The sequence below is a fragment of the Halichoerus grypus genome, chromosome 11 (assembly GCF_964656455.1).
Source record: "Halichoerus grypus chromosome 11, mHalGry1.hap1.1, whole genome shotgun sequence".
Classification (NCBI taxonomy): Eukaryota; Metazoa; Chordata; class Mammalia; order Carnivora; family Phocidae; genus Halichoerus; species Halichoerus grypus.
This window is the reverse complement of record NC_135722.1, coordinates 10,293,708-10,363,077: the sequence shown is the minus strand read 5'-3', so window position 1 is coordinate 10,363,077 and position 69,370 is coordinate 10,293,708. Positions and strand designations below refer to the sequence as shown.

The 69,370-nt window shown below is 51.7% G+C and overlaps 1 protein-coding gene and 1 long non-coding RNA gene across 16 annotated transcripts in view; both read left to right on the top strand.

The window, feature by feature from the left end:
- The first annotated feature begins 8,623 nt into the window (after positions 1 to 8,623).
- CD6 (CD6 molecule) lies at positions 8,624 to 50,675 on the top strand. Of its 9 annotated transcripts, none has more exons than XM_036110640.2 (13): positions 8,624 to 8,871; positions 37,579 to 37,647; positions 38,600 to 38,950; positions 39,710 to 40,021; positions 40,758 to 41,060; positions 42,419 to 42,484; positions 44,616 to 44,756; positions 45,097 to 45,192; positions 46,246 to 46,368; positions 48,085 to 48,204; positions 48,432 to 48,686; positions 48,985 to 49,089; positions 49,621 to 50,675. In XM_036110640.2, exons 1-13 carry the CDS (start codon positions 8,811 to 8,813, stop codon positions 49,683 to 49,685), a joined length of 2,067 nt encoding a protein of 688 aa, XP_035966533.1. In that variant the 5' UTR covers positions 8,624 to 8,810; the 3' UTR covers positions 49,686 to 50,675. The 9 variants fall into 9 exon arrangements, with proteins under 9 accessions (XP_035966533.1, XP_077914061.1, XP_077914058.1 ...); XM_078057929.1 differs by lacking the exon at positions 8,624 to 8,871 and adding an exon at positions 35,871 to 37,098 and having other exon boundaries at positions 48,085 to 48,156; XM_078057930.1 differs by lacking the exon at positions 8,624 to 8,871 and adding an exon at positions 35,873 to 37,098 and having other exon boundaries at positions 48,085 to 48,156; positions 48,988 to 49,089.
- A 1,858-nt stretch (positions 50,676 to 52,533) lies between these two features.
- Positions 52,534 to 69,370, top strand: part of LOC144379413 (uncharacterized) — a 197,578-nt gene continuing 180,741 nt past the window's right edge. For all 7 annotated transcript variants that reach the window (XR_013442311.1, XR_013442313.1, XR_013442316.1 and 4 more), the window contains exon 1: positions 52,534 to 52,557. This is a non-coding gene — a long non-coding RNA (uncharacterized LOC144379413). The remainder of the gene's footprint in view (positions 52,558 to 69,370) is intronic.

Sequence of the window (69,370 nt, the reverse complement as noted above, 5' to 3'; positions counted from 1 at the left end):
CTTTTTCCAACTGCATATGATGAGGCCAGATTTTTTTTTCCCCTGTATGCTTTGACCAAAACAACACCTCTCAACAGATTGAATGAAGAAGCTGATAGGAGAATCCAAGCGTCTTCTATAAAGCCAGACATTAAAGAGATTTGAAAGCGTCTAAAACCAGGCTACTCTTCCCAATAATTTTTTGGGGTTCAGAATATATAGTAATTTTTCATGAAAAGTGTTATTTACATTGACATGTGGTGAGTTCATTGTTGCTATTTTTATTTTTTTTTTTAAAGATTTTATTTATTTATCTCAGAGAGAGATAGCGAGAGAGAGCACGAGGGAGAGTGGGGGGTGTGGGGGGGGCAGGGAGAGGGAGAAGCAGGCTCCCCGCGGAGTACCGAGCCCGACTCGGGGCTTGATCCCAGGACTCCGGGATCATGACCTGAGCCAAAGGCAGACACTTAACTGACTGAGCCAGCCAGGCGCCCTGATTGTTGCTATTTTCAAATGAATTAAATAAATGTTTAAAATTTATCAGTTTAATTTCTAATATGATAAGTATCAATAGATACAACCCACATAAACAAAAGTTCTTTGGGCCCTTGATAATTTTTAAGAATATAAAGGAGGCTTGAGACCAACAAGGTTGAGAACTGCTGTCCTCTCTGTGTGCTCAAAGCGGGGAGACACGCCCCACAGAGATTTAAGCGGCTGCCATAGTGAGGAACATTTTCGGTATCCAAAGGTCTGAGGCATGCTGGGACCCTGTCTCTATGGCAAAGAGCAAGACTTTGCACCTTGCATCCTCTCCCACCAAGAACAGGGCACAGTACCAGGGGGCCTGTTTAGAATTTGGAGCACAGACTATCCTTAGCAATTCTGTTCTGACCCATTGACCATGTGACTCGAAGGGCTGCCAGTTCTGAGTGGGGCCCAGAGCAGGAGAAGTCTCTGTGGCAGCTTCCGGGCAGTGGTGCGGGCCGCTGTGCTAACGCAGCCGTAAGACCTGGACAGTCCAATCATGCCAGAGATGCCAAGATGGATAAGGATGCTGTGCTGAGTCTCTGGAAGGCTCTACAGGGGGAGAATTTGCAGCACAAGCTTCTAGAGCCCTGGAGCACATCTCTGACTTCTGCAGCAAAGAACCACTTGTCGTCCGAAAACCATCTCCTGCTGCGTGCCACCACGCACGCCCTGATAGAGACTGCACCTGATGACGGGTCACCAAGGACGAGGCCAACTGAGGGCCGGTCATAAGCTCGGTATTATCACATACGCCGGGTTGTTAAAGGATTCACTGGACACAACAGCTTCAGGCCCCAGCAGGCCCAGAAGTTGCAAAGAAATGATAAAAACAGATGGCCTTGGCCGCTGTTGCATTCTTGTTTCTCTTTGAACTCATACCTCTAGCTTTCACGGAGCTGCCGCCGATGGAGGGGAAACACCCCTCAGGCCTGGTTCACAAATGGGAAAGCGGAGTAGGCAGTTCCTGAGTAGAAATGGAAGTCCTCCTGGGGGCAGGGGTGGGGGCGGGGGGGCGGCAGAGATGTGTAAGTACCTTGGGTCACCTGCTGCCGGTGGAAGGAAGAGGGGCTGAAGGCATTGGTTGTGCATGAGTCCCTGCGTGGGGCCCCGGGACCAAACCCCAAATGCTCTGTGTCTTATGTTAATGCCCAGCAGAGAAGGTCTACCCACGGGAGGCTCCAGTAAGCCGCTGGACCGGATGCCTTTCCCCGTGGGTGTGGCCAGCTTCTCTCCCTCGGCCTTGGGGTATAGGGAAGCAAGAATGGGGGCTGTCCCTGGGGCAGACCGTTCTGAGAACCATCTCATAAGCCTGACATCCAGTACTACTCGCTAGAGTGGGGCCAACCCAATGGTGTGCCCTTTTACTGACTGTCCTTCTTCTCCTTTGTCACCCCTCCATGTTCCTCTCTGTTCCCCGGGATCACATTCCCTAGTAACCCATCTGCAAGCAAGGCTCTTCTGAGAGGGGACAGGCTGAGCCCCTATTCACAAGTGTGATGTCTCCCTCGCTCTCCTAGTACCCGGGACTCAGCTCTACTTCTTTTCTCGTATAATTTACATTTGTTAGGTCTATTGTTTATGATGTGACTCTCCCACCAAGGACAGCAACATTTGTCTGTTTTGTTCAGTGCTGTGTCCCCGGCCCCTAGAACGCATGACATCGGTGTTGAATGAGTGACCAAGTGAGGACAGTTAATGTATGTACATTTAGGCGCTGGATGTTTAGACTGTGGTAGCTTCCTGCTCAGAGCTTCACGTCCATGAAACATGTGACGTGTGAGGTGTGTCCCATCAGTTCCCAAGGATGCACCCCCCATGCTGTCCTGCCTCGACTTACCCTGTGCCCTCTGCCAGAAAACCTACCATTGTTCTGTTTGTCCTTCATTTCTTTTCCTTTCCTGTCCTGACTTCTTATGGTTTTCATTTTTTTTTTTTTAATGCCAGAGAGAGGGAGAGACAGGTAGAAGGAGAAGCAGGCTCCCTGCTGAGCAAGGAGGCGGATGCAGGATTCTATCCCAGGACCCTGAGATCATGACCTGAGCTGAAGGCAGACCCTTAACTGACTGAGCCACCCAGGTGTCCCTCCTTACGGCTTTCTATCAGGCTCTTCAACTCATTCCCTTTGATTGTTCTGCTGGTTTATCATACACATTTAATTGAACAAAGTAAAAAACTAGTCAATATTTTATGCTTCTGACAAATAATAGACCTTTCCAATTCTGCTCACTCCTTACTAATTCATGTCATTATCTTCTGGTTCCTTATTTTTATCTTGTTTTTTTTTTCTAGCCCCACAAATTAGACATTATTGTAATCATTGTATACCATCACTGCTTATTTAATTCACCTCCATGGTGACATATTTCTTTGCTCACCATTCCTACTTAAATCTTATACTTTCCTTCTGGGATTATTTTCCTTGTTCCTGAAGAACATCCTTTAAAATTTCCTTAGGTGAGGGTCTGTTACTACTCTCAATTTTTATCTGAAAATGATTCTGTTCAACCTCATTCTTTTTTTTTTTTTTTTTTTTCCGAGTCTGTAACAAAGCCGTTCTGGGTTTTTTTGTTTTTTGTTTTTTTGATTGAGGTATAATTGATATGCATCATATTAGTTTCAGGTATACAAGGTAATGATCTGACACTTGTATGCCCTGCGAATGATCACAAGAAGCTAATCACCCTTCACCACCATAACAAGTTACAAAAAAGTTTTTATCTTCCTTGTGACCAGAACGTCCAAGATCCACTGTCCTGGCGACCTTCATATATGTACCACGTTACCACTAACTGGGGTCACCTTGCTGCGCACCACATCCCTATGACCTGTGCATTTCATAACTGGAGTCTATACCTCCCGACCCCCTTCATGCATTTTGCCCAACCCCCAGCTGCCTCCCTCACCCCGGCAACCACCACTCTGTTCTCCATATCCATGAGTTTTGTTTTGTTTGCTTTGTTTTTAGATTCCACATATAAGTGAGCTGATATGGTATCTGTCTTTCTCTGTCTGACTTATTTCACTTAGCATAATAACACCCTCTAGGCCCATCCATGTTGTTGCAAATGGCAAGATCTCATTCTTTTTAATGGACGAGTAATAGTCCATTGGACATGTCTAGCACAATTTCTTTATCCATTCATCCATAGATGGACATCTAGGTTATTTCTGTATCTTGGCTTTGGTAAGTAATGCTGCAAAGAATATGGAGCTGCATATATTTTTTTGAGATAGTGTTTTCCTTTTCTTCAGATAAATACCCCAAAGTGGAATTGCTGGATCATATGGTATTTCTATTTTTAATTATTTAAAAAAAATTTTTTTTAAGATTTTATTTATTTGGGGCACCTGGGTGGCTCAGTCGTTGGGCATCTGCCTTCAGCTCAGGTCATGGTGTCAGGGCCCTGGGATCAAGCCCTGCATTGGGCTCCCTGCTCTGTGGGAAGCCTGCTTCTCCCTCTCCCACTTCCCCTGCTTGTGTTCCCTCTCTCACTGTGTCTCTCTCTGTCAAATAAATAAATAAAATCTTTAAAAAAAAAAGTTTTTATTTATTTATTTGAGAGAGAGAGTTAGCAAGAGAGAGAGCATGAGTGGGGAGGAGAGGGAGAAGCAGGCTCCCCATGAGCAGGGAGCCTGACACAGGGCTGGATCCCAGGACCTCGGGATCATGACCTGAGCCAAAGGCAGACACTTAACCGACTGAGTCACCCAGGTGCCCCTATTTTAAATTATTTGAGGAAACTCGATACTGTTTTCCATAGCGGCCGCAACAATTTACATTCCCAGCAACAGTGCACAAGGGTTCCCTTTTCTCTATATCCTCACCTGCATTTGTTATATTTTGTCCTTTTGATAATAGCCATTCTGACAGGTGGGAGGTAATACCTCATTGTGGTTTTAATTTGCATCTCCCTGATGATTAGTGATGTTGGGCATCTTTTCATGTGTCTGTTGGCCATTCAAATGTCTTCTTTTTCTTTTCAAATCCTCTGCCTATTTTTTAATCAGAATTTTTTTCTATTGAGTTGTATCAGTTCTTTACATATTATGGATATTAACCCCTCATTGGATATATGATTTGCAAATCTCTTCTCCCTTTCTGTAGATTGTTCAATCTCATTCTTAGAACATATTCGAGGTAGACTTACTTTCTTGGCACGTTGAGATGGTGTTCCATTGTCTTCCAGCTTCTATTGCTAACATGAAAAAGTTAGCTGTAAGTCTACTTTGTAGTTCTTTCTAGCAAGTAGCAATCTTGTTACCACAAGTGATTGGTGTAGATTTATTGATTGATATGTGTATGAAAACATTTTTATTCTTTTTTAAATTATTTCCCTCCCGCTCCCCAGTTTTATTGAGAGAGATTTCTTTTTATTTAACAGGTGGGGCGTGGGGAAACTTCTGGGATCTGAGGGCTATGTATTTCATCAGTTCTGGATTTGACCTATTCACCTTGTTCCATCCTCTGTGTCTCTTAACTTCTGTTTCATAGTCTTCTCTTAGACACTTTTTTGTCTCTCTGTGCGGCATTCTGGGTAAGTTCTTCAGACCTACTGTCCAACTCACTAGTTTTCTCTTTGGCTATGTTAGTCTGTTGCTTAATCTATCCATTGGATTGCTAGTTTTGAAGATTATATTTTTCATTTATGGAAGTACTATTTTTTTCCCCCAAATCTTCCTGGTCACTTAGTTCCTTATCTATAGTCTCTTGTTCCTTATCTACAGCCTCAATTACCAACTGTATTTTTTTAAGCATAAGAAACATCCTTATTTTATATTATGTACACCATAAGTCCAGTAGCTGAAGTGTTTGAAGGCCTGAGTCTGTTGCTTACTGCTTTGTGCAATTCTCACTTACAGTGCCTTGTTGTGATGGTTACTTTTATGTGTCAGCTTGAATGATCTGTGGGGTGCCCAGAAATCTGGTTAAACATTATTCTGGGTGTGTTTGTGAGAGTGTTTCTAGGTGAGATTAGACTTGAATCAATAGGTTGGGTAAAGCAGATTGCCTTCCCCATTGTGGATGGGTTTTGTTCAGTGAAGTCCTGAATAGGACAAAAAGGAGTAAGATAGAATTGTCTCTCTCTGCCTGTCTTCAGGTTAGGACACTAGTCTTCCCCCTGCCTTTTGACTCAGGCTCTGACTGGAATTTACACCATTGGTTTTCCCAGTTCTCTGGCCTTTGGACCTGAACTGAAGTGATACACTGGCTCCCCCTGAATTTCCAGCTCGCCAACTGAGATCTTGGGACTTTGTTTCCAAAATCACTTGAGGCAATTCCTTACAATATATTTCATATAGGGGCTCCTAGGTGGCTCAGCTGGTTGAGCATCCGACTCTTGGTTTTGGCTCAGGTCATGATCTCATGGGTCGTGGGATCAAGCTCCGCACTGGACTCCACACTCAATGGGGAGACTGCTTGAAGGTTCTCTCTCTCCACCCTCTCCAACACCCTCTCTTTCTCTCTCTCTAAAATAAATAAATCTTTTTTAAAAATCTCATATAAATTCCATTAATTCTGTTTCTCTGGAAAGCCCTGATTAATACACCTGTGTCCTGTGTTTTATTCTTTCTTTCTTCCTTCCTTTCTTTCTGTGCATGTGAGCTTATATTCCTGGGAACTTTTCTGTGGGAATTCTTTGAGACTTAAATTTAAGGTGAGTTACTTTATTTCAGAGAGGATTTTTGCATTTGTTTCTGCAAAGTGCCCTGGGAACTGCAATCTGCTTTATTATTTTTTTAAGATTGTATTTATTTATTTAACAGAGAGAGATAGCGAGAGAGGGAACACAAGCAGGGGGAGCGGGAGAGGGAGAAGCAGGCTTCCCGCTGAGCAGGGAGCCCGATGCGGGGCTCAATCCCAGGACCCTGGGATCATGACCTGAGCCAAAGGCAGACACTTAATGACTGAGCCACCCAGGCGCCCCATGCTATCTGCTTTAAATTCTCCTGTTGTTCTTTACTTGTTTGTGGTGGTGGTGTTTTTGCCTCACAAGTAGTGTGAATTCCCTCTCAGACCCAACTGCAGGTGGATTTGTGGTTAAGAGCATTTAGGGTTAGCATTTCCTTTTCTTCCACTCAGAGTCAATGCTGAGCCAAGTACATTCTCTGTCAGATCCCTTTGAGAGGTGTTTTCTTTCTTAGTTCATTCACTGTGGATGTTGTTTTTCATTGGTTTTGCTTTAGGGGGTAGGTTTCTGATTTTGCTTTTCATTTGCTCAGGCTCTAGGTTTCGTCTCATTAAACTGAAGTTCTTGGCCACCTGGGATCAGCAGGTACCTCAAGGCAACCTCCGCTTCTGCTCTCAATTATCTCTTTGGATTTGTGTTTTCTTGTCATTTTTGCCTCTGATAATTACTGTTACCTTCTTGCCACCTCAACTTTGCATTTTTAAAGATTTTTACAAATATTTTGTCCCCCTCCCTTTTTTTGGTGTTTTGTATCAGAAGAACTTTCGGCATATACTGCTTATCATATTGTCAGAAATGGAAATCTAGCCATCCTCTCTAGCACATTCAGCTGTGTTTCTTTTAGGATGCTGCTCATCAGCAGGAGACCTCTCCTTGTGTTCATCTTACCCTGGCCTGTGGTTGGGTCACGTGGGTTTGTGAGCTCCGTGCTCCTTGAGGGCAGGGATATGGTTTCCTGTCTTCACCTTCCACAGAGCCCATGCCAGAATTCCCCACACCAAAGTCTCCCTAAGTGTCAGTTGAACGGAAGTGAACCCAGGAGATGGAGGCCCCCATTGGCTGCCTGTGCTACCAGTGACCTTCCACAAGAGGGCAGCCTCCACTGGTGCCGGACTCAGGTCCACCCCCTAGGTCTGGGCAAGGTTTACGGTGGAGGGGCCTGGCTCTCTGTGGCTCCCAAACCAGCAACATCAGATGCCCCCTTGGACTGGGACCCAGTGGAGAAATCCTCCCCATTCCACAGATGGGGAAATGAAGTCGAATGGGGAGGAGGGAAGTGTCAGGCCGGGCCAGGTAAATCTGAGAGGTCACACAGAGAAGGGCTATAATGGAATCAATCTCCTCTGGACTCAATTTCTTAAAGGATACTGCTTATACAAGCAAATTAAGTTTTCTGTTCTTTCATTCACTCAACAACATTCATTCAGCATCTACAGTATGCCCCACAGGGAGTGCAGTGGTGAATTAAACACACTAGATCCCTGGGGCACCTGGGTGGCTCAGTCTGTTGAGCGTCCGACTCTTGGTTTTGGCTCAGGTCACGATCCCAGGGTTGTGAGATCCAGCCCTGACTCAGGCTCTGTGCTCAGTGCACAGTCTGCTTGCGATTCTCTCCCTCTCCTTCTGCCTCTCCCCCCACTCACGCTCTTCCTTGCCCCCCTCTAAAATAAATAAATAAAATTAAAAAAAATAAAAACCCACACTAGGTCCCTGCTTCCTTTAAAAAATAAAAACCCACAACCCAGCGTTTCCCCAGCAGCCCTGGCCTTTTGCTCCTGCTATTCCTTCTGGCCCTTCCAGAGGCCTTCTACCATCTCTGCATTTTGAAATCCCTGCTCAATCTTCCTGGACCAGCTGCCATGCCTGACTCTCCCTGAGGAATGAGCACCCAGCCCAGTGCCTGCAGGTGATGGTCCTGTAGCCTCCTGTGCCATCTCAGGGGACACTTCTAGCCTGTAAGGAGATGGGGAGACAAACCATCCCTCAGTCCCTTCTCCACTGATAATTCTCTGAAGGGAATCTGAGGCTCTCTCCTCTCAAAAGTGCAAGACCACACCCTCCTTCCTAACCATTAACACACCCAAGGACAAAGTACGTTTTGGGATTTTATCCCAGAAGAGCTGGATTTCCGTGGACTGGGACAGGCCGTGGGTCATGCATCCTCTCTTCTTACGTGTATTGGTTGAGCATCTACTATGTATCGGGTCTCCAGAAAGGAAGCATGCCCTCACTTCCCTTTTCCTTAGGACACAGTTGGAGGAAATGTGTGTGTGTGTGTGTGTGTGTGTGTGTCCTACTCTGTGACTCCTGGGGTTCAGCCAGGCTGGGTGGGCTCATAGCAGAGGCAGCTGGGCTCTCCCTCCCAACCCCTGTGATACCAGCCTGGCTTCCTGGAGACCAAAACCACAAGTAGAGCACAGAGGCGTAAGAGACACTCAGAGGCTGGGTTTGGTCACACGCATGTAAAGGAGTGTTCTCTCTCTTGCAGAGAGAAAGTTATAAACAGGAGGAGCAAAGGTCCAAGCGGGTGTGAGGAACACATAGCAACCACATCCCCCTCCTGGCCCCAGGATGGCCCTTCCCACTGGCAGGCACGCGTAGCAGTCAAAGATGGCCCCAGACATGTGGCTCCTCTCTACGATCATCGGATTGCTGACAGCAGCCCTCTCAGGTAGGGCCCCTTTCCCATCTCCTGCCACTCATGCTGGAGGACGTGGGTCCTGGCCTCTTGGCCCCCTTGCTGGTCATGTTCTCACTCACCTTCCTAGAGCCTTCTAGCCAGGACTGTCCCAGGGAGGCCCCAACTCTGTCAGCGGCGACTGGGGCCTGGAGAGGGTCCAGGAACCCCCTGGAGGGGCCAGGGTTGTGCCTGGACGGTGCTAGAAGACTCCCGGGCATGAGATGATGTGGGCAGCAGGCCTGGTGTCTCCTCAGTGGGCTCCCAGGGTCTGAGGAGGGAGACACTTCCCACCGTAGGTTCGGGAACTCCCCCAGCCCTATTTCTTGGCAACTCTCAGTAGGGAGCGGCCTGCCTTCCAGAAAGGTAGGACCACGGTGATTGTATTCCCGACCCAAAGCTGAGGCTCTGGACTCACTAGGCTTCTGCCATTCACGGTAGAACTGTCCAGACATAGACTGTCGGGGAAGCCAACGGGCACCGAGGACAGCCCGTAGCTCGGGTGCAGCCAGTAGGGGTAGTTTAGGGCACAAATGAGTGGGAAAGCGCTTCCTCCCCCACCCTGAGCTCCCCCTGGGCGCCAAGGCCCTTTCCGACCTGCGCGGGGGCATGAGGTGGCCAGAAAGTTTGGGGGCTGGCTGTGCTCATTGGATACTGTTGGCCTCTGCTGCATGCGGGGTCCAAGCTGGCAAGAACCGGGCAGGGGCCATCCTGCCTCTGTTGGGACCTCACAATTCGGGGATGGGGAGATGCATGGAAACAGAATTCTGGGCCAGGGAGTCTGGGCCCACCTGGCAGGCAAGATACCAAGTGCTTTCACTTCGCTTTCAGAAGGCGACCCAGAGAGGCCCCATCGGGAGGGGCATCCAAGCCGACTAGGAGAACTGGGAGACCTGGGGAGTTTTTTGGGGTGGGGGCAGCTCTTCTCTCTGCCTCTATCTGGAGGCACATGCTTCTGACCCCACACTGGTTCAGGGAAAGCCATTTAGCTCTGGGAGCGGGAAAGCGTGTGCCTTCGGCTCCATGTGGGGCGGCTTGGTTTCTCCTGCTCTGCCAAGAGCACCTGGACCTCAGCCACCTTCTGCCCCTGAGCTAAGACAGACAGACGGTCAGAGGGGCGTCCCTCCCACCACCACCCTCTGTCCTTTTCCATGAGGCCCAGCCACCAGCCTCGGCTCGGAAAAGTCTAGGAGGGAGAGGTCTGCTGGCCGGCCCCGGGGCCCCGGGGAACTGGCCTGGAGTGGTGCCTGACGGCAGCTGGGACCCCAGGGCCCCAGCAGAGCTCAGCAGGGTGAGATGAAGGGGCTCCTGGAGCCAAGGTCCGTACACCGAGTCCTTTTCATCCCCTCCTGACACTCCTGCCTGGCCCACTCCACTCCCAGTACAGATATTTACTTTGTGTTTCTAAAACTGCATTTATAGTCAATGGCCTCACTTGTTACTAATACTAGTTTTGAAAGGAAACTTTATGTCACTACTGTTAAGTGGAAAACTGGTATCATGTGTCAGAAGTACAAGGTGAAGGTAAGCATAAAAATAAGTGGGGATGGAAACCAATTTCTATTACGTGTTAGCAAAAAGTGGAAAGGATGCGGGGCGCCTGGGTGGCTCAGTCTTTAAGCGTCTGCCTTCGGCTCAGGTCATGATCCCAGGGTCCTGGGATCGAGCCCTGCATCGGGCTCCCTGCTCCGTGGGAAGCCTGCTTCTCCCTCTCCCACTCCCCCTGCTTGTGTTCCCTCTCTTGCTGTGTCTCTCTCTGTCAAATAAATAAATAAAATCTTAAAAAAAAAAAAAAAGTGGAAAGGATGCAAAGACCCTGGAGCCTGAAGCCTACACTTGTGCTCTCTGTTGAAGGGGGGATGGGGGACGGGGATAAAGACCCCTTGCCCCCAAGTTGTCATTTTCTCCTTGACTTTCCAGGGGGACTGAGAGCACTTGAGCAGAGAATAATTTCTCTGCCATGAGATTTCATAGCACTAAATGCTGCATCCTTAAAGCCTCGGAAGTGTCCCCCGATGGTGTCTGTCCTCCTGCTGAGAACCAGGGCCTGGCAGGACGGACATGCAGGCCAAAGGAAACTGTGCTCCAAAGCCCTAGGAGTGGGGCGGGGAGGGCCAGAGCGAGCGGATGTGGGGAGGCCGTTCCCCCCTCCCAACCCACCTGCCCGAGCCATCCTTCCCTCCACCCAGGTCCAGCAGACCCCGACCCCGGCAGAACCGGGCCCTCGGTGGGCAAGATGGACTCAGATCTGCTCCAGAGTTCTCCTAGGCAAAATCAGTGTGTGGGGCAGATCAGGTTGGGGAAAGGAAGTGAGGGCCTCCCAGGAGAGAAAGAAAAGGAAAGAAAGACAACAGAGAACAAGGAGGGAGGAAAGGGGGCTAGGAGAATGAGGCCCACGAGGGAGTTCCAGGGCCTTCTCCTTGAGAGCTGTGGAGCCCTGACGGGGTTATCAGGCTGTGCCCTGGGGCCATAGGCGGGTGCAGGCTGGCCCTCTGGGCCCCAGCAGTCCCGGCCAAGGCTTCCCCTCGCCTGCTCTCCTTTGCAGTCCCAGCGCCAGGCTCCATCCGGGGCCTCACACGGCTATTTCTCTGGCCTGGCTGGCCTGGATTCTGGGCTGTTCTCTCCTCAGGCTTGGGTGTGTGCTATTGAACGACCAGGGCAGGGACCACACTTTCCAATTCAGCTGGTGCTCCCTGGAGACCTGGGTCCAGGCCCAGTTTGTCCCCCTACCCTCCAGTTTTGTGCCTCAGTTTCCTGATCAGCCAACTGGGGACAAAGAGGCAGAGAGAATGAACTTGAAGCGCTTGACTGGGGAGGACGGGGTGGGGTCAGGAGACCGGAGTATTGCTTGGGCCCAGTCTCTAATTCACCATGCATTCTTCTCTGATCTGGTTTTTGCACCAGTGAAATTGGGTGCTTTGGGCAGAAAACCCCTCAGGGCTCGGTCAGATCTAACATTCTGTGTGCGAAATAGTAACAAATAACCCAACCTTTCCCCGAAGGGCCGTGCGGAGTTCCATCTGGCCCATGGTCGGTGAGGTCCTGGGGAGCTGCTTTCATGTACTAGGAAGGCCATTTGTGGTTACTCTAAAAAAAGCTTCTTAAACGAACAAATTTTTAAAAATCGGGTTTTGGGGGCGCCTGGGTGGCTTAGTCGTTGAGCGTCTGCCTTCGGCTCAGGTCATGATCCCAGGGTCCTGGGATCGAGTCCTGCATCGGGCTCCCTGCTCGGCGGGAGGCCCGCTTCTCCGTCTCCCACTCCCCCTGCTTGTGTTCCCTCTCTCGCTGTGTCTCTCTCTGTCAGATAGATGAAATCTTTAAAATAAATAAATAAATAAAAATAAAAATCGGGTTTTTCCCTTCACTTGTAAATTCAATATCCAAAAATCATTTTATTTATAAGTCCAATAATTTTTAACAGTGACTCTCAGGGAGCCTTTGATTAATATTTCATCAGATCAGGTCGAACGGAGTAAGCTTCCTTAAATAATAAATACCACTCACAAATGCACGTAATTGAGTGCCCTTAGATCTGTGATATCCCATACAGCGACCACCAGAATATGCATTTGAAACGTGGTAGTCTGAGCGCACAAGTGTTGGGAAGGTAACACAGAGCAGATTTTGAAGATGTGTTCAAAAAAAGAACATCAAGTATCTCATTAATAACTTGTTTATGCATTACGTGTTGAAACGGTATTTTGCATAGGTTGAGTTAAATACATTTTATTGTTACAATTAAGTTGGTCTATTCCTTTATGACTTGTAAAACGCATGGCCGCTAGAAAATTATAAATGACCTATGTGGCTTGCGTTATGTTTCCACCGGAGAACACTGCCTTAGATAATCTAAACTGCATCTACAAATTTAATGAATTTGATTCTCTTATAAATGCTTCAAATACCTCTAAGAAACAAGCCATTTCCAAGGATTTCAGAGAATACTTTCTGCTATAAAAAACTAACATTTAAACAGAGTGAATATTAAGTTCTCTTAAATATTCTAATAATGTTGACAGACATGGCCAAATTCTCTTAAATTTTTAAATTAAAATTTCAACTAAAGTCGGGCGCCTGGGTGGCTCAGTTGGTTAAGCGACTGCCTTCGGCTCAGGTCATGATCCTGGAGTCCCGGGATCGAGTCCCACATCGGGCTCCCTGTTCAGCGGGGAGTCTGCTTCTCCCTCTGACCCTCTTCCCTCTCGTGCTCTCTGTCTCTCATTCTCTCTCTCTCAAATAAATAAATAAAATCTTAAAAAAAATTTTTTTTTCAACTAAAGTCAATTACTCGGCCACACACATAAGAAATGCTAGCAGCCAAGTGTTCGTAAACATCACAGATCTAGGACTTACTGCACCAACACACAGCAATTGATCCACCTGACACTTAGCATAAATGTGTAATTACTGTGGGTTTCCATGTACTTCCACCATCTTTATTTTTAAAATTCTAATCTTCTTGGGCTTCAAAGCCACTTACCGAGAAGAAGAGGACTGTCCCAGAGCAGATAACTTGGATGATCCCCAGCAGATGGGGGTGGCTCTGTCTTAGTGGACTGCAATGAGGTCAGCTTTTTAATTGTTTTGCCGAAATGTAAGACAGGATTCCTATGTGCTGTTGATGGGTGTGCAGTGCGCTTTTGGATAGCCTCTGCCTTCCACTCAGGCTGGCCCCTCGACCCATGACCCCTGGACCCAAGTTCTACAAACCTAATTCTCAATGTCTCCCCCACCCTCAACCCAGAGGGCTTTACCACTTGATTGGATTTAAATGAAACAGATGTGTTTACGATTCTCTTCTTCTTTCCCTGCTGGCAAGACTGCAACTGATAGATGTATAAATAATGTATGACCGGCATTTGTACATTTCTCCCCGCTCAGTCTGGCTCTCTGGTTACAGGTCGATGACTGGTGGGGCCATTAGCCTGGCGGTCACCACTGTGGTGATGTGGGACAAGGCAGCTCCGAGGGTAACGTGGGTTATTACAGAGGGATCTAGAATGAGTAAGAAACACTGTCCACAGACTCCCGTCATTCGGTCTCTATTTATCGAGGCCTGCTCTGAGCCAGCCTCACTTTCTGATTGGAAAGCTCGGGAATTAAATGGGCCCCCAGCTGTTGGATTCCAAGGCTGAAGAATCAGCCGTCTTCCTGAGGGCAGGGAGGGATTAAGCAGGAGGCCCCAACTCAGGCTCCGGGACAGGGGCTTGGAGGAAAGACCAGGCCAGCTCAACAGCCATGAAACCACCAACCACCACCCGTGCCGATGCTCAGCCCTGCACTGAGCAGACCCTGGTGGGGCTGGAATCCCCAGGCCCACCTCCTCTCTACTCACTGTGTCCTCCAGACCCTCCAGCCCACCCTCGGCACTGCCTACCGCACCCCCCGCCCCGCCCCCGGCCCTTGGGGCCAGGGCGACCAGAGTTACTCAGGGCAGCACTTCCTGGGGGCCCTGGTTCCTGCCCCTACCCAGTGTTTGCCAAAGCTGCCATTTATCTGACAATTTACTTAATACTTTTAATTGATGTTTTAAAGTGTAAATACATTCATTTTTTAGAAAAAAACTTTATGTTCCTCCCTTAAAGATAGAGCCATTGTAAATCACCTAATGGTAGTTAATGGTGAAAATAAACATCATGGAAACAAAACAATGTCACGAAATTCAGATGTGTAGCTGCTTTCCCTTTGCTCAAACGGGAGGGTTTCTAGAAGTCAGGCATTAAGGACAAGTGCCCCGGGAGATTTTCTCCTTCAAGTAATCAGAAAGGCTGAAAGGGAAATACAGGGCATAACTTCCTTCACGTAGCTAATGTAAGACCATATCAGTGACCACGTAAACCATTTTTCAGACCTTCGGATATGTGCCTCACACTTTGGAAGCACTGATCCAGAGAAAGGACAATGGGAATAGACAATCTGTTCCCCTTACCGGACACAGCCTGGGGAAGCCTTCTGTTCACCTTCCCAGGGGACACCCTGGATATAGGGGCCCCATATCAGGCTGTCCCCAGACCCCCTGGGCAGCCCCTGGATTCCTGGTGAGCCTTGAAGTCGGGGATGGTGCCCAGATTCATGTCCCCCAATTTAGCTCTGGGAATCGAGCCCCTGCAGCATGGGGAGAAGGAACCTGGAGGAGGGGGGAGGTGGGAGTAGATTCTTAGAACTCACTGTGGCTCTCAATTGCTGGGTAATCTCGGCAGGCTCATTCCTTTCTCTGGCCCTAGTTTCTTCACTGGATAAATGGGCAAATTGAACACTAAAGACCCAACCGAAAAATCCTTGTACTTTATGTCTGTGCCTCAAGGTTATTACCGTTTGAGGAGCAGGGCTGTGGAGATCCAGCTGTTAGAAACCAGCCTGTGGGGACACCTGGGTGGCTCAGTTGGTTAAGCATCTGCCTTCGGCTCAGGTCATGATCCAGGGGTCCTGGGATTGAGCCCCATATCGGGCTCCCTGCTCAGCGGGGAGTCTGCTTCTCTCTCTCTCTCTCCCTCTGCCCCTCCCCTCTGCTTGTTCTCTCTCTCTCTCCCAAATAAATAAATAAAATCTTTAGAAAGAAAGGAAGGAAGGAAGAAGAAGAAAGAAAGAAAGAAAGAAAGAAAGAAAGAAAGAAAGAAAGAAAGAAAGAAAGGAAGGAAGGAAGGAAGGAAGGAAGGAAGGAAGGAAGGAAGGAAGAAAGAAAAAGAAAGAAAGAAGAAAGAAACCAGCCCCTGGTTGGGCACAACATGGTAACCCCAGCCAGCATCTGCCATGTGGAATCATGGACCCTGGCATCAGGCAGACTTGGGTTCTCAGTCCCAGCTCTGTGTGACCCGGGGTGATTTCTTAGCTTCTGTGTGCCTGCATGCTGCAAAAAACACCCACCTCGGGGTACTTGGGTGGCTCAGTCAGTCAAAATCTGCCTTCAGCTCAGGTCATGATCTGAGTCCTGGGATCGAATCCCACATCGGGCTCCCTGCTCAGCGGGGGGTCTGCTTCTCCCTCTCCCTCTGCCCCTCCCCACGGTATGAAAGTTAATTTAGATAATGCATTGGAAAGTACCTGAACATAGCAGTGCTTTAAAATGTTAGCTTTAAATGTGTTACAGAGCAAAGAAAAGGATCTTGTAAATGTGAATACAGGATTTAGTGGTTAACACGCAGTTTGCACATCGAGCTCGTTTACCCACATGACAACCCCATGTATAGGTGAGGAAAGCAGGGGTTGTCGAGGCTGAGAGACTGGCCCAAAGTCTGTAGCTAGTAAGGGTCAGGACTTCAGCGTAAGTGTCCCGACTGGCAGCTCTGACCAGGGAGCCTTGGAGTCTCCTAGAGAGGAGTGGCCTGGCTCGTCTCCCGGCTTGCTGCCTAGGGGGCTCCATGCAAATACAAGGCATCTCCCCCTGCTATTACAGCCCCCGGCTGCAAGCCGGAGGGGCCTCTGAGGGTCTGGGGTTTCCTGGAAAGCTTCTCGGGGACAGATGGGGTCAAATGGGGCTGCTCTCACCAAGGCCCAGCCCTCACGGGGTCTGCCCTGCACTTACCCCACGTACCTGGGCCAGAAATGAATGAGGGCAAAGCTAGAGAGGCGCCATGAGCCTAGGAAAAGCTTGCCCGGCCGGAAGCTTCATCTAGTTCCACTTATTGAGCACCTGCTGTGTGCCCAGCCCTGTAGGACAGTGAGATGTGAGATATGAAGGTTCGCCCTTGAACACTTGGAGCGTCGTGAGGAAGATGATAAAACACACACACGAGGGTCAGCCTGGGATAGGTGTGACGACAGGTACAATCCGATGACAGCCATAACTACGACCCACTGCAGGGCACTTACCATTCTCTGAGCAGCAGCTAGGCTGATCCTGTCCCGCCCTGACATGGGGGCAATCACCCCATTCTACAGGTGGGTCCACTAAGGCTCAGAAAGTTATGTATTTTGTCCCAGGCTGGTGGCTGGCGTGGAGTTTAAACCCATGTCTATAGGTCTCCAAAATCCACATTCCCCATCACGGGGCTACACTGCCTTCAGGAGCTGGGAGTCTGAGGAGGGAGAGCTCAGGCCTCCTGGAAACACGGGGCGGCTTCCCAGATGGGGAACCCGGATGTCTCAGGGGGCTAGACAGACGGAGGAGGCTGGCACAAAGTGTTAAAAATGAGTGCACGTAAAAACTGCTGAGGTCTGAGTAAAGTGTATATAGGCTAGTTAGTTTGTGTTGCATCAGTATGAACTTCCTGGTTTTGGTAATTTACTCTAGTTAGTTACCTAATACGGCACTATCAGGGGAAGCCGGGGCGATAGGTACATGGGCCTTCTCCCTGCTGTTTTGCAACTTCTTGTGAGTCTGTGATTTCAAGATAAAAAGGTTGGGGGGGGCAAGGATTCCAGGCAGAAGGACTGATTTGAGCAGAAGCCTGGAGGTCGGACAGGCAAGGCAAAAAGCCCCAAGGGGCTGGCTGCTGGGAGGGGCTGACCAGCGGCCCTGCTGGCCCCAGAGGGCACGTTTTCTTCCTCCTGACTCACCTGCACTGCTGTGTGAGGAGGATTCGATGAGCTCAGAGTCGTGAAATGCCAAGCACAGTGACTGGCCCGCAGAAAGCACAAGCATAAACCGTACACTTCAGGAGGTTAGCTGAGCAATCGCAGGGGTAACGGCCTCCCGGACCACACTCTGTAAATTCGTAAGTCATGTGAGGACTAGGACATGGGAGTTATTACCTCCATTTTACTGATGAAGTTGCTGAGGCTCAGAGAGGGGAAGGGACTTTTCCTAGGTCACACAGCTAATAGATGCACAGCTGGTAGATCGTTGACTTGACCTTATGACTCCTAATCCATGTTCTTTCCCAGCCCTGGAGAATAGGCAGGGCTTGGACCACGGACCCCATCCACCTCAAGATTTCTCAGGGAAGGTCTCCCCATTCTCAGGAGACTTTTCATCTCACCCACTGCCAGATTCACTATCATGGAACCGGGATAAAACAAAACAAAACAAAACAAAACCTTGAAGCTACTTGTGAGTCAGAAGTCACTTCCTGGATGAGTACCCTCTCTGAGCCTCAGTTTCCCCGGCTGTAAAGCAGGGTTGATGGAAACCTCCAGAACACAGGTCTGGGATGAGCTGCCATGAGATGTTGGCTATGAAGTACTTGGGGAAATCTGGGGTTCCTTGGGGGTGCCAAAGAGCCCCACGGCCATAACTGCTGCCGGGCCTGGGGCCACGCAGGAGCTCACGGGGACAGCAGAGAAAGAACAGAGGGAAGCCCCAGTTTCCGCCCATCATTTTGTAGATCCCTGTGGCTTGACTGCCTTCTGCCAGAAAACGGCCGCCAAGGGAGCCTCCGAGAGGCCAGCCTCAGCAGGGAAGCAGCACGGAGAGAGAAGCCGTAGGGCCCTGGGGAGATGTGGACTGGGATCCCATAATAGGAAAGTGATCCCCTTGCTTTCCCCTGGCCTCCACCTGTGTTAGGAGGTGGCGGGGCACATTAGAAGCTCCACCCTATGTTTCCAGGCTTCCTCCAACCCCTCCATCATGGCCGAGCTGGGCTGGGCTCTCCGGGCGGTGCTGACAGATGCCCAGGGAGTCTACGCATGGGGCTGGCGGCCACAGGCTGTGTGAGCGAGGAGCTGGGGGCTTCTCAACATGTCTTGGGGCTCTCACCTGAGCACCCCACTTCTAATCTGGAAGTCACCTGCTGAGCGCTGAGCAAGGGAGGACACGGAGGTGAAGTCACTGTGTCCTCACAGCTACACACAAAGCCAAGCACAGCTTTGGCTTTTATAGAAGCACAAACTGATAGTCGGAGAGCTCGAGCCGTGTAGCCAGTTGCTGTCGGAATTGGGACCAGAGTCACTTTCTGGTCACTGTGTCCCCCGCCACCCCGCTGCCTCTTTCGAAATGGAGCTTGGTGGGGGGAAGGATTTTATCTATGCTTTAGTATAAATTTTGGTAGGGTGCTCACCTTGTCTGGGAGGAGTGCATGGGAGCTGGGCCGGGCCGGGGACAGAGGTGGGAAACCACCACGCCCTGGACAGGGAGGAGGTCCATCCCCCACTCTGCTCGGGGAGATTCACTTTCCCCTCCTTCCATCAGCTAAACTAAAGTAAAGGCACTCTCCAAATGAATTAAACTCCTTGGAGAAATGTGCCACACTCTGCAGACAGGATTCTAGAAATTTCATGACAGTATCTGGGCTGGAAGAAACGCCAGAGGGCCATGATCTACTCCTATTTGTCAGAGGAGAAAACCGGGGTACAGAGTAGGGGGTGACGCCCGAGCTCACGGAGCCGGGGTGGGCAGCCCGGTGGGTGAGGGCGGTAGCGGGGGTCCTGCGCTCTCTCAGCCTCGGGCGGTGGTCCACCGTGGTCTGAGGGGAGCACAGGTGACCAGGGCTCTGAGATGTCAGCTTGGCAAAGTGAGGAGCTGGCTTCCTACACGCACTCTTCCTGCACACTTCCGTGGCGACCCCGTCCTCAGCCTCTGCCTTCTTTTTCTCTCAGGTTTTTTTTCTCCCAACATTTTATTTCAACATAATTTCAGACTGGCTGAGAAGTTGCAAGTTCCATATGCTCTTCACTCAGATTCCCCAACTGTTAACATTTTACCACAATTGCTTTACATTTTCTCAGCCTACCCATTTTTTGGTCTGTCTATCTCTTACTTTTGGCCTGAATCATTTGAGAGTAGGTTGTAGACATAAGGTCCCTTTCTCCTAAATACTTCATCAGTCTGTCTTTTTTTTTTTAAAAAAGGACATTCTCTGATCTAACCGTGATATACAGGTCAAAATGGGGTAGTTGACGTCAATACAACATTATAGATAATCCACAGACCTTTTTCAGATTTTGCCAATTGTTCCAATAATGTCCTTTAAGGCAAAAGAAAATTCTAGTTGGGGTACCATGCTTTATTCCTGTCTCTCTTTATTTTCCTTTAATCTAGAACATTTTCTCAGATTTTCTTTCTCTTTCATGACATTGATTCTTTTGAAGAGTATAGTCCAGTTATGCTTTTTTTTTTTAAGATTTTATTTATTTATCTGAAAGAGAGAGTATAAGCAGGGACGGGGGGTGGGGAAGCAGAGGGAGAAGCAGACTGCTCACTGAGCAGGGAGACCGACGCAGGGAGCCCGATGCAGGGCTCGATCCCAGGACCCTGGGATCACGACCTGAACCGAAGGCAGATGCTTAACCAACTGAGCCACCCAGGCGCCCTGATAGTCCAGTTATTCTGTGTAATGACCCTAGTCATGGTTGGTTTGATGATTCCTCACGAGTGGTCATACCTCCTGCGGCGGGAATAGAACAGAAGTGCTTGGTGTTCTCAGTGGGTCGTAACAAGAGGCCCGCCGAATCAGCTTGTCCCATCTTGGTGTTCTAATTTTGATTGCTTGGCTAAGGTGATGTCTGCTAGGTAAAGGGGCTCTTTTCTTCTTTGTAACCAATATGTATCTTGTGGGCAGGTTCTTTGAGACTATGTAAAAATTTTAGCCCCCCTCAAACCTTTACCCACTAGTTTTAACATGATTGATGATTCTGGCCTGAACTGGTTATTATCACCACCGTTTCTGGATGGTTATGTTATAACTCCATCACTCCTTCTACAAGTTTAGTCACTGACTTGGCTGTCTTTGCTGGTTCAGGGGTTAGTAGCCGATTGGCTCAGTGCCTGGAAGGCTGGAGTTGATGAGCCCATCAGGTTAAGCCTCTGGCAGCCGCCATCCTCCCGGCAAAGCCTCAGACTTCAAGGAGCTTCTATTTTAGTGGGGAAAATAGAGAAATAAGCAAGCATGTTTTATTTTTATTTATTTTTATTTTTTATTTATTTATTTTTATTATTATTATTTTTAATTTTATTATGTTATGTTAGTCACCATATAATACATCATTGGTTTTTGATGTGGTGATCCACGATCCATTGTTTATTTTTTATTTTTTAAGATTTTATTTATTTATTTGACAGAGAGAGACACAGCGAGAGAGGGAACACAAGCAGGGGGAGTGGGAGAGGGAGAAGCAGGCTTCCCGCTGAGCAGGGAGCCCGATGTGGGGCTCGATCCCAGGACCCTGGGAACGTGGCCTGAGCCGAAGGCAGACGCTTAACAACTGCGCCACCCAGGCGCCCCTGAGCAAGCATGTTTTAAAACAGTCTCATATCAGAGAGAAATATGTGCAGCAAGGGAAATAAAGCAAAGCAAGGCAGACGGAGAGTGAGTGGGATGGGGGTCCCGGTAAGGCCTCTGGAGGCATTTGAGCAGAGACGTGAATGATGAGATTAACCTGGAATCCTGAGAGATCGAGAGATCAGGGAGAAGGACTTTCCAAGTGGAGGGAACACAGGCGTGAAGGCCCTGAAGTGGAACGGTTGATGGACGTGCTGGAGGAGACTGCCGAGGGGGAGGGAGAGCAGAGGAGATGGAGGTGGGCAGGCTGCAGGTGTTGGGGAGCACCACTCACGTAGGGGCTTGGAATGAACCCACAGGAAATGGGAAATCATCAGAGAGTTTTATATATCAAAGGACGTGATCTGATTCGCCTTTATGCATATACAATTATTTAACAACCCTTGTCTATGATCAACTCCGTATTTAAACCTAAGTCAGTTTATTTAAACCTAGAAATCTTCTATCACCATCATGCATCTCCAACAAATATTACTTCAGTAAATAGAATATGCCCATATAAACAAAACACTGAAAACACAGTGGCATTAAAGAGCCTGCTACCCAAGCCTAGGTCACTCTCCCCTTACGCAGAGTGTTGGGTGTTCAAGGCTGAGCAGCACCACCCCACACTTGTAATCCCAAGCCCTGATGAGCAGCAAAAAGACGAATCCACTTGCTGTGGGATTTAGTACTATTTGATATCCAATCTTAAATTGTCTGGTTTGGGAAACGATGTGCTGGTGGCAGGGTCAGGTGGGTGGGGGCAGCAGGGACAGAGGGGGACAGCGCTGTGATGGAGGGAAGTGCAGTCTGCGGAGCACCCTCAAACCAGGAGCAGTCAGAGGCCAGAGAGCTGCCTCCCACTCCGGCAGTCAGACCCCAGCTGGCCCAGTTGGCCCATTTTAGCACGGAGAAAGTGAGGCCCCCAAAAGGAACAGGGACATACCCAAGGTCCTAATAATGGCTGATGTCAATTCTACCCTCTTTCCTTGTCCCTCCCACCCAAATCCAGCTGAAAATTCACACCTGCCGTACACATTCGTCATCCTTATTGTAAAAACGTTCTCACAACCACATGAAAAGAAATCTCACCCAACTCGGCCTTTCATTCTGGGAGGAGGGAGTTTGCAAGTCCCCAGAGCGATGTGGGTGTTTAGTCTCAGCATGAGGGCGGGTGTGCGGAGGGGCATCGTGCGGGCTTTGATCGGTCCTTGTCAGGGTGGCTGTGAGAACATGGACTCCGGGCTCTGGGAGGCGAGCATTTGATTCCAGGCTCCAGCACCTTCTCTGTGGCTCTGGGCAAGTTCCTGAACCCTCCCGAGGGAAAACAGGCACACCCGAATGCCAGCTCCTCTGTTCTTACACTCTAGATGGGCTTTACGCCCTCCCTGAAGATCCTCACAGACCCCTTCCAGCCACCTGCCCGTGTGCGGGCGGTCTCGGGTCCAGCCATGTCAGCATAAGCCGTAAAACGGTCCCAGGCAGCACTTGGGGGGTCAGACTCTGGCCCTCTGGAAGTGAAGGAGGGGCTCAGGCATGTACCTTGTGAGTTTCCCTCTTCTCCCTCCCAGAATCCCCTAAATGCTCCCATGGGCTCTCCCCAGCCCCTGCCTCTTACAGGCAACCTTTGTTACAGGAATGGGTGACTCAGTTTTCTAGAGCTACCATAACTCAGGACCACAGGTTGGTGTGTGAGCAACAGAAATGTATTGTCTCAACCTCTGGAGGCTGGAAGTTCAAGATCAGGAGGTCGGAGGGTTAGTTCCTTCTCAGGCTGTGAGGGAGTGTCTGTTCCAGGCCTGTCTGGTAGCTTCTGGTGATTGCTGGCTTTCTTTGCCTCTCCTTGGCTTATAGAAGCTCCATTCCCATCTCTGTCTTCATGTTCACATGGCATTCTTCCTATGTGCATACACCTGTGTCCACATTTCCCCTTTTCATGAGGACACCAGTCCTATTGGACCAGCGCCCACCCTAGTGACCTTATTTTAACTTGATTACCTCTGTGAAGACCCTCTCTCCAAATAAGGTCACATGCTTAGGTATTGAGGTTAGGACTCCAACATATCTTTTTTGTGAGACACAATTCAATCCATAGCTCTGTGTGTGTGTGTGTGTGTGTGTGTGTGTGTGTGTGTGAGTGTGTGTGGCTCGGGGGTGGAATTTCTGGGTCATGACTACGGAAATGTTTTCTTTTTTCTTTTTTTTTTTTTTAAAGATTTTATTTATTTATTTGAGAGAGAGAGAATGAGAGACAGAGCGCATGAGAGGGAAGAGGGCAGAGGGAGAAGCAGACTCCCTGCCGAGCAGGGAGCCCGATGCGGGACTTGATCCTGGGACTCCAGGATCGTGACCTGAGCCGAAGGCAGTCGCTTAACCAACTGAGCCACCCAGGCGCCCCTGGGAATGTTTTCTAAAGTGGTTGTCCTGACTATGCTGCCCCCAGCAATGTACAGAGTCCCTGCTGACCTCCATTCTCAACAGTATTACCCCACGACTTAGCTGTGGACAGTCTAGTAGGTATCAGGTAGTATCTCCCTGTGGCCCTACTTTGCATTTGCCTGATGACTGTGAGGCTGGATACTTGCTGTAAGTTTATGGCTCTTGTGTGTTTTCTCTACCGTGAAATGCCTCTTCTGGCTGTTTGCCCATTTTTCTATTGCCTGCCTTTTCCTTATTGATTTATACACAAGCTTCCTTTTGGAGGAGGATTTCCATTAGGAAAGGTGAGGAGAGGGGAAGAGGAAAGGGGGGTTAGGGCAACTTTTCTGGCCTTAAATTTGGAGGACTGACCCGCACAGTTACTCTTTCAGCGGAGAAACAGAAAACCACGTTGAGTCCTCTGTCTCTTTCTGGAATCCGTGGGGCCAGGTACAATTCAGAATCTGCGATGTTTGGATTTCAGAAAGGGGACAAGGTGCCCTTTTGTAGACTTTGTAATGTCACAGGAAGGGCCTGGCCAGGCACTGGAATCAAATACGTTAATATTTCTGCAGCAAAATGTATGATTTTCCACACCATGTGGAATAAACAAAGACTATGAACACCTTGCATCAGGTCAGGTCAGGTGTTGCCACCAACAGAGTTATGAAAACACTTTCAGTTTGGGGGTCTCTGGGGCTTTCAAATTGCAGTAAGGGATTGTGCATGCAAACTTTTAAGTCGGGCCCTGTGGTGCCCCCTTTCTCGGCTAATCCCTTGATTGCTCCACGAAGGTGATATTACCATCACCATTTATGTGGAGAAAGATCGTGGAAGCTCAGAGAGGTTAAGAAATACAGATCCTGGATTTGGACTCACATCAGTCAGACTCCAAAGCTCACACGCCTCCAACTTTGCTGCTGTGTCTTCCCCAACCCTTTGGGGGTGACTTCTTGGCTTCTCTGCTCCCCAAGGCTCTGGAGTTTGAAAACAGAGTCACAATTCAGAGGAATGGATTGGGAGGGCGGAATGCAGCTAGGAGTGAGTAGGTGGGAGGTCAGTTGGCTGAGCCAGACCCTCAGCCCAAAGCAGTGGGTGCTGGTGGCCAGAGCCTGGGATGCTCACCTCAAACGTCTGCAGAACTTCCCAAGTGTCCATCATGCTTTGGTACTGATCAAACATTCAGCCAGGTCTCTACTCACCCTGGATTGAAGCCTAAGGCTTGACACCATGGGGAGAGGCACTGACCAGAGATTTTAGTCATCACTGGGGCAGAGGCTGAGAAAGCAACAAGTCTTCCCAGTATTTAAATCAGGGCTTGAGTACCTTTGCAGAGAATGGTGGGGAAGTCCCGTGATGCTAGGCCACTGGCAGGGAGAACAAGGGGTGTACAGAGAATGATGGGTCACTGCTGCCCTTGGCCGTCTCTCCTCCTGGTCTGCTCACCTCTGGAAATTTGCAGGTTAGGTCTCCCAGGTTGTCTAAGGCTTGGATAGCTCTTTCTCTCCATCACTTTCTCATCCCTGAGAACTCCTACTCATCCTCTAAGACCCCTTCTAATTGTCCCCTGCTCTTTGGACTCAAAGTTATTCCCTCCCACCTCTACTTTTCCCAGAGCCCTTTGCTCTGACCCCTGGGATAGCCATTGGACCCGACTATAATCAGCCATGAGTACATCTGTGTCCTCCACCACGGCTGGGGCCTGGCATGGAGTCTGACCGAGAGTGAAGAATGAATGAAGGAATGAATGAATGCACCTTCTTGGCTAAGGGTTAAGATAGGTGGAAACGTTGGAAGGACTTTCGAGCCACCTCAAAAGCACCCTGCATGTGACTTGTGGAGGAGAGCATGGGGCGACCATGAGGCCTGGTGTCTAAGAATGTGGGCTTGGATCGGAAGTCATGTTCTGTCCCCCGCCCCTGAGATGTTCTGGTCCCAGCCTGAAGTCATCGGCTTGGGAAGGGCCTGGTTCCTTCCTCAGAGGAAGGCTGATGAGTTCCAGCAGCTCTGGGTGCCTGATATTAGGGGGGCCCTTGTCTTAAGGGGGCTCTAGGCCACCTCTGGAAGTGTTAGCCCCACCCCTAGGAGTCAGGGGGATTTTCATCCTGTGCCCACACTCGATCTTCATTCACCCAGAAACTGCAGCTCCAACAGCTCTCAGAGACTCAACCAGAGTCGCTCCTGAGAGCCAGTGGGTGGGGACAGGTCCCCTGGAAAGCCCTGTGTGGCCCAGCAGGGTTTTGGCTTTCACTGAAACTGGAAACCCAGTCCTGCTCCCCTGCACGGGGGCCAAGCTCTGGGGGATTTTATTCTTGAATTTCACTCCAGCTTAGCACACTAACCCCTGTCCTGCCTCCAGGCCTCTGCTCGTGCTGTAGTCCCCACCCAGAATGCCCTTCTGCCTCCTCGCACTGAGGCCGCCTGCAGTAGGGGAAAGAGTGAATATGGGGGACAAACTTGGATTTGAATTCTGGGTCTGTCAAGTCCAAGCTTTGTGACCTTGGGCTAGTAACTTCATTTCTCTGAACCTCTTCGACAGGAAAATGGGTTTCATGGTAATGCCCTCCTCACTGGGCTGTCACGAGGATTCTGTAGAAACAATGTCTATAAAACACTTGACACAGAGGAAATCCTTGGTAATTGTGGGTCTGTTCCCCTTGCCCCTGTGAAACACTCCTTGACCATCAAGGCCTGGCCCAAAGATCCCCTCCCCTGCAGTCACTTCCCGGACTTTCTCTCCTCTGGGTTCCTTGAGGACACCCTTCATGCCACCAGAGAGACGGGAGTTGAGCCAGCTCTTGACGCCTGGGCCTCCAGGCTGGGCTCTGGGCTGCAGGCCGGCCGGGAGCTCCCTCACCTCCACCTTCCCGCAGTAGAGCCCAGAGAGGGTCTGGCCATGACACCATCCCGGAAATGTTGGTGGAGGTGAGGTGAGTTACAGAGACTTCTACTAAAAATAATGGTAACTAGAATTTGTTGAGCATTTACTCTATGTCCCGAGGTATTTATCAGGTGGCAATTAAGGCAGCCCAGGAAACCCTCTGTCTGGTTCAAATCCTGCTTTGCCTCTTATGAGTCCTGTCCTTCTAGAAAGTTCCTTAATCTCTTAGACCCTAAATTTCCCCATCTGTAAAATGGGGACAGTAAGAATACCTTTGTCTGAGCATTATGAAGGAGATGAGAGAATTGACCACTATTAAAAACCCATGTAGGCGCACAAGAATCATTCACAAGTGGCATTGATATGACTTGAGCAATTTATAAAGGTTTTTCACCTATCTTGTCTTTAAAAAGACCAACTGTTGTTTTTATTTTCATCACTAAAATTATATATAATACAAAAGTTACCGAATTTAGAAAATAATTTCGAAAATAAAGAAAAAAAAACCACACCTGTCATTTAACTGGTAACTATTGTTACTATCCTGTTAAGGAATCTTCCAGATATTTTGTTAGAGAGGAATATTACACACATATAGAAATGAACTGAGAGTGTTTCAACAATCCCTAGGCATCCCCACCGCCCTCATTTAAGAAATGTTTACATTAAAAAAACAAGAAATGTTTACATTTTTTAAAAGACTTTATTTATTTGTCAGAGAGAGAGCGAGCTCAAGCAGGGGGAGCTGCAGGCAGAGGGAGAAGCAGGCTCCCCGCTGAGCAGGGAGCCCGATGTGGGACTCGATCATGACCTGGGATCATGACCCGAGCCGAGGGCAGATGCTTAACTGACTAAACCACCCAGGTGTCCCTCTTTTTTTTTTTTTTTAAGATTTTATTTAATAATCGGCTTTATCCACCAACTACATGTGTGTGCGCACACATGTTTGGCACATAATACACTTTTGTACTCGTTGACTCAGCAAGATCTTGGATACTTATGTGGGCCAGCTGTTGGGTCTTTCTTGGGATGGGACTTCAGTCCTGGGAGGGTTTTACACCTGTGAGGTGGGGGAAGCAAGTCTGGCATATAATGAGATGTGCCCAACATCCCCTGAGCGTGGAGGAAGCTGGGTTTCGAACCCAGGCAAGTTTGATTCAAGCACCCTACCCAAGACCGGCTGAATCAGTTCTAGAGGAGGGACCTGACATCCACCTCCTGCACTCAGTGGTCTGAATTCTACAGGGGATGAAGCAGGTGGGGCCCGTGGAAGGCCCGTGTCGCTGGCCTGCTGGGCTCTCTTGGAACCCCATCCTTCCTGTTATCTCTTGGGATTTATATTGAGCTACTCATGATCCTCTATGCTCAGTGGCGTCTTGTCTTACCGTCTGGCACCTGCAAAGAAGGTATATAATCTGGCACGGGAGCCTGAGCAAGCCTTAGGTCAGGACCACAGGAGTCTTTGCTTTTGGAGGAACTCCTGTTATCATGGCAACCGCAGGCCACCTCTCATCTCCAGGACCACCGGATGCCATGCTTGCAGAGCCAGGGAAGGCGGCAGCAAGAAGTGAGTGTGGGGCAGCTCTGCTAAGGTTCATAAGAAAGATGGAGAGGAAGGAGGAAAGAATGCAGTCTTTGGGGAACTGGAATAGTCAGTCCTTTTGCAGAGGAGAAGGCTGAAGGGCCCTCAGAGTCATCGTTATGCCTGGGACGGAATGTGTAATCGATGGCCAGATGCCCTCCCCTGTGCAGTCTGGACTGGACAAGAGAGTAGGCCAAAGCCTCAGGCTGCGGGGTAATAATGCCAGCAGCAGTCTACCACGTCCTAGGCATCTCACCTGCGTTCTTCATGCAGCGCTCAGGGCAACACGCTGCAGCCCCGGCATCAGATACGGTGCCAGCTTCACATCAAGTCTGGCAGGGCTCAGGGACCTTCCCAAGGTCACACAGCCAGCGATCAGCAGAGAGGGCTCGGGCCACTATTCTATCTGTCCCCCAAGTCTGCATTCTGAATTATGAAAAAAGGATTTCCGGAGAGATGCACTGGTGCGTGGGAAAGGCCATGGACCCGCCCACTCCCAGGATCTTCCGGCCTCACGCGTCTCCCCGGCACCTGCCCCAGTCATGCGCGTGGTGAACGGTCGGCGGGTGTTAATGGACTTGAACGCAGGCCAGGTACAGACTCATTTCTCAGCTCCCAGCATAATGTCACTCACACCCCCTCGCTTTCTTGAGCAAGAGAGGGGAGAATGGGGGAGTTCCAGAAATCTAACAGACCCCAGAGCCGGTTACGTTGCATTATTCTTATGGTGGCGCTTCTCTTTCAGTGGAGGTTATGAGTTGTTGTCCTTGACTCCCCGTGGATTTGGTGGTGGAGGAGGTGAATTCCACCTGGGCGTGTAGGGAGGATGCTGTGCATGCAAACATCCTCTGTCGTGTGTCAGGGTGACCCAAGAAAGGTAAAAAGGCTAGATTTCGGGGCGCCTGGGTGGCTCAGTCGTTAAGCGTCTGCCTTCGGCTCAGGTCATGATTCCAGGTCCTGGGATCGAGCCCCGCATCGGGCTCCCTGCTCCACAGGAAGCCTGCTTCTCCCTCTCCCACTCCCCCTGGTTGTGTTCCCTCTCTCGCTGTCTCTCTCTGTCAAATAAATAAATAAAATCTTTAAAAAAAAAAAAAAAAAGGCTAGATTTCTCTGACATTTAACCGTGCTCCCCCCCCAATTCCATCACACTGGGGAGTAGGGCTTCAATATACGGTTTGGGGTGGGGGGACAAACATCCAGTTCGTAGCATGCACATTGAGTTTCCTTTGTGTCCCCAAGCTTTTCCGAGGTAGAAGAGGAGAGAGCAAAAACAAACAAAAACTGTCAAAGAAACTAAGGCCAAAACACCAAGTCACTGACTTGCTTTTAGTTTCCAAGGGGAGAGAGGTCACCCCAACCTTCCTGGGCTCGGAGAATCCCAGCAGGTGCCGCCTGGTCTATTCCCCACAGGCGCCCGACACCGGTCACCTCTGTGAGCGAGGGCCATGTTGTCCAACCAAGCCCCCGGGCCAGCCTCAGTCTCTGTGTCAAAGTAAACTCAGCCCAACCGGGTGGCACGACCCCTCCAAGTCCCTTCAAAGACGGAACACCGTTAGCTGCTCCCAATCAAGTTCAAAGTTAACTCGTGTGAGCCAGCACCATGCTTCTTTCCAATTTTAATGGAATTATAGATTGCTCCGTTTTTCTTTCCAGTTCTATGGATCGCTCCCCATTAACAACTTCAAGGAAAGTTCTTTTTTTTTTTTTTTTAATTTTTTATTTATTTGTCAGAGATTGAGAGAGAGAGCACAAGCAGAGGGAGTGGGAGAGGGAGAAGCAGGCTTCCCGCCGAGCAGGGAGCCCGATGCGGGGCTCGATCCCAGGACCCTGGGATCATGACCTGAGCCGAAGGCAGACGCTTAACGACTGAGCCACCCAGCCATCCCAAGGAAAGTTCTTAAAAGAAAAACATTCACACAGTGCCAGCCCCCTCCCTGTGAGGGCGCCTCCCCCAAACGCCCCTGGTTCTGTTGGTGGTAGGTTCTCTTTCTCCTCAGAGTTGAAGCAGGGGCTTCCAAGGGTGCCGGAGCCAGCCTGTGTTGGAGAGCTGGTGTGGAAGGGGCAGGACAGCTCGCGGCCATGTGAGGGCAGGGGGACAAATGTCATCCCAGGGGCCCCTGCCCGAGGAAGAATGGTCTCCTCATTGCGGCTCATCCTTGGCGTCAGGACCCCTTTTGGAAATTAGTCCCTGGGGCTTGAGTGCTGGGCTGTATTGCCACTGGGGGTTGAGCTATTGTTGCTAGTTCTGGGCTTGCTGAGCAGTGCAGAGTTGGAAGGAGTTTAGAAGACCGCCCCCCCCCCACCCCGCCACCGGCTTGTCAGAACTCCCAGCCCCCACCCTCAGCACGGTCACTGAAGCAAAAACCAGGACGCTGGATTCCAACCTGTGGAGTAGAGCGGTTAAGAGTGTGGCCTCTGGAGCTGGGTAGCTTGTGTTCAAATCCCAGCTCCGCCTTTTTCTAACTGTGTCATCTCGGGCAAATTACTAAATGGCCTTGTGCCTCAGTTTCCCCATTTTGTGGGCTTGCTGTGGGAATTAAACTAAATCAATCCATCTCAAGTATTAGAAAAAGACCACTGTCCTGGGAGTCTGACTCGCTGTGGGCTTTGGGGTACACTTCCTTGCCCCGGGACCTCAGATTTTGCATCAATTCAATGAGATCATAGGCCTGGGCAGTAATAATAATCACGTCTGCGTGGTCTCAACAGTTTACAAAACACTTGCTCACAAAAAGCCTTCTGAGAGAAGCATTATGAACTCCAGCTTACGGAAGGGAGAATAAGGCTTACGTGTCTAAATGACTCCTTGATGGTTAATGAGGGCAGGGCTGGGACTCCTGTCCAAGCCTGTGGGTGCGAGGCCCATGTTCTCCCCCACACCACGCTGTCTGATACAAATATGATGAGAGCCACACTTGTCATTTAAAATTTTCCAGGAGCCACATTTTAAAAAGTAAAAACAAACAGATGAAGTTAACATAATGATATATTTTATTTAACCCAGATGTCCAAAATATCATTTCAACATGCTGTCAGTATAGAAAGTTAACAATGTATTATTTTCCATTCTTTGTGTTGCTTTTTTTTCTTACCAAGTCTTTGAAATACGGTTTGTGCTTGGCGCTTAAAGCCCACCTCAATCCAGACATTAAAGTTTCATCAGCAGGACTTAATCTGTATTTAGATTTCATAAAATTTACTAAGGAAAAGGTAGCTTTGCAGGTCTATGTTGCTCGAACATTTCTTTGAATTTTTCCCATGACTGGATTGAATATCAGTTTTTAAAATTAAATTTAAGTAAATTGAACTGAATAAAATGAAAATTTTAACCACATTGGACAGCACAGCACTACACAATTCTCCATTTCGGACAAAATGATCTCGAACATGTCCAGATTTCTACTCCTCTGCTGCATTTATACATAAAACCCTTTGCATATAATGAACCTAGCCCTGAAACAATAGACTGAGAGTATGGAACAGATTTCCCAACTGTCTTGATAGGATGTTGGAAGTTGTACAATGTAGTGGTTTAAAAGAGTGGCTTCTAGAGCCAGACTGCCCAGGTTCTCGTCTTGCTTCTAAAACTGACCAGATGGGTGACCCTGGGTGACTTACTTAACCTCTCTATGTTGCAGTTTTCTCTGCGACGACACAAGGATGCTAAGAGGACCCACCTCACTGGGTACTTGTGAGGATTCAAATAGCTACTACAAGTGGATAAAGCACAATGTTATCTTCTACGGGGCATACAGTGATTGTTCAATAGATGTTGTCTTTCATTATACATTTTATCTAATTATAACAGAAGGATGGAAGGATTAGAAGAGACCAGAAAGCTATCAACCTGTTGTCTTGCAAGTGAGAAAACAGGTCCGGGGAGTATAAAAGACCCAACCAGGATCACACAGAAAGCTAATGGTAGAAATCAGCCAGACTCGCTTCCTTAACACTCAGCCCAGTGACCCCTCCACTCTGCCCCCAGGGATGTTGACATTTACAGGAGAGGAAACACCTTGGCCCACTGAGCACACGGGCTCTTCATTTCACCCCCAGGAGCAAGGATGGTTCTGGCTGACATGGCCACATCGTGCCAGGCCCTCTCCACAGGCTCGGGAGAACAGAATGTGTGGACAGTTGGCTTAAAACTCATTGTTAATGCTGCGAGCTAGCCACGTGTTCCCCCAGGAAAAAAAGGCTTGTTTGTTTCCTTGGAGACCTTTGATTTTTATTTTGTTGTAGAAGATGTTAAAAATTTAGAGCAACAACAGTCGTTAAGCATCTGCCTTCAGCTCAGGTCATGATCCCAGGGTCCTGGGATCGAGCCCCACATCGGGCTCCCTGCTCGGCAGGAAGCCTGCTTCTCCCTCTCCCGCTCCCCCTGCTTGTGTTCCTGCTCTCGCTATCTCTCTCTCTGTCAAATAAATAAATAAAATCTTTAAAAAAAAACAAATTTAGAGCAACAAAAGGAGAGAGAAAACAAAATTCACTGTATGGGTATATTTCTTGCTAGTGTTTATATTTTTCCTATGCTTTTTTTTTTCTGTAGTAGGGATCGAATTTCATTTATTTATATCCTTTTAGCATCTCTTCTGGGCAAGGCACTGTGCCAGGTTCCAGGGATATGGGAGTGAACAAAACAGAAACAGTCCCTGTCCCTATGACCCTGAGAATCCAGCGGGACTGATGGGAGTCAACAGCTCATCACCGAAAGCACTGTAATTGTATGTGGCCAGGGCCACAGAGGAAAAAGGTCCCAGGGTTCGAGGAGAGGACAGAATGGGGGACTGAACTTGGGCTCCTTCTGGGTCCTAGGAGACCTTCAGAAGCTTGAAACCAGACTGCGTGGGGGCGGGGGCTGGAGGGGAGAGCACAACCATATCTATAGCTTTCCCCACATCATTAAAAACTCTTTGTGAATATATTTTTTAAAGATTTTATTTATTTGTCAGAGACAGAGTGCACAATCAGGGGAGGGGCAGAGGGAGAGGGAGAAGCAGGCTCCCGCTGAGCAGGGAGCCTGATGCAGGGCTCCATCCCAGGTCCCTGGGATCATGACCTGAGCCGAAGGCAGACGCTTAACTGATTGAGCCACCCAGGTGCCCCTCTTTGTGAATATTTTTTGCGAACATTTTTAATGTGGATCTTCCTAACCAATCCCCCACTTGCTTTTAGACAATTCCATTGTCTGAAGCTTGGGGGGCGTTTCATGTTTTTACTATGAGAAATGACATAGGGAAGACCATCTACCATGCAGCGACTCTAAGTTCTGGCTGCAAGAAGAGTCCTCTCATTTTGTGCTCATGATGAGCTGCAACGGGGTTCCTATTGTTCCCAGTTTGCCGAGCAAGTGCCCGAGGCTAGGAGAAGTTAAATGATCTGCCTGAGTCACACAGTTCGAAAGGGGCCCAGCTGGAGAAAGGAATGTTCCAGTTCTGACATGTGGACTCTAATCTCTATGGGGTAGTCCAGGTTATTTCTGTAGGATAGGTTCCCAGAAGTGAAAATATTGGATCAGACGGACTTTGTTTGTTGTTGTTGCTGTTCTTAAGGCTATTGACATATGGGCTCGCGACACTTCACACGGATGTTAAAAAGAAAACAGTGTGCACGCTGGTTCTCTCTGTGGGGTCCTCCCTCCACATGGCTGGAAGTCTGCCCTGTCCACCCTGCCTTGCCCCCCAACCGCACCCCAGCAGCATCTCTCCCCCATCAGCCACTCGGCAAGCATTTACTACATGCCTATGCATCCTGAGCACGTCTGTTGGAGCCGGGGGCAGCAGGTGCTTCTCTCAAGCCTGGATGGCTGTGCTGGGTGCGGCGTACGGGTGCCCAGGACGGTGTTCTGCTGAGCTTCTGATGGGACCTGACAGCTTCCCCGCCAGGCTTGCTCTGACACCAGGCCAGCCAGCGGGGGCCTCGGCCTCTCCTTCGGTGTCGATACCTCCTCCCTTGCCATGTCCCCCAGCTCTCGAAGCTTCCAGGAATCCCACGGGCCTGGGTGACACAAGAGGACGAGTGTCCCATTTTCTCAGGCTCCAGGCAAGGTGATTTCATTTTCCCTGTCCTCAGTCACCTTCGTTTCATGTCCCCTTGGCATCTTGTCTAGGCTACCCTGTCCGAGGTCCTGTCCCGTTCTGCTTGGGGCTAGCCTGAAAAGCTGCTGTCTCCCTGGGCTGGAGGAAAGCTTTTTCTTTTCCCACTCAGACACCCTCTCCTCCATCCCTTATCCTTTGCAGAATGGGGGGCACAACTCAAGATGATTTTCTGGGGCACACAGGATAACCGAACTTAGTAGATGAACTTAGTATTGAATAACACTGAGCCACGTGGTAAGAAAAATATTTAGGGGCGCCTGGTGGCTCGGTTGGGTTTTTTGGCCAATGCTTTACAAAAGTTGTAGCATATTACATTTTCTTCCCTGTATCTTGCTCCGTTCCTCAACATAGCATGGAAATCCTTCCAATTGGTGTGAGTCCAGTTCACTCTTTATAAAGGCTGCATAAGATGACATGCTGTAAATGGACCATAATTCATTCATTTTCCCCAATGAATGAGCACTCACTCTGTTTCCAGTGCTTAATTATCCAAGAAACTGCAATGAACACTTTTTTAAAAAAAGATTTTATTTATTTGGCAGGGAGGGGCAGAGGGAGGAGAGAAAATCTCAAGTAGACTCTGGGCTGAGTGCGGAGCCCGACATGGGGCTCGATCTCATGACCCTGAGATCATGACCTGAGCCGAAATCAAGCGTTTGACACTTAACCGACTGAGCCACCCAGGCACCCCTGCAATTGATTCTAAGATATTCTCATATCTTAATGCTGTAAAGCAAATCCCCAGGAAAAGGTAAAGTTCCTTTTCAAATAATTTTACTGCAGCAAAATGTGAATCAATAAAGAAAATCAAAGAAAATTGTGAAGCATGGGAGCAGGCAAAGGCAGTAACACTGCTGGGGAAGCACCCATCCTACTTGGGCCCTCGGTGAACAGAGGCCCGGATGGAAGGAGGGGGGGAGGTACATTCTGCTTTTGTTCCGATAGGCACAGGTCACAGAGAACAATAGCCAGGATCCCTTCTTGGGATAGGGGACACGAAAATGCCTGTGAGCCAGAAAACAAACCCTTGAGTGTGAACAAACTGCGTTGGTGAGAGCTGGGTTTGTAGCTGGCCGTTCCTGCTCCCTCTTCCATCAGTCAGTCAGTCAATAACCACTGAGGTGGGCACCCTGGGGGACACAGGGCTGGTTCAGCCTTGGGCCCTGCCCTCCAGGGTTTTCTGGTCTAGCAGAAAGCGTGTGTTCTTTCACACATGAGAAAGTGGTTTCCCAGACCCGGAGAGCCCTCCACATACACACACATGGTTGCACACACGAATACACACAAAGACACTCACACACCAATGGTCACGGCCACACGCTCACACGCCCACCACAAACACACACACATACTGCGGCCAGCACCCCGGGCTCCCCCGTGCCCCAGCCCACGCACTGAAAACTACCCTGGGACACTGGGGCCGTTGCTGTGGGAACCAGGATTCTGCCACCCTACTTTGTGGGCCTCTGAATTCTCGTTCTGAATATGACATTAGCCATGGAGTCTGTGCTCTGAATTCTCAGTCCCCGCCGGGGGGTCAGGCTGGGCAGCCAACCAGGGAGTTGGTGAGGACAGGCAATTCTAGGCCTGATGACTTTCTGTCTGAGTGATGGAGTGGCCCAGATGGATGCTTGTAGGAGAGCCGTGTCTGCAGGCATGAGGGGGGGCGTGCGCGTGCGCGCGTGCTCATCTGGGTGTGAGTCCACAGTTCCTGCTCAGGGGAGGCTGAGACCATGCAGCAGCGTGTGAGTCTATAGCTCCTAGCAGTCAGGCCAGGCCAGGCTGGGCTCCGGGAACAAGCGCAGGCTGAAATCTTCATGGTTTAACCCAATAAAGGTTCACTTTCTGGTTTGGGGGCTTTTGGGGTTTTTTTTTTTTTTTTGGTTTTGTGGGGGTTTTTTTGGTTTGTTTTATTTTGGGAGGGGGCACCTGGATCTGAACCAGAATACGGGTTCACTTCTTACACAAAATTCTAGCGGGGTCAGCATCCGCCTCCATCTTGCAGTTGCATCAGGGCCTCAAATCCCGGCACCACAGCGAAAAAAGAGATGGAGGACGCTCACTGCCTCTTATCTATGCCAGCCCGTCAGCGAGCACACGTCCTTCTTCCAGACAGCAATGGCCCAGCCTAAGTATGAGACCCTGAGTGCAGCGGAGCTCCTCTGGGAGCACCACGGTCTCCGCCTCAGCCCTCCCTTTGTGCTTCTGCCAGCAGGAATATTCCCGCCCGGCAAGGAGCTGATTCCGCGCAGACAGTTCAAATCCAGGTCCTGCTTCTTGCTGAGCTGGGTGGCCTCGGGCCATGGGTCAGTCAGGGACCCAACAGGAAATGGGTGGCACTATCAAAACAGGAGCGGTTGAAGGGGCTTATTTACAAAGGGCAAGGTAAGCAAGACCTGGAAGCCGAGGAGCTGTTGCCACCCCGGAGCCCAAGGAGGCAAGGGCAGGGAGTGGTCAGTGAGACCAGAGGAGAGAGTCAAGGAGAGGAGGGATCACCTTCAGGTGGGGGAGCTCACAGAAAAGGAGAATAAGCACCACCTCTCCACTCTCCTCCCTCCCTCCTATGTCTGCTGTGGCTCCCTATTGGCTGAGCCAGGCAGAAGCTGAAGGCCCCAGGAAGTTGCTGATTTAGTCCAAACAAATCAGCCCATCAGGGCAGAGCAGACAGCGGCTCTGGAGGGATGAAGGGGCATCACCTGGCACAGGAGATGGATTTCTATCTTTGGGCCCCGCTTTCCAAGTTTGTAAAAAGTGAATGTTCGTATCTACCTCCCGGCATGGTTGAAGGGAAAAGGAATAATGCATGTGAATAATAAGTGCTGACCTATGTCCAGCCCTCGGCAAATGGGAGTTTTTCAGTATCTGAAAGCGCTTTACAGTTGGATGGTCCCACCCCACAATGCACCAATCGCCCTAAAGTCTGGTATGAATTTCTTTTTTTGTTTCTTTTAAGATTTTATTTATTTATTTGAGAGAGAAAGCACAGAGGGAGAGTGTGAGGGAGAAGAGCAGAGAGCCCAATGCGGGGCTCGATCCCAGGACCCTGGGATCATGACCCGAACCGAAGGCAGACGCTTAACCATCTGAGCCACCCAGGCGCCTCCGGTATGAATTTCTCAAACAGATTTTCCAAACGAAAATGTTTTTCCTAACAATAACAAAAAGCCCATTTTTGAGCTTTTTCTGTATGTCAAGTATGGTACAGACATTGACTCCTCTTAGCACAACACAACCCCTAGGTGCTGTGGCCAATAAATTGGGACTCTGGCCAAGAGAGGCTGGTAACTCATCCACAGTCACTGAGCCAGTAGTAGGTCTGGCCCCAAAGCCCACAGTTGTTCCTCCCTGCTCTACTCTGATTTCTGAGTGCGTTTCTACAATTCAAAGACGAAGCAGATGTTGCAGCAACAGAGCTTGAGAATTTCCCTACCCTCAATGAGGCAACTCTGCCCAAGGCCCAGGACCGTGGTGTTTCAAAGTCCCCATGTAGCCCCAGCTCCAGAAAGTGGTCCCTGACTTTCAAGGCACCTCTGGGCCTCTACCTCTGAGCTCGCTCACCCACCGGCTGCTGCTGGTTGATTCCAGGTCACCCGGCTCTAACTCCATCTGACCAGCCCAACACCAGCAGTGCAGAGAGCCTGCCCTTGGAGCCAGGTGAGGAAAGAATCCCTCTGGGGGCCCACAGCCTGCTTTCTGACACCAGGTAGGCGGTGTCCCGGGTGATGGGGAAGGAAAACGGACTTTTAGGGTGTCAGGGAGGCTCCCTAACTTCAGACAACACTTCTTCCTGGCTCAATGCCCGAAGGGCCACCATTCCATCCACTCTGAGAGCTTAGAACTACCATCTTCGAAAGGCCACTGATCAAATGTCACGTACGTGTGGGCAAAATGTTCAGTGAGCATTTTAATGGGATTTGTTGAGAACGAACTAAAGGACTCTTCGTGGGGGTGGTGGGGTTCCATCAAGTGGGTTCTTGATTAACTCAACAGGGATTTATTAAGCAGCTCCTCTGTGCAAAGCTGTGTGCCACCCTGGGGGTGCGGTCCCAGGCAAAAATGGGCAGGTGGCTCCCCAAGGAGGGTGTCTGGGGAAGGGAGAACCACCGTCCCAAGCAGCCTGGCTTCAACCCCATCACCAACCCTGTATCCATCCCCCAGGGCTTCAAGGTCATGGTGGCACCCTCCAGAACAGCAGAGGGGCCTAGGAGGGGGAAGCGTGGCACCCGAGTACCAAGGAGGGCCCCCGAACCCAGAACTCTGCTGTTCTTTCATGCAAGGGTACCCTGGAGATAGGGGCAAGAGAGGGAGGTTTGTGGGGACTGGACCCCTGGTTCTCTGTCACCCCACACCTAATGAAGGCACCCTAACCTCTACAGTCACCCTCAACCCCCTTCTCTGGACGCTAGGGAGAGTCAGGCCTCAAAGGGGCCTCGGGGATGAACCAGCCCAGCCCCATTTTGCAGATTGGAAGGCTGAGGCCCAGGGCCCAGTGGGATATTGTCCAAGATAACCCGGTGGAGCCCCTGGCAGCCCTCATCCCCACCCCCATCCCTGAGACCTGCCGCCCTGGTGGGTGGAGGCCTCAGCGGGCATCTGGCTCTTCCAGGACAGCGGCTGGGGGTCCGTCTGGTGAACGGGAGCAGCCGCTGCAGTGGGGCGGTGGAGGTCTGGCTCGGGCTGTCCTGGGAGCCGGCCTGTGGGGCGCTCTGGGACAGCCTGGCCTCCGAGGCCGTGTGTGGTGCGCTGGGCTGCGGCGGGACCTGGGAAGCCACCCAGCTCACCTTGCCGTCCCTGGAGCTGACGCCTGGGCCCGGCGCCGGGAACACCAGCGAGGCCACCAACGCCACGCTGGCCCTGGCGCCCGCCGTCCTGTGCAGAAGTGCCGAGTGGCAGCTCTGCAAAGTGGTGGAGCACGCGTGCGACACCAACGGGAGGCCGGCCAAGGTCACCTGTGCAGGTACGAGCAGACCACCCCCTGCGCCCTGCCTGCCCTAACCTCAGGCTTTCAGCCATTGCCCCTCACTCCTGTCCCCAGTCCTCGCCACCGGACCCAAGCCTTACCCTCCAGACTTCCCCCCGCCCTCCACCCCACCCCCATCGCAAACACAGCTGGTTCCCACGTTGGAGGACTGCAGCACTGCCTCATTTCCAGCTCTGAGCACGTCCTCTGTTCTGGCCCCCACACCTCTCCCCCTACTAGATCTCCAGTTTGACCACTTGGGTCCCCAATCCTAACTGGGTCTCCGGCCCTTACTTACGGGTCCCGTGCCTTCTCTCGCTTAAGACCTCTATCTCTGCCCCTAACCCCCCCATGTACATAAATATGCCAGGTTCCCCAGTGTCCCTTAGCATTGTCACTTTCCAACCCCCACCTGCTCTTCAGGCCCCGCCCACCAGATCTCTAGCCCCACCCACCAGTCTGCCCCTCTCCCCCCACCTCCCAGCCCTGAGGCTTCCCCTGGCCCGCCCACCAGGTTACTAGCCCCTCCCACCGGCTCCATAGCCCGCCCTTCCCCCCCCCAGGTATCCCGCCCCGCCTTCAGGTCCCTAGTCCTGATGAGTCCCCCACATCTGCTCACTAGGGCCCCAGTCCTAACAGGGTTCCCCAATCCTGCCCACCGAATTACCAGCTCCTCTCATTGGACCCGGAGCCCCCACCACCCTCCCAGCCCTGCGTTCCTCGAGCACCCACCAACGCTTTCCCCTCCTTCCCCAGAGAACCGCGCCGTGCGGTTGGTGGGCAGCAGCAGTCGGTGCGCAGGCCGCGTGGAGATGCTAGAGCACGGCCGGTGGGGTTCGGTGTGCGACGACACGTGGGACCTGGAGGATTCGCACGTGGTGTGCCGGCAACTGAACTGCGGCTGGGCGGTTCAGGCCCTGCCCGGCTTGCACTTCGCCCCTGGCCAAGGACCCATCCACCGGGACCAGGTGAACTGCTCAGGGGACGAGACCTACCTGTGGGACTGCCCGGGGCTGCCAGGAGACGGGTACTGCGGCCACAAGGAGGACGCCGGCGTGGTGTGCTCAGGTCAGCAGGCGGTGGTGGAACCGGTCAGCCACCAGTCCTTACCATGGCCGGGTGCGGGGAGGGATGGCCCCGGCTGGTGCGAGGTCAAGTCCACCAGGGAAGGTAAGACCCAGGCAAGCGCCATCTGGGGGAGAGAGTGATAAATGCCCTAGGAAAGGAGTTTAGTGGTAGCGGGCAATCCAGAGGAGGAAGGACAAGCCTGCCCACCTCCTGGAGGAAACCACATTAGAGGGGAGACTCTTCCCCAGTGTGAGTTGGTCACCTGGTTCAGAGCAGCAAGGAGAGACAGAGGCGGGGAGGCCCCTGAGGAGGCTGTCAGCAGTCTGGAGGAGGCCATGAAGTTCTGGTCCAGCCAGGGCTTCTCTTTAATGTGCACAGGAATGGCGGGGGGGGGGGGGGGGGGGGGGGGGGGGAGGCGGGGGGGGGGGGGTCTCGATAAAGATAGATTCTGATTCAGTAGGTCCGGGCAGAGCTTGAGATTCTGCATTTCTAACAAGATTCCATGCCAAGCTGATGCTGCAGGTCCGCGGACCACACTTTGAGTAGCAGGCATGCAGTGCCAGCCGGAGCAGATGAAGCAGATGAGAGGGGGATGCAGACATAGGAGGGAAAGCGCACAGGATCTGGAGACCGATTGGCCGTAGGGTGTTTGCATTCATGAGTCTGGTCTGGTGGGGGTTTCAGCCCAAAGGATCCTGATCTGACTCTGCCCCCGCGCCCCACCTCTCCCCTGCAGAGCACCAGTCCTGGCGCCTGACTGGGGGCCGTGACCCCTGCGAGGGGCAGGTGGAGGTCCATTTCCGTGGGGTCTGGAGCACAGTGTGTAACAGTGAGTGGTACGCACCGGAGGCCCATGTGCTCTGCCAGGCCTTGGGCTGTGGGACCATGGTCAGAATACCGGGCGGGCTGCCCCACTCCCTGCCGGGCAGAATGTACTACTCGTGCACAGGAAAGGAGCCCACCCTCTCCGACTGCGCCTGGCGGTTCAACAACTCCAACCTCTGCAGCCAGTCGAGCGCAGCCCAAGTCCTCTGCTCAGGTATCCCTCCTCCCCACCCCTACCTCACCCTCTCCCCCAGATTTGCACCAGGAATTCCACCTGAATCCGAAGCCTAAGAACTTGGACTAGGTCAGGGATGACAATTGCTGACATTAGAGTCACTTACCATGTCCGGAAGCCAGGGCTAATTAATCAGGACATTCTTGCCCATAGAGCCTCGACTCAGCCCCCACATATGTACTAAGGCCTTATTATATGCTAAGCAGGGATCCCTGTTGACTGGAATTGGCTCAGGAGATGAAACCAGCTGCCATCCCAGGGCTGGTGATCATAGGTGGTCATAGCGAAATAATATTGGGAGACAGGGTCTGGAGCCCCGATCATGTGGCAGGCACTGGGGAGCACCTGATACCTCTTTTTTTCAGCTAAGCCTCATGTCCATGCTATGAATTGGATTCTGCCATATTTCACCAAATCTCAGGTGGCATCGAGATGTCACCCTATTATTATTTTATGTCCCATAAAGGACAAAACTGCTGCCAAAATAAGCTCACAACATGTCATCAATTGTAGCAATTGATGCCATCACCCCAATTTCAGAGGAGTTAAATTGTGAAAAAGCCAGAGCATTAGACCCAAAGAAACATGGTATTAATATCCCTATGGAGTTCAGGCACCTGGCAATGAACTCCAGCTCTGGGGCTCACCCACTGGGAGGCTTCAGTTCCACGAATATGTGGATGCTGATCCTAACCACTTCACAGGGTAGCTGGGAAATCAGGTAATACCCACCAAGGGGCTTTGTAAGCTCCATCCCTTACCTGTCAAATGATTATGATAATGATCATCATGTCAGCTTCCCAGCTCCCAAGGCCAATATGAAGAGTGAACCCAAGACTTTTTTTTTTTTTTAAGATTTTATTTATTTATTTGACAGAGAGAGAGAAAGAGAGAGAGCACAAGCAGGGGGAGTAGGAGAGGGAGAAGCAGGCTTCCCGCTGAGCAGGGAGCCCAGTGTGGGGCTCGATCCCAAGACCCTGGGATCATGACCTGGGCCGAAGGCAGACACTTAACGACTGAGCCACCCAGGCGCCCAGAGTGAACCCAAGACTTAACAGAGAAAGGGATCTGTGGTCTGTAGCAGATTTTTACAGAAAGAAGAGATACTTCTTTTTATTAGCTTCTTATTCTAACCAAAGAAGATCCATGAGATCTTCCTTATTGTGGGGGGTGGAAAAGGCAGGTTTCCTTAACCATATGCCCCGGCCCCCACTTCCCTTGGGACCACGCCCCTCACTACAGGTGACTTGTCTGTCTGGTTCAGTGTCTAACCCAAGGACTGGCGCACAGTAGGTGCTCAGTAATGTGTTGAGGGCATGAACGGTGTTTTCTGACAGGCTCCCGGAGTCTGCTCAATCTGTCCACTCCTGAAGTCCCTGCAAGTGTTCAGCCGGTCACCGTAGGTGAGTGTCACTTGCTTCACGGTTTCTCAGAGAGGTGGGTGCACGTGCGCAGGTGCATACCTGCGAGAACGCGTGTGTGCACCTGGGAGGGGCCTGATGGGTCATCCCCCATCCCCCACCTCCAGACAATGCACTTGCCTCTCCCTCCACCCCCACCCCGCCCCACCGCTCTGTTCTGGGGGTGCTTTTGCTCCTCTCCCCTCCCCTCCCTGCCATGTCAGCTCCCCAGCTCCCCGAATCCTGGTACTTCATGGACAGGAGCCCACTCTCCCGTCAGCTCCTGTCGGGCAGGAAGATAGAGCTAGAGAGAGCCCGCGCTGGTCCGGTAGGCCTCCGGCCGGTGGTACGTGTGCCAAGGGTGACAGTGTGTTTCTCACACCCTGGGCACTGTCCCAGAGCTCTACCAACACTCTTTCCCGGCCCTGTAAGCCTTCCGGCGTCCCCATGGGGGGAGGTCTCCTTAGTGCTGGTCTGCCTGCCAGCTATGGATCGTTTGGCTGACTCCAGGAAGACTCCCGAGGCTCAGATCCCAGCTGTGCCTCCCACCAGCTGTGAATGGTGGGCGAGTCTGAACCTCTCTGAGCCTCAGACCCCTTGGCTGTAAAATGGGGGAGATAATCATGGTAACTTTCTCCTAGCGCTGCTGTGAGTCTCCAGTGAGTTAATTTTTCCAAAGCCCTTGGAACAGGGCAGAGTCCACAGTGAGCAGTGTCTGAGTGTTAGTTATTCTTGTGATTATTGAGTCCAGGCGTGGAGCCCCTTGGCAACCCCAGGATAGCCACAGGGGCTGGTCCAGGTTCACGGGCTCTAGGCCGTCCCCTGCTTCCACCAGAGGAGGGTGGGCAGGGGCTTGGGGATGGAGTGGAGGGGCACCAAGTCCTGACAGAGAACCTGGCCGTGGATGAGGGCATGGAGGGCACGGAGAGGGAATGAAAGGCTGGGAATGAAATGCTGGTGAGCTCAAGCCAGGACCCCAGACACCCACTCGCACGCTCTCTCTCTCTCTGAGGTCAGGGCCGGGACCCCACCTCCCAGGACCACACTCTAGCCCTTGGCCCAACAACCCGGCCCTCAGCCCCTGTCCCTTTGGGCCCGAATTCACTGGTCTCCCCACACCCCCCACAGCCCAGCCTCACTCTTGCACCCACTTCCTGCTGCTAAGCCCAATTCCCAGGCTGGTCCAAGTCACCCCCTTTGCAGATGGAGGGGAAGGAAGAAAATGAGAACAGGGAAGGGGTCATCTCTGGGGGTGGGGAGCAGACACTATCCGCAGCCAGGGGATCAGGATGGTCACATCCCTCCGCCCCCTGTAAAGCTGTCACTACCCTTCATCCAGCCCTGTGGCCTACGCACCCCGGACCTTATACACTGAGCAGGAGGTGGTTCCCGTCTCCCCTCGGACAAGGGCTCCCAGCACCTGCCCCACTTCAGCCTCTATCCAGGTTTTGGGTTCTTTTAAGCAGGGGTGGGGCCGAGAGAGAAGACGGTAAGCCATACCAGGGCTGCAGGGCTGGGAGGTCCAAAATCACTGCCCTCACCCCTACCCTCAGGGAATGCATGTCTGGTAGGAAGGATGCATCCAGGGCACAGAAAGGAGATCTTGCTCTTCCGATGGCCCATTCACCCCCAGAGGTGGCTCCAAGTCACCTTCTCTGGGAAGCCAGCCTTGGTCTTCCGCCCCAGAGAATTAGGTGCCCCTTGTAGGGCCTCATGCCTGCCCATACCTCCATCCCAGCAAGCATGGCACAATATTGGATCGAGCCGGCGTATGGATCTCTCCACGAGACAGCGCCCTCAAGGCCTGTGATGCTGATGTCATATTTGTATCCCTAGGGCTTAGTGGGCACACAGTGGGCACTCAATAATTGTTGAGCAGAGAGAGAGATCCCTGTGGGCTGGTGGCCAGGGGAAAGTTTCCTTCAGTCAGTTATTCATTCAATATGGGTTTCTTGAGCACCTACTAAATACAAGGCACCTAAAAGCAAATGGGTAAATTCGAAAAGAAGAAGAGGGGAGGAGGATAGGTCCAAAAGGGAAGAGGGTGAGTGCAGAGAGGCTGGAGAGGCAAGAAGGGCCAGGAGAAGTCTATGTCCATTCCTCTTTCTCCTTGATGTGGGGTTCTTGCTTCTAGAGTCTTCTGTGACCATGAAAACGGAGGACTGGAAATCACGGGAACTAATGCTCCTCATCTTGTGCATCATTCTGGGGATTCTCCTCCTTGGCTTACTCATCTTCATAGCCTTCATCCTCTTGAAAGTTAAAGGAAAATACGGTAGGTACAGAGTTCTGGGAGCCACAGGAAAGGCTCAGAGAGGGAAAGAAGCAGGCCTGAGGCGTGACCCTCTCAGGGGGATGTGGGCCTTGCGGGACTCCAGCAGGAGTGGCAGTGATCCAGCAGTGGCCACCCAGCCCTGGCCCTGGGGGGCACCTCCCGATGGGAAGGATTTTCCCAGCATGCCCAGCAGAAGTGGTCCGTGTATGGAAGGACCGACCAGACTATATGTGTACGCGCATGTGTGTTTGAGGAGGAAGGTGTTTCAATGAGAATAGGACCAAGTAGACTGGGAGAGAGCAAAAAATGACTTGTAGAATCTCTGCCTCCCCTCCCTCAGCCCTCCCTGTGACGGTGAACAACCAGCACCCACTCACCACCATCCAAGAAGGGATCAATAGCTATCAAGATGTTCCCATCACCATTCCCAAAGAAGGTAGGATGTCACCCACCCTGGGGGTGAGGAGGGCTGAGGAGGACAGGAAGGGTATCCTTTCTGGAGGGTCAGTACTGCTTAGGTCAAAGCAGTGCCCCCACTGGAAAGGAGACCTCAGCGAGTCCATTGGGGCCTGTGGGACCTTGAGCATGTCATGTCTCAATCTGGGCCCTGATGGGCAGATGACCTTCCAGGGTAGTCATTCTAGGCTAGGCTTTGGAGTTCTGGAATAAGACAGGCTCAGCGCATTTCTCAGAGGACAGTTCTGCCCTGCTACTTGGTTGGTAGGTCTGGGGTAATATGGCCTCTTCCAATGGTCTGCTCCATCAGCCTTCCTGCAGAGCCCCATCAAGATTTTCCTGGAACATAATTTTATTTAATATTTTCTGAATGAAAGAAAAATGGAAATCGGTCATCCATCTTTTACAACATGGGTTTATACTCCTTGAAAGTCTTGTAAAGGAACTCAAGCTTAATCACATTGCATTGGGACTGTATTAAATCACCCTTATTTGAAAGCATTCAATGACAGGAAAATCAATACAAATCTCAGCCAAGTAATATAAATATTCCCGGTGCACAGAATCCATGTGTTCAAGGGAGGAATATGAATACAGAACCTAGCCCACAGGTTAGGCTCCAGGCATTTGCTCACTGACTATTACGGGCTAGAGGTTAAGAGCCACACTGCCTGCTTCTCTGGGCAAGGTGAGGACCTCCCTATGCCTTAGTTCCTTCAGCTGTAAAATGGGGACACGGATGCACCTACCTCACAGAGTTGCTACGAGAATCCCAATGAGATCGTTTATTTAAATGTCCGAACAGCGCCGGGCATGCGGTGACTGCTCTGTGTTTGTGAAATAAACAAATGTTATTAGGTCCCCATGTTTGAAATGGGTGGGGGGAGCTTGGAAAACCCGGGCTGGATGGTCTTGTACAAGACGGGCTACCTGGTCCTCTCCCTGCCCCTCTGTCTCTGGCCCCCACCCTCCACACTCTCTGCTCCCTTTCTGCCCACCACCTGGCCACGCCCCAACTCTGCTCTCTCCCCAGTTCCCAAGCTGCCCATCCAGGTCCAGGCCCCACTCCCCAAGGACTCGGACTCCAGCTCGGACTCAGACTATGAGCACTATGACTTCAGCGCCCAGCCTCCCGTGGCCCTGACCACCTTCTACAGTGAGTGCCTGGGCCTGGGCTCCCCGGGGCCCACCTGACCCAACCAGGGAGAGGGCCCGGTGGCTGGGGAGCTTCAGTGGGTTCCACCTGATCACCCCCGCACACCCACTGGACTGACTGGAAATGGTCCTGCCCTGAAGCTTTCAAAGTGCTTTGTGACCCTAGAGACAACTCCATGTCTCCAGCCTCCTTCTTTCCCACCTTTGTCTCTGGCCGCGTGGGGTCTTAAGACCCGCCCCTCGACCTTCACCTAAAGGTGTGTGTGTTAGACAAGGAAGTCCGGGCAAGAGACACGCTCGGATGGCTTCTCACACGCTCACACCCCCTCTGTGTCCCATCCTGCCCGTCCACCTCACCCCTTCCTCTCCCTTCATGGCGAGCCCAGCTTGAACCTCTTAGCCGGCTTTTCCAGCTCCCCTCCCTGCCTGCTGGGGATAGGAGGGGGGACGACAGTGCTTAAGGCAGGGCCCACACAAGACTGGAGGTTAGGCCAGAGAATCCCACACCTATTGTGGACTCCCTTAGGAGCTTGTCAAACACTCCCCAGCTCCCCCCAGGACCCACCAGGTAAGTTAGGATGAGCGTTTGACTGTGTGTGACCGAGGCCCCCAAATGACGGTGTCCTAAGTAGTTGGCAGGGGCCCAAGACGCTGCTTTCTTGCTGCTGTGCAGTCCCTAAGATGTTGCCCTCGTCCACGTGGTCCAGCCTGGCTCACTACCATGCCCACATCCTGGCCAGCAGGAGGGGAAGGGAAGGTGGGGCAGGCGGTACCCTGAAAGGCAGGATGCCGGAGACGCCCACATCACTCCCGCTCACAGCCACACACACACACACACACACACACACACACACACACACACACACACACCGGCCAGAACTTAAGCCCATCAGCTGCAAGAGAGGCCAGCAGACGAAGCCTCTGTCCTGAGCAGCTGTGTGTCCAGATAAAGGCCAGAGGGTCTCCTACTCCAGGAGGGGAGAATGGATATGGGGGACAGCTAGGCGTCTGTGCCCACCTGCTGAACCAAGGCCTCTGGGGTGGGAGACGGGTGATTCCACTTCTGCCATGCCACACACCAGCCTTTGGGAGCCACCGGGATGGGGCATCCCTAGAACCTGAGGTTCTGCACCCAGGCCAGTAAGAGGCAGGACTGAGAGTCCAAAACCCTAAGACATTTTGTGACTCAGATTCAGTGGTACCAGGTTCGAGAGAGCAGACTCCACGATCCCAGACACTCAAGTCCTTAAGACTCAACAAATCCACGTCATCTCTCCAGTTCCGAAGCGAAGGTGCCCCAGAGCCTGCGAGGCAAGGATTCCAGACCTTCCAGCTTCCTCTCTGAGAAGGTTCCTAGACGGGGCACCATCCCCCAGAACCTCCAGGGCGCAAGGAGAGAGCCCAGGACCTGCCCCATTTCCTTAAGCAGAAGGAGGGGCGGCTGGGGAGCAGCGAGGTGCAAGGCACTAGGGCTTCTGGCCAGAAGCAGCCTGATCCCGTACTGGTTAGAGAGTGAGGCTCAGGGTCTGGCTGGACTAGGACAAGCACCTGGGATCTGATGGGAAATGCTAAGCCCCTCTGTACGCCTGGGGTGGTTCTCCCACACTGTTCAGCCTCAGGGCACCCTCCCAAGTCCCAAGGCACAGCGGCCCTTCCTCTGGGCTCCCGGGACGAGGAGGTGGACCTGCACCCCTCCTCACCACTGCTCTGCTTATAGATTCTCAGCGGCACCGCGTCACGGATGAGGAGGCCCAGCAGAACAGGTTCCAGATGCCCCCCCTGGAGGAAGGTGAGGAGGTCCAGCAGAACAGGTTCCAGATGCTCCCCCTGGAAGAAGGTGAGTCAGGCTGGGGAGGCACATGGTGGCAGTGATAACGATATCAGCCCTGACTCCAGACTTAGCAACTCAGCCCACCCTGAGAAATGCGGGCAGCAACCCCCCTCAACAGGTCCTTCCTGATTTGAACAGTTCCTCTTGGCAGTTAGTTCTTTCTTGAGTCTCATTTAAAGCCCTCTTGGTGCATTGCTGCTTCTTTCCTCACTGTACCCCCTTTCCTGGGCCAGGACTTGAAGAGACGCATGCTTCCCAGATCCCACCTGTCAGCGCTGGGCACTACACGGCGGACGCCCCCTCCCTGGGCTCTCTGAACCACCCCAGGAACAACAGTGGGTCCAGCACCTCCTCTGGGGAAGATTACTGCAATAGCCCCAGAAGCAAGCTACCTCCATGGACCCCTCAGGTGTTTTCTACAGAGAGGAGCCCCCTCTTGGAGCAGCCCCCGAACTTGGAGCTGGCTGGCTCCCAAGGTACTTTTTCAGGTAAGCGGGGCCCAGGAGGATTCCGTGTGTGCCCCAGACTCCCATCCTACAGCCGACCTGGCTGGGGGAAGCATAAAGCCGGAAGCCCTGAGCCAAGCTGAGTTGGGGATACTAGCCCCAGCTCTGTGGCCACTTGCTGTGTGACCTGGGACAAGTCTCCACCCCTCTCTGGGCCTTCATTTCCTCATTCATGGTCAAGCCAGGAACTTGACTCTCGTGAGTCATGAGGGCCTCCCAGCTCTGGCATCTCTCGAGCTGGCTGTCTCCAGGCAGAGTGATTGGCTTTGGGTGTTTCCAGCAGGGCCCTCGGCCGATGACAGCTCTAGCACCTCATCCGGGGAGTGGTACCAGAACTTCCAGCCGCCGCCCCAGCCCCCCTCGACGGAGCAGTTTGAGTGTCCAGGTGCCAGTGGCAGGGGAGGTGGTCCTGGAAGGGGGGGAAGGACAGGATGCAGGGGGTGGATGAGTGGGGGAACTCTGGATCCATTGGATTCATTAGCCCAAGAGGAAAAGAAGAGAAGGAAAGGGATTTTTTTAAACAAACAAGAATGTGAGGAGGTGGGAAAAATGGATGCGGATGAGACAGAGAAAGTTCCAAAGAATGCCTTGAGAGGGAGTGAGCTCCCCATTAGTGGAGGCATTCAAGCAGAGGTAGCCGATGTCCCCTTGGGGGAGACTGTGGTAGCAGGGGGGGTGCCAGCAGTCAAGTCGCCCATCATTTCCTGTGCAAGCATGGAGACTACAGCCCTAAACCGCACAGATGAGTCTCTGCCTTCTGGGCTGACATTCTAGCAAGGGCGATGGTGGTGAACAAGACGACGTGAAGGGAGTCTGGTCACTGCACCCCACACAGCATCACAGGGGAGGGGTGTGTCCCATGGAGCAGGAGGGGCGGTGACCAGCCTCCCGCTGACCCGAGCCTCCCGCCACACAGGGTCCCCCACCCGGCAGCCTGATTCCCTTGACAGCGAGGACTATGATGACATCGGAGCAGCCTAGGCTGGGCCCAGCGAGGCCCCAGGCGGCTCCCTTCTGCTGGTCTCCTGCTCTCCCTGCCCACTGCTCTCCCACCCCGCCCTCCCACATCCTCCCCCAGGTGGCTGACAGGCCTTCCCTGGAGAGATGCGGGGAAAGCCCTCGCCCTGCACTCACTGCTCAGTCTCCATCCTTCAAAGAGAACCTACTGGCACAGCCCTCCCTCAGCCCCAAACAGCCCCAAGGTGGAGGGCCCTGCCTCCGAGAGGTAGTGAGCTCTCGGGCTCAGGGATGGGCAAGCAGCCTGGGCCACGTTTCAGCAGGCTGCAAGGAGGGGTTGAACAGAATGCCTCCTCAGGCCCCTTCTGTGCTTTGGTTCCCTGAGTCTCAGCTCAGGGCCCGGAGGTACTGAGAGAGCAGAAAGTGCTGCCCACGTGTAGGGGCTGCTGAGCTGCTGTGGCTTTGACAGGTGGATTCTGGGGCTGGGGGTGACACACCCACTGACCCAGGTTGGCGAGCACCCGGGCACAGAGTCCAGCCTTCCTAGGAACAGCCAGCTGACAGCAAGCAGGACGACTGCCCCTCCCCCACGACCGAGGGGCTGGGGCCTCGGCCAGCCCTGCCTCTAGAGACCCTGGAGCCCACCAGGGCACAGCTTTGTTCTGCAGGGACTGTCCCTGGACAGAAGATCCTTATTCTGAGCTTCCTATGGCTTACAAAGATGGCCCTAGCCCAGTTCCCCCAAAGACTCAGAGTCGGGCCCCAGGCCCCGTGGGAGCAGACATGTGCACAGAGATGTCTGCCGGGAGGGGCCCAGAGGCTGCACTAAGCCCTGCGTGCCCATCTGTCTGCTTGGATTGCTGGGAGCTTCCCTGAGGAGCACATGAATATGCGGCGTGTCACCCGGAGCCACGGACACGTCCAGGTGGCCTCCAGAGAGAGGCCGAGGGCTCGGAGCCAGCTACTAGTGTCCTGGTCTGAGTGTCCTGAGATTAAAGTAATTGCTGAATAAAATCAGGGCGTAGAGTGACAAGTCCTTGAGCTTTTACAGTGCCCAGCCTCTGTGTGTGTGTGTGTGTGTGTGTGTGTGTGTGTGTGTGTGTGTTGGGTGGGGGCAGCTCTATCCATCAAGGTGGAAATGTTGGGGACCTGGAAACCTCCCGTGGCCCGGTGCCATGAAAAATGCTGGGGACACAGGAACAGGAAGACAGGGCCTGCCCTCCCGGAGAAGCTGGACCCAGACATGCCTGTGAGCTTAGCGGCCCGCTTCCCTCTCTTCTCGGCCCCACTCAGGCCCTGGCTCAGTGGCTCCAAGAGTTTCGGAGGAAGGGCAACGCCGGGGGCTTTTATGCTCAGAGCCACCTGGCGAAGAACTGGCTCCAGGCCGGGAGGGAAGGGCTGGAGGTGAGGCTGGTGTACGTACAGTGGGGAGGGGTTGTGGTTGTGTCCTCGCATCTGCTCAGAGGCTGGGATTTTCGCCCAGCTGCCAAGGCCAATGGACAGCTCTGCCTTCTGGGTGAGGGCTGGGGCGCGGGGTTCCTCAGAGCAGGCAGGTGTTGGAGGAGGCTGGGCTGTGGATCCTGCCCTGCGGGGCTGAGTAGGGCCTGTTTTCCGTTCACCTGTCCCAGAGGGGGAGACTCAAGCTAGCACTCCCCAGGGCAACCGTCACAGGATGTGGTTGCTGGTGACGGCCCCCTTCGGGCCCTCTGCGCCCTCCCCAGCCAGCGGGGGGATTCCTAGGGGAGGAGCCAGGGCTGGGGTGGGCCGGGACAGAGGCCCGGGGTGGTTCATGCAAGCCTTTTTTGTCCGACAGCCTGGGTTCAAATCCTGTCTCCTCCCTGTGTGGCCATTGGCAAGCCCCTGGACATGTCCGAGCCTTTGCCGTGAGGCTCGTCTGCGAGGCGGGCACGGAGGTAGCACACGCCACACAGTGGCTGCAAGGGTCGGAGGCTTAGCTGGAAGTGTTCCCTCTCCGTAGAGGCGAGAGAGCTCGTGGAAGGGAGACGGGAGGAGAAGGGAGGACAGCCAGCGATCCCCGGGGTCGCCATACACTGGTGCTGGTGGAGGCTTGGGGAGCATCTTGTCCCCACTCTCACTCGCCAGGTGAGGACGCTGAGCCCCGGGGGTGGGGGGCAAAGGACTTGTCCAGGGTCACTCAGAGTTAATAGCCGAGTCGCAATTCAGCCCTCCCCCTCCTCCCCGGCCCCCAGGGGCTCAGACAGGGAGATGGTGACACCCTCTGAGCTCTCTCTCATCTCTCACTCGAACCACCTCCCCACCCCGGGCCCCCTCTCCACCCACACACACACCAGTCTGAGAGAAATTGGGAAACTCTGACACGTGTCTCCCTTGCCCCCTTGCAGCCTGGCGACACCAGGATCACACAAGTCAGGAGGGGCTTTCTGACCGCTGCTGTCCAGGGCCGGTATCCCCCCGATGGGTGACAGGGGCTGCGCACAGACAGGGCCTTTCCCGGCCATCTCTATGCCTCCAGGGCCCTCAGCCATTGCTAATGGACCCAGACTCGGTGCTGGAGGTGGAGAGGCAGAGATCAAGGACATCGGGCTTTGATCTGAAGGAGGGAGGGAACGGGAGCCTGGCAGGGAAGTCCCAAACATAAGCAGGTGCGCTCACCCTCCACTCTTAACCAGGCATCAGAATTAGCCTCCAGGATCTGGGAGAGCAAACACCAAGATGTTAAATGGATGTGGCAGCTGAATCGATTTCAGAAACATCGATGTGCAGGGAGGGGCTGCATCTGAGCACAGAGGCACTGCGGGAATTTTATGGCTCTGCAAGCCAGTGAGGGAATGAGCACAGCCCAGGGCCCCTGGCCCAGCTGGAGAGAGGCCATCCGGAAAGACCTTTTGGCGGGGGGGGGGGGGGGGGGGGGGCAGTGATGCCTGAGTTGGGTTGTAAAGGATGAGTAGGAGTTTGCTATCTAGGAGCAGAGAGGAAAGGGCATTCCAAGTCGATGGGATGGCATGAGCAAAGACAGCACAAGAAACCAGGTAGCTCACAGGGTAAAGGGTGGTCCAGCCTGATAAGAGAAGAGGCTGAGGACAGTCAGTTCTCATACCGGCTCTATTTTGTAAGTAAGAAAATGGAGGCTCAGAGAGGTTAAGTAAAATGCCCAAGTCGCCAAGCTAAAAAGCGGTAGCTTTTACGTGCTGTCTAGCTTCAGAGTCTGAGCATTAACCGTGGCGCTTCCAGCGGAAACCTGTTCCTGTCCCTGTGCCCACTGGAGCCCCACTGCTGGACACAGCCAGAGCCCCAGCCTACCTCCGAGACTGGAGACGCCAGCCTTGTCTGCCCACCAACAGCACAGGCACCTGCTGGGTATGGGGATTCCGGGCTCAGGGACGGAGACTGACTCACTCTCTGGGCACCTATCTGGAACCATGCTCTCTGCTGGCCCTGGAGCCCTTCACTTGGGGAAACGCACACAGATACCAGCAACCGCGGGATCCGCCGTACAGCGGTGGCACTGAGTGGATTTGCTGTGTGCCAGGCGTACGACATTTCACATAAGCTCATAAGAGCTCTCGCAGAAGGTAGCGTCCTCCCCAATGTATAAATAAAGAAATGACGTCCAGAGAGGCTATGTGACAAGTCAGAAGCCACACAGCTTGGCAGGTGGGACAAACTTTTCTACCTAACTCCAAAGCCCCGTGTGAAACCACTGCGCTGCACGTGGGGGCACATTTAACCCACACACACTTCAGTGTGTCTGCTCAGCAGCAAAAAAGAAAGAAAAGGAACAATGGAGCCCACGGTCCCCCTCAGTGAACAAACACCGGAGGGAGGAGGGAAGTGGGAGCTGGGGGGCCCCCTCTTCTCTCAGACCCTGAGAACTATGCACCGCCTGGGCATCTTGCCACTTTAGTCACTAACAGCTAAACTTTTTCATACACGGTGGGCCTGAGCATGAACCCGTCACTTCATCTGGGCGATCCAATGCTGGAGGGAGAGGTGTCTCGGGCGGAGGCATGCAGGACAGGCTCGGATACGGGAGCCTTCCTAAAGGAGCTTGCTTTTTCTTTCCCTCCCTCCCTCGCTCCTTTCCTTCCTTCCTTCCTCTTTCCTTTTCTCCTCCTTTCCTCTTCTTTCTTTTAAATAGTAAACAGTCCCATGGTTCAAAACTCCAAACAACATACGAATGCAGAGCATCAAAATCTTACTACTCACCCATCTGCCCTCTCCCCTCACTCTTCCTCCTCCCCAGATAAACAGTATCGTTCCTCTGATGCAAAAACAAGCAAATACGAATATCTCTTGCTTCCCCATGCCCCTGCTTGCTAAACAAAATTTAAAAAAAAAAAAAAAAAGGCATTCTACCCACACTCCTAGGCTCCTTGCTTCCTCTCACTTCTCAAGGCATGCCAGAGAATTCTCCTGAGGGATTTTCGAAAGTAGCGTTGACCATGTCTGAGTTTTGTCCCACGTGCTAGCCAAGCTCACAACCTCTACTTTTTGTGACTCTGACACAGTGCCCCAGAGGGCTCTGCGGACAGAGCGGAAGAAGCCACTGTCTCTAACAGAGTTTGTTAGAGACAACGTAACTGGAGAGTAGGACAAAACAGAGAGAACAAATGAGTCAGCCATTGAGGGATGAGTAGGAGTTCGCTGGACAGGAAAGAGAGAGAAGGGCGCTCCCAATGGCAACATGGGCAAGCATGGTGCTTGTCGGCCAAAGCCTGGGGGGCGGGGGGAGGTACAGGGAGTCCACACGTGGGAAATAAAAACACTGGGGAACATCTCAGAGGGTCTATAACCTCAGCCAAGGCTTTGGTCATCGTCCTCCAGGCACTGGGGAATCCTGAGGAGTTTCTAAGGCAGGGAAGTGATTGGATGAGACGGATGCTCTAGAAAGATCACTGCTGTGAGGTGGAGGTAGATTGGAGGCAGACCAGTTGGGGGTGGTCACCGAGCGTTGATGGCCAGGACTGGGGGGGTGGAGAAGGATCCCAGGAGGTGGAGGGTGACCACATAACAGGAGGAGACTTTCTAACACGGCACCCTCCAGCCACAGTGATAATATGACAGTGACATTAAAACAGCGCCCATTCCCCAGAACTTACTATGCGTCAGGAGCCGTTCTGGGAATATTCCAGGTACTCACACAAAATGGAGCATTAGCTCCACCTCACGGCTAAGGAAATCCGGGCTCGGGAAGACTCAGAGTTTTCTGCCAGGGCTGGCAGCTGCTCACAGTGTGGCCAGGCCCTGGCCACCACTCCACGTGGCCTCCTGAGGTGGGAAGGCCACGCTAAAGGCTCATGTCTGCGCTTACTGATCTGAACGCCCGGCCGGGAGCGCCATACCCTTTATGCTTCAGGCCTCACAACTCATTGGCATCCTCCAGACATCTGGGAGAGCCCAAGGGAGGAGGCCGGGAGGAGGCTTGGGCACGATTCTCCTCCCAGGGGCCCATCTCCAGTCTGCAACCTGGGCTGCAGCAGGGGGCTCTGAGGCCCCTTCTGGGAGCATGGGCTTGGGTTTCCCTGCCCCGGCCGGGCATCGCCTGTGGGTACTCGACCTTTCCCACTGGAAACCTCACCTCCAAGGCACATCTGCCAAGTCCGGCTCAGGTCCCCATCCCTGCCCGCTGCCCCATCTGCGGTTTCCACTTCTACCCCTCCCTGAGACCCTCCCCACCATCCCGGAGGTGGCCAGAGGTGGCCAGAGCCCCGCGTGGCTGCTCGGCGTGGGCCGCCCTTGGCCTTGGCCCCAGACCCCGGTTCTGGGTTTGTAAAGATGGGATGGAGTCTCCAAAACGGGGAGGAACTGGGGAGACCCATCGAAGAAGGGATGAGTTCAAAGTAGCCTCAGTGGAAAGTTCATGTCCCACCACATCCTTCAGCTGTTTACCAGTTTGACGCGGTTCTGGCATCCTGACATGAAAAGAGGCTCACCCTTCACCACCATCATCGAGGAAGGACCGAAATAGCAGCAGAGGAAGATAAAGAAGAGTGAGACAGAGGCAGGGAGGAGAGAGAGGGTGCGTGATGAGACAGGGAGGAAGGTAAGCGGGAGGCAGCATGGTGGTGTGCAGATGGTGGGAGAGACAGCAAGACCAGATGAAGCCTCCATCCCCCTCCCTACCCCTCCCCCTGAGCTGGGCACTGCCCTGAGTCCCTTACCTGTGCAGCATCACTTAAACCTCAAGGGCTCTCAGGGCAGCCAGATATTCCCATCTCCTTCCAGGGAAGAAAAGGGAAGCCCAGAGAAGTCATGGAACTTGTTCAAGGCCACCCAGCTAGGACCCGGATGGAGGGGTCAATCAGTAGTGGCTCCCACACGTCGGCAGGAAGGAGAAAAGGGAAGAAGATGGACAAGTAGAAGGCTGGAGAATGAGATGGGACGAGATAGAGGCCCAGGGAGGATGGTGAAGCATCCTCTGTTAGGGCGGGATTGCCCCCACCAACGGGACCCCAGGGGGCCCCTTCCTGGCTCCTCCCACCCACCCGTCCCCCCCAAGTGCAGAAGGAGAGAGGAGCAGTCATCCTCCATGGCCTTCATTGTCTTCTGAGCAACCCCCTTTGCCTATGGGGTCTTCCGCACCCCCCCAACCACTGAGCAGGGCCCACCTCGTCCCCCTCCAGTCTCTCACAGCAGGGAGAGAAAAATGATCCACATCTGCACTCGCGAACACATTCCCCCCACGGGTCTGTGAGCCACACTCCCCTGTCCCTCTGGAATACATGAGCAGGGGTCCTACTTCCCTCCAAAGCCTCCCCTTTGAGGCGCGGCCACCGTGGCCTCACGCAGACACCCGGGCCTGGCGTGAAGGCAGGTGGGGGCTACTCTCATCTGAGGAAGAGATGCTAACGTAACTGGAGTCAGCACCCCCCAACTCTTCTGAGTGACTGAGACACAGTGATACCCTTTGTCACACGTCCATGACAGCCTCTCTCTTCTCCCCCAAACCCGTGGCCCCTTCCTGCTCTCACCCTCAAGCCTCCCCCTTTCTGGGAACCCGCAGGACCCCCCGGGGCTCATACCCACACTCCCCCTCTGGCAAGAACAGCCTATCCCTGGAGAAGGCCCCTGCGGGGTCTCGGATCGTGCAAGGCCATCATGACCTTCTGTCCCCAGGCCACCCTCCTCGGGGATTAGTGCGGGACCCGAGGTAGCCAGGCCATCCTGCTCCTCTGGCTGCTAGGGAACACTCCAGAGTGTGGGGTGATGCAGCAGCCTTGATTCTGAAGCCGCCCAGTAAAAATCCTGAGCTACCTTCCCTCTGGTTCCAGAAAACTCATCTGTCCTATCCATATTCAAGTCTTCCGGCTGCTTTGTTGGGCTTTCTTCTCCATTCTCAACATTATGGGCTGTTCGTTCAGCGACCCATACAGCTGAGATCTGCCCACATCAAAGCATGCCTTCCTCCCAGCAGCCGACCAGCCCCCAGGAGGGAGCCCAGCGCCCCCCCAAGCCCTGCCCCCCGAGGCTGATTTCTGCCCAGCGGTCTAGAATAGCTTCTGTCTCGTCACTTGATCCACAGTCTCTAACCCAGTGGGATGAGGAGACAGGGGCAGAATGAAGTTGATGTAAACCAACATTTCTCAAACCTCAGTTTTCCGTGTGCCTTCATGGTTTCGCTTTATCGGCAGACCATTTGTTCTTTGGTTACTGAATCCAGGCATATCTCATTGTATTGCGCTTCGCTTTATCGTACTTTGCAGATCCTGCGTTTCTTTTTTTTTCTTTTTTTTTTTCCAGTTTGAAACCATACTTTATTTTTAATGTAGCTAGAAATCAAATAACTATATATTTTTAAGCAGAAAAAAACTCCTTTACTTTTCCTTCTTATATGCTGGGTTTGAGATCCTGCGTTTCTTACAAATTGAAGCCTCATGGCGACCCCACATCAAGCAAGTCCCTTGGCGCCACTTGGCCAACAGCATTTCCTCCCTTGGTATCTCTGCGCCTCGTGTTGGTAATGCTCACAATATTTCATTACTGGGATCGTTGCTATGGTGATCCATGATCAGTGACCTCTGATGTGACCATGGGAATTGTTTTGGGGCACCCACGTAAGACGGGGAACCTCATCCATAACGTGTTCTCTGTGTTCTGACTGCTCCACGGACCAGCCACTTCCCATCTCTCTCCCTCTCCTCGGGCCTCCCTATCCCCTGAGACACCACAACATTGAAATTCGGACAATTGACAAGCCCACGGTGGCCCGGAGGTGTTCTAGTGAGGAAGGGTCAATCAGTGCAGCAAACTTTATTGTTGTCTCATTTTAAGAACTTGCCAGAGGCTCCCCAGCTTTCAGCGACCACTATCCTGACCAATCAGCGGCCACCAACATCGAGGCAAGACCCTCCACCAGCAGCAATGATGACCCACTGAAAGCTTAGATGATGGTCAGCATCTTGGGGTGATATTTTAAGTTAAGGTATTTACACTTTTTTTTAAAGACATAATGCTGTGGCACGCTTAATTGACTACAGTATAGCGTAAACATAACTTTTACATACACTAGGAAACCAAAAGATTCATTGAGCTTTCAATGAATTGCATATTTCAATACTCACTTTATGGCGGTGGTCTGGAATAAACCTACGATATATCCTAGGTATGCTTGCAGTTTTTCTGTAGATAGATTCATATATTTTTTTAACTTAGGTGTACTGTAAGAGAAGTATTTAGCCATTTTACAAAATATCTGGCACGTGCTTTTCAAAAATGCTAATATTCCAAACTACAAAGATCCAGGAACTATTTCAGACCAAAGGAGCTAAGGAGATCTGGCAACGGAATTCGAGGTGTGATCTGGGATTGCCTTTTGCTACAAAGGACGTTACTGGGGCGGATGGGGAAATGCAAATAAGGTCTGCAGATTAGATAGTAAGGCTGTATCAGTGTTAACTCCCTGATTTTGGTACATGAACTATAGTTACGTATGAAAATATTTTAGCTTTTAGGAAATGCACACGAAAGCATTGAAGGATTTATGAGTAAAGGGACAACCTACTTTTAAACGGTTCAGAAACAAACAATCTCTGCTTGGGGGAGGGGGTTGGGTAGGGGGAAGGGGGTGATAAAGTAGTAAAATAGTAACCCTGGGGGATAGCCAGAAATGAGGGGTATCCAAGGATTCTTTATAGCATTCTTGCAACTTTCCTCTAAGCCTGAGATTGTTTTAAAATTTAAAACATATATAAAGGGAGCCCAGGGAGCAGGCACACGTTTAAAGGAAACATGATGTTGTTGTTCTAAGGGGAAAACCAGTATCACTTGCTACAAATTGAAGGTAATTCTTTCAAAGCAACCACTGCTCTTGCTATAGATACATTAGTCGGCTGAGTGTGAGCCTAAGACCTGCCCGTTCTTGGTTATGTGTGGGGATGGGCAAGGGAGGGAGGGTGTTCAGACGCCCTCACTCTGGCCTGAGGTGCTCTTCTTGCTGTCAGAGAAAGGTTGGCACAGGGCCAACAAGGGCGTCGCTTTCTCACTATGTGATCTGATGATAGAGTCCTGTCCTATGGCAGTGAGCTCAGGGACATTCATTTCGTGACAGTTTAATGGGCACCCTCAGTGCCAGCTCGTTGCAGAGCCTTGGCACGGAGAAAGGACAGGATCCTGACCAGAGACAGTTAGGGGTGGTACTAGGATGGTACTAGGAGCTCCCAGTGGAGCTCACTTCTCCGAATCTAGTGTTTCTGAAGTCCCCAGAATCCAAAGATGGCGACCCCGGGGGAAGGGGGGTAGAAGGTGCCCAGGGAGCAGGCACACAGAGCTGGGGAAGAAAAGAGATCACCAGCGTGTGAGAAACAAGGTGGCGGGACCCACCCCCACAGCCCATCACACCCAGGAAGACAGAACAGCCTGAACCGACTCAGTCTTTAGTGTCTTGTTTTGATTCCCCTGTTACCCTGCACCCATGCTCCTCCCTGCTCAGATGGCAAGGGAGACTTTCCCCCCACTTTTCTTATGACATATCTCATTTTTAAGAAGGAACTTTTTGTTTTAAAATAGTTTAGATTTACAGAAAAAATTGCATAGACAGTACAGAGTTCTACACCCCACACCGTTGCCCCCTGTTACTAATACCTTACATTAGAATGGCGTATTGATCACGATTAATGAGCCTGTGTTGATACATTATTATGAACTAACGTCCATACGCTCTTCGGATTTCTTTAATCTCTACCTAATGTCCTTTTCTGTTCCAGCGTCCCACCCAGGATGCCACATTATTACGAGTCTTCTCAGATTCCTCTTGGCTATCACAGTTTCTCAGACTTTTTTTTTTTAATACCAATGACAGTTTTGATAAGTACCATTTAGGTATGTTGTAAAATGACCCTCGTTTACGATTTGTCCAGTGTTTGTCTTGACCTTAGACTGGGGTTGCGCGGGTCTGCGGGAGGAAGACCAGAGGTGACACGGCCTTCTCACCCGACGCGATCGATGGTACGTCTATGAACAGGACTTAACCCTGATGATGGGGAGCTGGCCGCGGCGGTACCTGTTACATTTCCTCACCCGACAGTCCTTCTTTCCCTCTTTCTACGCCATACTCTCTGGAACGGAGTCTCTGTGTGCAATCCCCACCTCGGAAATAGGGCATGGCTGTTTCTATGTCCACTCAGCTGACAGAGCAAGAAATGCATGTATAGGCACTCAACTGTGTGTGTGTGTGTGTGTGTGTCAAAAAGTCCATGAACGCTTCCAACACAGTCACCTGTCTGCGTGTGCAGATAAACATGAGCTCATACGGATGCCCCCAGCTCTAGTCCAGTACCATCGGGTCATCCGGACCTTCTCCTCCCACCAGCAGTGGGAAGCTGGCTCCCGCATCCGCTACCCATTTCCTTAATTGTCTCATTCTATGTTACTTTCCTTTCTTAGATTTTTCATCTTTTCTCCATTAAGACTACATGTTCCTCAAGGGCGAAGCCTGAGCATTTTTTTGTTGTTTGTTTTCTGTCCTCAACCCCCTTCACACCAATGTCTAGCTGAATGTCCTCAAGGAAAAACAATATAATGAATATGTTTACAAGTGTCTACTATGAGCCATACTCTCCGCTCATGTCTAGGGATGTAAAGATGAGTAGGACGTGGTGCTGACTCTCCAGTTGCTTCCATTGCCAATAAATACTCATTGAACGTTAAACGAAAGATCTTGGCTCCTGCCCGGCATGACAAGGCTTCTAGATCACAAATAGAGGACCACGGAAAAAAGAGAGCTGGATGGAGCCTCAGCTCATGCAGGTGGGGATTTTTGCCTAATTTGCTTACTGCTGTATCCACAGCACCCAGGGCAGAGTCTGGCATATAGTAGATGCTCAGTAAATGTTTGAGAAGGGGAAGGAGGGAGAGATCGAGGGAGAGAAGCGGGGAAGGAGGATAGGAGGGAGGGAATGATGGAAGGAGGAAAAGAGAGGGGAGCAGTCCTCAACTATTGTCCGAGTACCTCTCAGATGCGTGCACTTGGCTCCTCACACACAGGCACATCTAAACATCTCCTTGGTGCTGCACCTGAATCACTCATATCAGTGGATGGATGAGAACTGGAGCTCCTACTGCCTGCCAGCCACCTCCCAGGGGTTTGCTTGTGCCCTTATTTTGATATGATGGATTTGATATCATTCTATCAAATGAATGGGAACTGGAAAGGGCTCAGTTGCAGTAAGAAGAAGCATCCATGTCAGTAATCCGGTGTAGTTAAGGCAAAGTAGAAACCATCTGGCCCCTGGCTCTGCAAAGCTCTCAGGAAAACCCTTGCAATTGGCCCTGAGGTCCCCCTTGCCGACCCATGTCACGATTTCTCCCTGTCGCTGGGAAAGGATGGGACGAAGAGGCCCTGACTGGACTGAGTCAGGTGCAATGGGCACACGAGCCCTCCGAGAAACAGATTCTACGGCTTTTACCCAGCATCGGAAGGTCTCTGGTTAATTGTCTCTCCATTTGAGAAGCAGGCTTGCTGGTTCCTTTGATGAGTGTTTCTATAAATAGATAGAGCTGCAACCTGAACATCTGTGTCCCCAAAAGGGTTTTTTTAAGTTGTCAATGGTTGTCACTGTCATCCCTCATTTCTGCTCCAATGTAAAACAATGAAAGGGCTCAGTCTTGCTCCTCTCCTACTCCCTTGGCACCTCCCCACCCCCCATCATGCCGCCCTCCGTGGGACACGCCCGATTTTCTGAAGGTCCCAGACCCACCCCAGGGTTGTTCTTTGCTGTCACTGAGCCCCATGCTGTAGGAGCCCAGCCCCCACCTTGGGGGGGGCGGCTAGAAGACCCCCTCACGCAGGCACAGAGCCCAGCATGAATCGTGAGCACCGCCTCTGAACAACAAAGTCCCTGGGTATATTACTTCTTAATTAAGCAAGATGAAAAGATGAAACAGAATTAGAGAACAAGCCTTTGGGGCATGGTGGTGGGGACCGGAATGCTCTCCAAAAGCAGAGAGAAAGAATTCTTGCATAGCTGGGGTTCAGAACGAATGTTCCTCCCCGCTCATTCGGTTTGCTTTCATTCCATGTGCAGCCTGCTCTTCCTCCAGGGGCTTGCTGTTTGCTCTGCACCGGGCACTTGAGGCGCCTGAGGGATCCGGACAGCCCTCCACCACAGCCACCGCTCCTATCTCTCCTTTGTACAGACGGAACAACACAGGCCTGGCAGCGGGCGGGGTTCAAACCCAGATCCGTGGGTCACGATCACGGCCACGGTCACAGCGCCCGCGGCGGGGAAGACATGGTGGACCCAGCTCTAATCTTCCTGTAAGGGGAAAACGCCCACGCGAAAACCGGAAAACAGTCATTCGAGGCAACAACATCAGAGCCATCTGAGCCGCCGCCCCCTCCCCAGGGTCGCGATCAGTGGGATCTAAGCATCTCCCGTCTGAGAAGCTTCCTCAGGTGGGTGGAGGGCCCGCAAGGCAGTACCTAAAAGGCCAAGATGAGGCAGTCACCCGGGTAAGTCCCGCCCGCCCTTCCAGAAGCATCCAGAAATGGAGCGGTGGGCCGCACCTCCAACCCACCAGATGACTGGCCCCAACTTCATTTCTCTTGCCATCAGGAGACACGGCCAGCTTCTGAGTCACAAAAGGAGGGACATTCATGAGGATGCCTGCGAGGTGGGGGACGAGGATCCCACCTGGGAGATGAGGAAATTGATGCTCTGGGGACCTCAAGTGACAGGCCCACTGGCCACACGGGCAGCGCCAGAGTGGAGGCTCATCCTGGCCCCCGGGGTCCAGACTTCAGGCTTTGCCCTCTCAGATGCCTCAATGTTGCAGCCTGGAGCCCAAATTTGACCTACAGACGTGCTTATTGAGGCCAGCTTGGTGGCCAGAGAGGAGACCTTTTGAGATGGGACGGGGCTGCTGGTCACCCAGGCTAGGACCGTGTTGGCACTGGGTTTGTCAGCCCCGCCCCACTGCTCAAGGCCTGTCCCTGCACGAAAGCCGGCTGGGCCACGTTGGACCCATGGGGAAGCAGAGCGTGCTGGTACCCCGGCTGGGGACACTGGGGCAAGTCCGAGGGAGACCCCTTCCTTCTGTTTCTTGGGCTTCCATCTGTCTGAGACCCCAGGGCATAGCCCCCTGGAGTGGGTGGGGCATTGCACAGGGTCCTTGCAGGGGGCCTGAGGCAGCAGGGCCTGTCCCTGGTCTGCCTGTAAGTCACGTGGGCGCATCTGCGCTCCCTGCAAGCCCCACACGAAAGGGGGGCTCTCCATAGACAGAGACGGTGGGGGGGAGAAGCACCCGCCCCGTCCTGCTTGAGCTCAGCCCTGTTTCAGGTCTGTTCTGTGCCCGGCCTTCCCTGAGGCGGCCACGGGAAGTCTGTGGGCTGGGAGTGAACCGGGAGTGGCCTTTAGGGAAGCTGGTGGATGTTTGTCATGGGACGGTTTGTTCAAACCTTTGCTCACCACAAACGCTGAGACTGAGCGACGCTGGGAAGAGCCCCCTTCACCTAAACCGTGGCCGCCAACCCACAGCCAGTGCCCGGAACCCTGCCGTTAGCACTCCACCCCTTTGGGTTAAAGAGTTACCTCTTCAGAGGTCATTTTTACTTGTATTTATTTATTTATTTTTAAGAGTTTATTTATTTGAGAGAGAGAGAGTGCGGGGGGACGGGGAGGGGCAGAGGGAGAGGGACAAGCAGACTCCGTGCTGAGCGTGGAGCCCGACTTGGGGCTCCATCCCAGGACCCCGAGATCATGACCTGAGCCAAAATCAAGAGTCGGGCGCTCAACCAACTGAGCCACCCAGGCACCCCCACTGGGGTCATTTTTAAAGGTGAGTACTCCTGGGAGGTATTGGCCATTAGTACCCGAGTATGAACTGCTTTCCCAGACTTGCCAGATTTTTAGAGATGGAAGAGAACTCAAACACCACTTTGTCCTAGCAGCACATTTTTTCAGACCAGAAGCCCGAGTCCCAGAGAGGTGGAATGGTTTGTCCACGGTGAGGAGCAAAGCCAGAGCCGCGAGGTGGTTTTCCTCGGTCTGTGGTAGGCACACATCTTCCGTGAAGGGCCAGATAGCGAATACTCCAGGCTTTGCTGGCCATATGGTGCGTGTCACAACCACTCGGTTCTTCCAGAGCGCTGGGAAAACAGCCAGAGACAAGACGTAAATGAACGAGGTTGGCGATGCTCCAGTCAGACTCTGTGTATGGGCACGGAAATTTGAATTTCATACCATTTTTTATGTGTCACAAAATACTCTTCCCTGTACTTATTTTATTTAAAAATGTAAAAACCATCCTTAATTTGCAGGCCACCTGCGACCAAGCCCCGGGCCTGAAGGCCCAAGGACGAGAGTTGGCTTGCCCCTGGTCTAGGGAAGGGTTTCAAGAAAGCTACATCGGACGCCCTCGTACCTTCTTTGCTTGTTTTCTAAAATGATGCATCAAGAGTCTGATGAAGCAGGATGTGATTCGCATTTCTTACTCAGTGTCCTATTTTAAATACCGACATTTTAAAAGAACACTGTTACCATCATGCTTTTAAATGAACCTAGTGGAATAGAACTTTGATACCCACCATCATCCTTTTCTCCTTCCAAATATTTTTATTGTGGTAAAATACATACAACACAAAATTTACCATCTTAACCATGTTTAAGTGTACAGTTCAGTGCATTAAATACATTCATACATTCATACACGCCCCAGGGGAGGCAAATTTTTACCTCTACACCGTAGAGGTATTCATTCATACATGCCACCATCCATAACCATAGCCTGTTTCTTCTTGTAAAACTGAAATTCTGTCCCCATTAAATACGCACTCCCCTCCCCCCCACCCCAGCCACTGGCAGTCCCCATTCAACTCTCTGTCTCTACAATTTCAACCCCTCTAAGTACCTCACACGAGTAGAAGATACAGGATTTAATTTCTTGCGACTGGCTCATTTCCCTTAGCATAATGTCCTCCAGGTCCATCCATGTAGCAGGTGTCAGAAATTCCTTCCTTTGTACTCAGCCTTTGAGGCTGAATCATATGGAAGTATACGCCACATTTTGCTTATCCACTCACATCTGTCAAAGGGTTGCTTCTAAATTTTCCCCTGGTGAACAGTGCTGCCAGGAACAGGGGTATTGGAGGGGTGGCAAAATATGTCACCCCAAGATACACCACTCTGGCGTAAGGATTATGTTGAGTGAAAGACACTTGGAAAACAGCAAATACAGGAAAAACACTCTGACCTTCTTTCTTTCTCTTAAAAGCAGGAGATGAAATCCCCATATGAAAAATGTCTTCCTGAACATACCAGAAGCAAAGTAGCATTCTTATCATCAAGGACCAGAAGTTGAGACGGAGAAAATTCTGTACACACAGACTTTGCTATAATCATTCTTATCTCCCTTTAGCCTCTCCTATGGTTTAGTTTCTTCCCCACAATCGCCCCCCTTTGCTCAATCTGCTATAGAAGCACTCAGGTTTCACCATGTCTTTGGGGCTTCACAAGGGCTCCCGGGCATGTAACACTTTCGTAAATGTGGTGCTTTTCTCCTGCTAACTAATCCATTTTATGTCAGTTTGTCAGGCACACCCAGAAACCTAAGAAAGTGGAGGTAAAAATTTGCCTCCCCTGGGGTGCATGGCTGGCTCAGGCTTGATCTTGGGTTGTAGGTTCAAGCCCCACGTTGGGTGTAGGGATTACTTAAAAATAAAATTAAAAAAAAAAATTTGCCTCCTGCACAGTGTACAACCATTTAAAAATACAGTTGACCCTTGAACAACATGGGGGTTAGGGGTGCCAACCTCCCCTCCCTGCCCACTCGCAGTCAAAAATCCGCATTTGACTTTGGACTCCCCCCAAATTTAACTACCAGTAGCCTACTGTTGACCAATAACGTAAACAGCCAATCAACACATATTTTATGTGTTATATGTATTATATACTGTATTCTTGCAATCAAGTAAGCTAGAAAAAAGAAAATATTACTAAGAAAATCATAAGAAAGAGAAAATACATTTACAGTACTGTACGTATATGGATAGGAAAAAATCCGTATGTAAGTGGATGCGCTCAGTCCAAACCCGTGTTGTGCAAGAGTCAATTGTATATGAGGAAGCTCTTCTTTACCAGTTAGTATTACCACATCATTCCTTTTCCTCCTCGAACACTTATTCTACTCCTTCCATATAATGTTATCCTCAAATATTTTTCTACTTTCATCTTATTGTGTTTTGAAACAAAAATATGTCTACATTAAAATATTAAAACTTTACCATTTCCTGTGGTCAGAAGGTTCTGGTAAAATTTCCCCCCTCGACCATAACTGTCATTACAATTATTCTTAGCGCACAAATAGAAGGAACATGGGTGTTATAATTTTGATAAATGATTATTAGCTACAAAAGGCTACATTTTATTGGAAATGTATCTCTCTCTGAATCAGGTGTTAGGATCTTTCCCCCCTCATTTAGTTAATGTATCTGTGGATGGATATTATTTGTTGCTAAAACAAGATAGGTACAAGCATCCTGGTTTTCATTTTTATGGATGCGCAGGCTGGCCAGTGACACTGGAAGGGACTTTTTTTATAGTGATGCCACTTAATTTTTTCAACTGTGTCCAATTTAGAGGCTAAACTCCACAAAGTAATCTAGCATCAAATTACTTCTTGATTCAAGATTCTGTTGAAGATAAAAACCAGAACCCATCCCACTTGCAAAATGATTTGTTCTCTTGGAGTCATTTAATTCCTTGTCACCAGGGCCGACACTTCAAATCGTCCCTTTGTGGGTGCCCCAGTAGTTTGTAAGGGGGGGGGTCAGGCCTGTACAGTTTTAGTAAGGGGAAGAGGGAAAATTATGAAAGAGCACGAAAGGACGTGGTCTGGGAGGAGTACAAACTGGAAATAGAGTCCCCGAGGACCCCCGGGGCCCCTTCCCATCTGAAGACCAGCAGCCTGGGGCAAAGATGAAGAAAAGCAGACGTGCCGAGAGCTGCAGAAACCCTCGGCATGAACTTCCCAGTCCAAGCCTCTGCACTAGGGGATTGACCAAGCTCCTAGCAGCCTATGGCCACATCCCTGGGGTAACCCATCCTCCTTGAGCTCCCATCTGCAAAAGCTCGAGGTGGCCAGAAGAATTTACCATTTGTTCCAGAAAACACCCGAGGCTGGCTCCCTTTCCACGGAGCATTTATTGAAAAAAAAAAAAAAAAACAAACTTAAAATTGTAAACCTTTTCTCTGTCCCTCTGAGCTGTACACGCATCTCCTTCCACCCAGGGGTGTCTCAAGGACCGGAGAGCCATTCCTTTGAATGCAATTGTCAGGAAGGACGGGGCCTCTGCCCTCCTGTCTCAAGGTAGAATCCGAACTTTGAGGAATGCCACTTAGCAGACACTGGGTGACCCGATCACTTTGACATTCACCCACCTCTCACCTGCTTTTTGTCATTTTCACTTCCTGACTCTGCTCCAGTCCCCCACCCCTAGCTGCCTCTCCCAACACCCCCATCCCCTCTTCAGAGGACCCGGTCGCCCTGTGTGAAAGGCAGTTGACCAGATTGTCCTCGCGGTGCAGGACTAGCACATCCCCTCCCCGCAGCTCAACCACCGATGGGCTACAGTGCTCTTCCCCGGGGAGCCTTCTCAGGCGCGCAAGGCCCTCACCGACACTGGACGCGGATCGGCCCGTCCAGCCAAGAGAAAGCAGCGGGCTTGGCTGGGCAGCTGCCCTCGCCCCCCGGAGGCCCGCCTCCTCCCGGGGCCTCTCCTCTGTTAGCAGAGGAGTGATTTGCCGGTCCTCTGGGAAGCCCAGAGCAGACTCTTTCAGAGAGAACACACCACAGTCCTTCCAAGCCGAGAAAAGGGACTCCTGTCTGGAGGGGGAGAGACCGGACCCTCACATCGGGGGCCTGGAAGAAACCCTAAAGACCATGAAAGATCGTCTAGTGCCAAGGTCGCATTGTGTAGCGAAAGTGGAAGCTGAGGGCGCCAGGTGACGTTCTTGAGGCCGGAGAGCTAGTCAGAGGCCACCATGCTCTTCCAACAACCCTGACACTTGTAAACGGTGCTACGTGGCCTGACTCATGGCATGTGCCAAATAAATGTTTGCCTAATTGACAGAGGGCAGCTCCAAGTCCCTCGCACTGTGCACAGCAGTGAACCTCGGCCCACTCCGAAGCCAGCAGCGGGAGGCCCGAGAGACTGTTCTGGGCGTGGAAAGCCAGCATCAACCTGTGTATGCTAAAAATCTAAGTTGACACTTCCCTTCTTTTGAAATGTGGCAGGGTCCCTCCCCTGTGAGGATACTAGGCTATCCTCTCATGGTAGATTCTGGAAATCCTGAGGCTCGGTGCACTTCCTAGGGCACGGTTAGTGATGACCCTACTCACAGGGCCACGGGCTGCTTGATCCTGAGTGGCCCCAGTTGCACAACGTCTAGCCTTGTGGCCCTCCCTCGCGGCCTCTGGAGTGACAGGCAGAATCCGGGTGCAGGGGTCAGGTGCCACGGTCCCCTGGAGGGGGAGCGGTGGCAGAAGCCTCTGAGCTAAAGTTAATTATAGAGACCTACCCACTCTATTTAAAGCTCAAGAGAAAAAGAAAGCGGGAAAGGAAATGTGAAAGGCAAACAATCTTTAGGCACATCAGAGATGGTGCCTTGGCGGGGAGGGGCCCAGGCTGCTGGGAAAGGGCCTAGAAATTTCTGTGCACAGAGCCCCGTACAGTGGGGGTGGGTGCTAGTACCGGTGAAAAACAGAAAACATCCTAAACGCTATCAAAAGGAGACTGCTTACTCATTTACAGCACACAGCCCACTGTGGAATGTTCTCTGGAGAACGATGTATAGCTGGATTTGCTGGTTTAGGGAGAAGACCTCAGCATATTTTTGAGGGAAAAAATAAATTTAAAAACAGCATTTGTAGTGAGATCCCATTTATGTAAAGTGGTATCTCACACACACACACACACACACACACACACACACACACACACGAGAGTATCTGAAAAGTCAGGAAACAGAAGCAGGGTCAGCATCATGGGTGTAGGACCTGTGCAGGGCCCCACACTCAGAAAGACCGTGCATGATTTAATGCTCTGCTACCAGCTTCGTAATTCTTAATTATGCAGTTGACTCTGCATAGAAAACACTCACTTAAAAAAAAAAAATCAACTGGGGCGCCTGGGTGGCTCAGTCAGTGAAGCACCCGACTCTCAATCTCAGCTCAGATCTTGATATCCGGGGGGTGAGTTCAAGCCTTGTGTTGGGACTTAAAAAAAAAATCAG

Bases quoted from the DNA above. Each gene is read 5' to 3' on its own strand.
- CD6 (XM_078057927.1), top strand. From the start codon at position 37,014: ATGCGGGGCTCGATCCCAGGACCCTGGGATCATGACCCGAACCGAAGG. The intron at 37,648-38,599 runs GTGAGGAAAGAA...TGGCTCTTCCAG, and splicing joins GAGCCTGCCCTTGGAGCCAG to GACAGCGGCTGGGGGTCCGT. The intron at 40,022-40,757 runs GTCAGCAGGCGG...TCTCCCCTGCAG, and splicing joins CGCCGGCGTGGTGTGCTCAG to AGCACCAGTCCTGGCGCCTG.